This window comes from Hydractinia symbiolongicarpus, chromosome 6 (assembly GCF_029227915.1).
Source record: "Hydractinia symbiolongicarpus strain clone_291-10 chromosome 6, HSymV2.1, whole genome shotgun sequence".
Classification (NCBI taxonomy): domain Eukaryota; kingdom Metazoa; phylum Cnidaria; class Hydrozoa; order Anthoathecata; family Hydractiniidae; genus Hydractinia; species Hydractinia symbiolongicarpus.
In genome coordinates, this window is record NC_079880.1 from 32,277,538 (window position 1) to 32,340,904 (window position 63,367).

Consider the following 63,367-nt stretch of genomic DNA (forward strand, 5'->3'; position numbering starts at 1 on the left):
ACGAAATTTTTCTATCCTAAACTATTTATAAAATTACCTTACCCTGTACGTACATTTACATAACATAAAATATATACAACGTTCCACCGCTACCTCTTTCCGCCATCATTATTGCCCACTAGTCCATGTGCTCACAAAATTAAATTATTATTTAGCTAAAATTAGCACTTCTTTAACACTACTATGCAAACGACGCTATTGTAATATCGTTATTTATAAACGTAACTTTTGGTTTCTTTAAAAAAATCTTTAAAATAACGTTACAAAAGAAATGTTACAAAAACGACTAATCATATACCGTTCTTATAACGTCACACTAATAACGTTAAAAATACGTGACAGTGACTTTTAGAAATCGTTATTTTAAGAACGTTTCTAAAACGTTTAATTTGAGTTAGTGTAAATGACGTTACAAAATAGATGTTACATAAACGTTTAATCTTATACTGCTTTTTTAACGTCAAGCTAATAACGTTGAAAATACGTCATTTAGTGGCATGCAAAAAACGTTTTTCTCACAACGTTTATTAAACGTTAACTTTATGTTTGTCTTAATAAAGTTAGAAAAGAAACGTTACAAAAACGTTTGATCGTATACCGTTTTAATAACATCACACTAATAACGTTAAAAATACATATTTAAAGTTTTAAAAACGTTTAATTTAGGTTTGTGTGGAAAACGTTGCAAAAGAAGCGTTTAAATAACGTCATTTTTCGGTTCCGAAAGTTGCAACCAAAAAAACACTTAAAAATGTGCCCACTGGGAAGGGTCTCTTTTTTATGACTATGGTAAAACACTCGTCTCACTCTCGGTATGTAAAAACACAGCAAAAGCGGCGTACCGGACGGGTTTCAAAGTGGCTCGTAATCAAAAGAAATTGGACGTTGCTTAAAAGTATCTTCTTCTCTTTTTAAAACTACCTTGCTCACACAGGTTCAAGAAAAATCGGGTTTGCGGTTAATCAAAAATTAAAAACAATAATACATCATACCTATATAGCTATATATAAATTAATTTTGTAATTAAATTGTAGCTTTTTAGCCAGCTAGCTAGCATTGCTTTCCTAAGTTTTATCTGACTAAACTAGATAGCAAAAATACAATAATTCTTACCAGATATTTCTCGGATCTAACTACACGATTTCCAACACACAGCTTTAAGTTTTGTTGATTGCACTTCATTTCATTACACCTAGAAATGTTCTGAAGTAAAAGTTTTCGCTAAAGACGTTCTACCTTAGGAGTACTAATTTTCACGGGTATTTATTTTCGCGAGTCAAAAGAAGTTGTACTTTGCGGGTATTAATTTTCGCGAATCGAAGAAATTTTGATTTTTCGCGAGTATTAATTTTCACAAATTGTTCGTATTTCGAATTTTCGCAAGAATGAATTTTCGGAGAAGTAGACTTTAAATAAAAAAAAATGTAATTTATTAACTTTGCATTCCACAAGAAACCTTCCGAAGTGGGAAACTGAACCAATTAAAAGACATGTTCTAACAAAATTGCCACTTTCTTACTAATCATAAGCCATAATGGGGACGTTCTTTTCCGTCATCCATGAGAACGATTTCGTGGGAATCAGCAAATGTACGCCGTGTGTGGCTTCGTCAAGCACAAAAAATAAAAAGAAGGCGGAAGTTCGGTCAAGAGACATTCAAGACATGTTTGGAAAGAAAAACAAACGATGTGATAAATTTGTAGTCGATTAGGTTTTGGGAATATATGCGTGGTATTTTTATGGTTGTCTTGTTTATCATCTCTATACCTGATAAATTAAGCTTTTTTCGCGGGTATTAATTTTCGCAATTTTCAATTGAAAAAGAAATTCGCGGGTATTAATTTTCGCGAATTTAACATCGCGAAATATTTTGCGGGAATTCAATTTCACGAAAATATTCAAAAAACGCGAAATTCGCGAAAAATGTACCCGCGAAAATTAGTACTCCTAAGGTAGCCCGAGCTAGAGTAAGGGATGAATTAAAGTACAGTTTAGGTTTGCGACGGTCAAACCCCTATTAAAAAACGCTGCTTTTAGACCCCCTAAAAAATCTGTGACGTCACAAATTTCATCATGCCTCAAATGAGTAAACAAGTCACGTGACATTCAACAAATTTGCTGACATCATCAAAAATGACGGCACTCGACAAAACTGCTGACATCAACAAATCTGTTTCAGTAGGGAAATTCCCTACTCAAATTGCGACGGTTGTTAGTTGAAGTTTGAATGTACTTATAATAAAAGAGAAATGAGTTGGTTCAAGAATGCAATCACCAAGCTATACAGCGCTGTCTCAGCGCCAGTAGCAGCAACCCGCGACGCTCTTGCCGATCGCCTGAAGAGTGTACGAGACACTGTTAGGTATTATTATAACAGAGCAAGGGAACAAATTGCTGGAAGGACGACGCTGCACGACGAAATCAAAACCGAAGCGCAAGAGGACTTTTACGATGCTGGAGACATACAAAACGAATACAGCGGAGTCGAAGACATCAAGCACATGTTCCCACAGGAGAAAAACCGATCCGAAGGCGTCGAAGACATTCAGCACATTTTTGACGAAAATGACACACAGATGTTGAAAGACGGAAATCGTGTCAAGACATGGCGGTTCAACAAGAACCTTAATCAGCCATTGGTAGATGCTATCATACGAAAAGTTACGCCCTACATAGACATGAGAGTCAAGGTAGTCTACAAATTTGCTTGCACCATCTACGAAGCAGGCGCTTCAAAATTAACATCAGAGTCTTTGAACCCAAGACCGTCTCTGAAAAGGCACCCTGGAGACTCGTGTACGGTCAGAATCAATACAAAAAAGATTTAGACACGATCAACCTCGGCATGTTGGATGGACACTGTTTTTACATTAAAAAGATAGATGTTTTAACGCAACACTGGAAGTGCATGGTCTGCAAACAGCGATTCACGCAAGTCTGTCATCTCGCAAGGTACACAAAGAAAGAGTGCGAGGGAAAAAACCCGATTATAATCTGCAAAGGCAAGAAGGTCAAACGCATGCCTAGCAAGTCAGAGAAGATCTTTTACGGTGATGGCTTTAGCTATGACGCTTGTAAATGGCTCGAGCACATGTCGAGGGAAACTGGAAGGCACATACATCACGCGCTGTGTGGGCATGGAAGAGAGCGTGTGATACGAAATGATTTTGGGGACGAGGTCTACAAGGTAGACGGCTATGAGCCAGAGACTGAGACAGTCTATGAGTACCACGGTTGCAAGTGGCACGGAAGCCCCTGCCAAGGAACAAACACGAACAAAAATCGATATATTGCCACCAAGTCAAAGGAGGAAGGCATCCGAAAACTTGGCTACAACCTCGTGACAGTGTGGGAGTGTGAGAGCCCACCTAAAGCTAAGAGGTACTTCAAGAAAGAATTTCGACCCTACCCTCACTACATCGTGTTTGATTTCGAGGCCTTCCTAACACCTTTACACCAGCGGCAAACTGCAGACCTGACGTATATATCGGAGCATGTGCCGGTCAGCGTCGCCATTCACGATAGTCTGAACAGATATCCAATGTTCTTGGAGCACGATGATCCAAAGATCTTGGTTGAACGATTTGTGGAGCACCTCAAAAAGATACACACCCACATCGTGTATGAAGTGGAGAGAATGTACCCGAGACCCGATGATTTTGACATGCTTTCGGACAAGACTCAGAATGCATGGGACGCGTGGGTAAACCAAGTGCCCGTGATCGGCTTCAACAGTGGCAAGTATGACCTGAATATGATCAAGCGGTACTTTGTCGATCAAATTGCTAAAGACAATGAAAAAAAGATCAACGTGGCGAAGAAAGACAACAACTACATGTTCTTTACGACCTCGAGGTTCAAATTTCTTGATATCAAAAATTTTCTCTCACCTGTTATGAGCTATGACCAATGGTGCAAGTCTCTGGATTGCAAGCTCAAAAAGCTGGTGTTCCCATACGAGTGGCTGACGAGCTATGACAAGCTAACCCACGTCGGACCCGTGGAGCACGAGAACTTCTATAACAGTCTTATTGGTAAAAACACCCTCTCTCTTGATGAGTACGAAACATTCCGTGCAGAGTTTTACAAGCGAGGCTGCGTCACCATGATGGACTGGTTGCGTGAGTACAATCTAGCCGACGTGGAACCCTTCATCGAAGCCGTGGACAAGACAAGGTTGCAGTACTACGACGACGAGATAGACATTTTGAAAGACGCGGTAAGTATTCCAGGCGTATCGATGCGCTACGTCTTGAACAAGTCTCTACCACTGAACCCAAAGCTAGAGCTCTACGCTCCGGGGGAGCCGTGCAAACACAAGTGCAAAGACTCTTGCCTCAACAGCAAATGCAAGGCGTGCAAAAAGGTGCAAAAGACTTGCACTGAGTGCACGAAGAATGAGGCCTACGAGCTCTTGCAGACGGGCATGGTGGGAGGGCCTGCCATCGTGTTCTGTAGGTACCACGAGAGAGACATGACGGGTATCAGATCCCACATCTACCAGAAGCCCTGGAAGTGCAAAACTGTTTTAGGGCTTGACGCGAACATGCTGTACCCGAGTACGTTGATGAACTACTTTCCATGCGGTAAAGAGAAGCTGATCAAGATCAACCAACCCACGGCTGAGCACAACATCAGACTGTTGATAGAAGGTATGCAAAATGGATCCCTCTTTGGTTTTTCGCAGGTCGACATCGAGGTCCCTCTGGAACTGTATGACAAATTCAGCGAGATGGCTCCGCTATTTATGGTCAAGGAGATACCCGACGATCAAATCCCCGAGCACATGCACGAGTACCTAAAAGCAACAGGGCGCAAACGTATTTCAGGCACACGTAAGCTCCTAGGGTTGATGAAAGCTGAAAAGATCTTGCTGTTCACAACCTTGCTCGAGTGGTACCTTGACCATGGCCTGAAGGTGACGGCATTTTACCAGTTCCTCGAGTATGAACGAGGTAAACCGTTTGCGTGGTTCCCTGAAGAGATTGCGGATGCACGACGACAAGCCGATAAGGATCCTGACAAGCGTATTGCTGGAGATACGGCAAAGCTGAAAGGGAACTCGTTCTATGTGAAAATGATCGAGGACCAAGCGAGGCACGCTAACACCACCTTTACGAGAGATGAAAAGAAGGTGGATGCAGCGATGAGATCGCCGTACCTTGAAGATCTTGAAGAGATAGGTGATGCTTACGAGATCCGAGAAGGAAAAAAAAGGTCATATCGACAGGGCGTACCATTGCGGTATTGCGGTGTACCAGCTGGCCAAATTGCGCATGCTTGAGTTCTATTACGATTTTTTGGATAAGTACGTGGATCGTCGGAATTTTGAATACGTGTATATGGATATGGATAGTGCCTATTTTGCCATCTCTGGAGAAGAGTTGCGAGATGTCGTTCGCCCTGAACTGCTTGACGAGTACGACAAAGACGTGAAAAACTGGCTCGTTACTGATAAGTACTCGAGTCGAACAGGAGGTCGGTTTAAGCTTGAGTTTATAGGTTTCAGAATGATCGCTGACTCAATCAAGTGTTACTTCGTCGAAGGTAAAGAGGACACAAAATCTCCTGTAAGGGTATGTCGAAGAAGCATAACGCCATAACATGGAAGAGGTATAAGAACGCGTTGAATGGCTCTATAGACATGGCCAAAAACGTAGGTTTCCGGGTGCGCAACCAGGGGATGGTTACGTACGAACAAAACAAGCTGGGTCTCTTGGCGTTTTATGATAAGCGAAAGGTGCTCGATGACGGCATCCACACAGTACCGCTAGAGGCGATCGAAAAAGCGTATGCGGAATTCATTCAACGAGAGCTCCACGATAAGGGAGAAAAGACCGCCAAGGCACTCTCTACGCATGCTATCAACCTGTACGCTAACGCTGTGGGAAATTACGTCAAAATCGACTCTGTCGAAGGACTTAAAAAAGACATCGACGAGGACCCCATTATCAAGGACTCCATGGGAGATTTGGGGATCCTTGTGTACTCTGCCTTTGGAAAATATCTAGCGCCACTATTGATTGCTGCTCATACTATTAATCACACTCAGCTCTCCGTGAAGCATGTGTCCAAGACAGATGAAAGGCGAGATGACGAACAGCAAGAAAAAAATGGGGAGCAGTCAGATATTTAACAAAATGGAAAACTCGAGATTAAAAAGGCAGCGCTGGATGTCAGACGAAGACGAGTACCGAAATGTTCTAAATAAAACTGCGACGCTAGCCGAACTCTCGCAAAGGCGGAAAAACCACGCATACGTAGAGGAATTTCTAAAAGGGTGGGAAGCCCTGTTCGCGTACGGAACCTACACATCCGAAGGGGAGGTAGACCACAACTTTTCATCATCTGAGACTTGGAACCTGATGCAAGATCCTGAAGACGAACATCTTGACGGCAAGACGAAAAATTTCAAAAGACAGATGATAAACTTTATGCGCGCTCTAAAATGGATGCAGTGCTGCGGACGCCTCACGCCTGACAAAATTCAAACTATCCATGAGATCATGATGCGCGGGGAAAAACACAGGGGCGGCAAACCCGTGCTGACAGGGAAATACAGGACGACTAAGGTATTCGCTGGTTTTCACGAATTTGCCCCTGTTTCTGCAATCCCAAGGTTAGTGACAGACGCCCTGGATCGATACTACTCTACAGAGACTGACGATCCGATATGGAACGCGGTGAGGTTGTTTATAGACTTGATTAATATCCATCCATTCGAAGATGGGAACGGGAGGTTGTGTAGGCTCGTTATTTCACACGTACTTGTGGAGAGTGGAATGAGCCTCTTTCCAGTTTTGCTTAGCTCGTTCCACAAACGCGGCAGCCGCCATTACATTCAGGCTGTTAAAAGGTTTGAAGAGAGACCATCGCTACTCTACACGATGGTCTGTAGGTCTTTGGTGAAGGTATGGGAGAATTTTGAGCAAAACTTAGCTCTATTAGAAAAGTCGAAATTTCACTGATTCGTCACTACGAGGAAATTTTGTAAAGCTCTTTACAAAAGTTTTAACCCAAACGTGCCTTCGGTCGTTTAAAACAGTAGATGGCTTTTCCTTCGTTGTAGTTGTTATGAGATCTAGAGTCCATCACCCCCGATCGGGACACCTCAGATAAAGACTTCTTTTCATCTACTATTTTTCCAAGGGCAAGTCTCCAACTAAATAAATGAGTGAATCTAACCAAGTCATAACCAAGAAGAATGAGGGTCGTGTTGCTGCTGGCAAGAGACTTGATGAATGGAATCGCAAGAACAAGGCTGACTTACAGAAGAACTTGGGCAAAAGTACTTCGCAAGAGGGTCAGGAACCTGTTGCAAGTCCCCATAAGTTCAGTGTATATCTCTATGGCGCAGCAGGTATTTCCGTACTTGCCGCTTGCGCGGCAGTCTATTACATACGTAAGAAGCCTGCTGAAACGCCTAGCGTCTCCACAGGTGCGCCAGCAAAAAGGCCGTCTCAACCCACGCAACGCGATCGCCTGGCGGCCGTGTCAGCGGAAGTCCCGTCTCCGCAAGAGCGTCATATCGACATTTTCAAGATGCGATAACCTATAATAAATGAGCAGCAAAGAGTATGAGAAAGAAGTCGTCGATGTCGATTCCTTGTGGGAAGCTGTCAGACTAGTATCCTATACTATTGTCTTAGCGCTAGGCGCGAAAAAGGCTCTGGGAGTTTCTAGACCCGGGGCCAAAATGGACATGGAAGACGGCTTGAAGCTCGCTGGATATATGACAGGAGCGATATTATTCGACGATTATGCGATAAGACAAAAGTGGTATAACCGTTCCATGATGCCTACAAAATAGTTGACCAACGAGAAGACTATACCAACCAATGTGGGCAGGCGAGAACATTAGAAAAGGCTTCATCTCTAAGTAAGCGCCCTACAAGTTTGTGTATGCCCCGGGGCATACAGAATAAAATGGACATTGTCAAAGACCCGCATACAGCAATCTTCACTGGACCGACAAGCTGTGGAAAGACGCAGCGTGTCCTGAATTTGATTGAGAACGAGTACAAGCACCATTTCGACAATATTGTCATTCTCTGCCCTACAATCCGCTAGAACAAGACCTATCAAGAGAGATCCTCGCTATGGAGGGATGACTACGTGTTTCTGGTGGAGCCCAAGGAGCAGCTGTTCGAATGGATCCAAAAACTGTCGTCATTGCTGGCGGGCGAAGGGACGTTGTTTATCGTTGACGATATGATAGCCGACGAGAGTCTCGACAAAACTCGTGGTGCGTTGCTAGAACTAGCTGTTTCGGGTAGACATCGCAAACACAGTCTCTGGGTACTAACACAAAGATATAAGAAGATTCCAATAACAGTAAGGGATCAAATGAAACAGCTTTTTGTCTGGTATCCGAAGAATCGGAAGGAGTTTGAGCTCATTCATGAAGAGAACGATGTAATTCCAAGTAGGGAAGAAATTTCCATTATTAAGGCTCAGCTCAAGCATGCTTGCTTGTACGTAAGACTGGAGCATCCTAGAAGTTACAAGATAGTTGGTTAGACTCTTGATATATAAGAAAAGATAGATAATGAGAGCGTAATTAAAGCTGTGTATCAAGCTCTTTTGAGAGCCCACAGCAGACTCATAGATGCTGTGAATGATGACGATGACAGCAAACTGGTAAACAAGACTCGGGATATTGAAGAGTTATGCAAAATATATACATGGCTTCCTCAGCTTGGTGTTCATTATTGGACCTCGTAATTTTGTGACTTTTTTCGAATCACAAAAAACTGTGGTTGAGCCTTGGCGTGTATAAGAAAGATGTCTTGTCTTGTTGAATTTAACAATACCAAGCTACATACCGCAACCATCAACGGTCGCCCTTGGACTCGTGCTAAAGAAGTAGTACAAGGCGCACTGGAGTACAAAAAAGACACATCTGATACCATCCGCAACCACTGTAGTCAGGAAAATTACACTCAAAAGTGGTAACTGAGCGGTTCCTCCGGTACGGCGGAATTTGTGAAATGGCAATCCGATTCTCAAAAATACGACCTCTACATCAATGAGGAGGGTATGTATGAGCTGGTGTTTGGAAGCCAGCAGCCCAAAGCGAGATGGTTCAGGAAATATTGCTGCAGCACAATGTTCCCAAAAATCCGTGAGCAACTACAGCTCAAGACCATCGAAGAGCAACGTCAAGCGGCGCTGGCTCTGCTCAACGACGACTTGGAGGATAAAGATCGTCAAATTTTTACCCTAGAGGAAGATGTTGACGACAGAGATCGAACGATAGCCGTACAAGAGCAAGAAATCACAGAACTACGACAGCGAGCCGTTCCTCACCTTGAAGACCCTAGAAAGGATAACGGGATGGTTATAATCCAAAAGAATAACAACGATGAATATCCGTATGTCGCTATATGTGGGCAACAAGGCTATGTAGCGCAAAAGATTCGCAACAAGTTAACAGATCACCCCAACGGTCAAATCGTCGTTCTTGCAGAAACTCCAAATGCCATTGTACATTACAACTGGCTCCGAGAGCGTGGATGCATCAAAGTAAATCCCGAACGTCCAAGGCACTTTCGATTAGGTCGTAATTATACACATCAGAGATTGATGGAGCTTGCCGAGATCTAGGATTTTTTTTGTAACCCGTGTCAGCGGAAGGGCGAAGCCCGTCTTGATAGATTACAAAAACACGACTCGGGATATTGAAGAGTTATGCGAAAAATATCCATGACTTCCTCAGCTTGGTGTTCGTTATTGGACCTCGTAATTTTGTGACATTTTGCGAATCCGTAGTTGAGCCTGGCGTGTATAAGAAAGATGTCCTTGGTCAGTAATTTTTTCGAAGACAGCAAAGTTCGTTCTTTGTACATTAAGGAAAGAGGCCAATGCCTCGTAGCCAAAGACGTGTGGAGAGCTGTCGGGTATAACGATAATCGTGATGGTAGAAAAGCTATTCAGGCACATGTACCGGAGAAGCATGTAAAGCGGGCCTGGGAGGTTAAAAGTGCCGCAGAAGACAAGGGGGTCGATATCGACCCCCTTCATTCAGACACGATGTTACTGACAGAACCCGGTCTCTATTGCTTCCTTTTAAGGTGTAAGAAATCCAAGGCAGAACCATTTTTGGAATGGGTTGTTGAAGAGGTGCTACCCAAAGAAATGCGAAAGCTTGCCGCAACCATCGAAGAAAAAGATATAGCCCTGGCGCTCCTTGCGGATGATCTCGATCAAAGGGACGTGACCATTGCCAACCTAGAGTACGACCTCCAGGAGAGGGACGAAGAAATCGTTGAACTACCAGAAAGACACGTCCCGCATCGACATCAATATGACAACGTGCTATGTGTGGTTGACAAGAACCATCCTCATGATAAGCATCCCTACTACATGATCAGATATCAGCGTAGACAGCTGGGCAAGAGCATGGGCATACTGATGACAAAGTACCCCGGGGGCACTATACTCGGGAGATGTGACGATCCTAACGCGATACACACCTGGTGTCGGTTTAAGGAGGACACCCTAGGGTCTGCGAACTCTTACAAAAACCACTTTACCCTGCCCGACGATGATACGCGTGAGTTGTTTGAGGGAATGTTCGACATTGACATGGTGTAAGCGCGCACATTTTTTTGTGGTTATACAAAAACCACAAAAAGACACACCTGATAGACGCTGCTTGACCACTTCGGCTGTATGTTAAAAGGTAGATAAATGTCAAAGAAAAATGGAGGCCTATGTAGATAGCTTGCAACTTAGAAACTTTTACGATATTCAGGTACCTGTGCTGAGATGCTGCATCAAGGCAGGATCTACTACCGGTTATTGTTCACAGTTTTTGGAAAATTTTAGATTTAGAAATGGACCATACTACGAGGGGTTTGTATATCCAGATGATGACGAGCTTCTAGACAGAGTAGCATCGGGTGAAAAGCCGTGGGCAAGAATTCCCTGTGAGGAGGAAGATGAGGGGATCGAGGTTGATATTGAAGACCGGGATTTGCATATTGTTTCCGCTGAGGTGAACAAGTGGGGCATGTTCTGCTACGAGATTATCAAGGATAAGGACTTAAGGCTTTCGGATCTGGCGGACTTGGAGAAAATTGGCGACATACTAAACATTCAAATCGATGACAGGGCATTGGTTGACATCATCGACTCTGATAGCGAGCCAAATGTTTTCAAGGGAATCGTCTATGGCTATCCATTCTATACCCTACATCCTTATGATTATACCCGCCTTCATCCGATTGACTCCAACGACTCTGAGGACTCCGAGGATGACTAAGACTTTATGTTGGTAAGTATTATTGTGAGCCACAGGTTCACATTAACCACGCTTATACAATGCCAACTGGGCAAGTCCCCCGCTGCGGGGAACTTGATGAAATGGCCATCTGGCTCGTGAAATTTACCATTCTTTTACATGCTCCGGAGGTACTTCAACATCTTCCGGCACCAGCATCAACTCCTCTGCCACAAAGCTTCGATCAGGCCCATCTGCCAAATAGTACAGGAGACGGTTGTTTGGTTGCTGCTTGATGCGATCCAACCTATACGTCTTTTTGCTCCACCAAGCGTCCGTTGCACGTCTTTTCGCATCACCATGCTCTTCTCCCGGCTGTAGCAGGTACAAGTAAAGACCGTCCTCAGGTAGAGGCTGTTCCTGTTGGTACTCCTGGTCCTTCGTAAGCGGTACCTCATCCATCTTGATCGCTTTTGAAGGTTTCATGCCGATCATGACAGTTTTGGTGTTATTCATGCTTTTGACGATAGTGTACAGATGTTTGACCCATGTGGTACTAGTCTCTTCAGAGACCAACTCTTGTGCATCCTGGGACTTGAACAGTCTCTCCGCGAGCACCTTGTTATAGGACTCGACAAAGGCTGTGAAAGTATGGTGGCACTTGGTAGTTGCGCGCTTGAGTTCGACGCCCTTACCCTCTAGCAGCTTCGTCACATCTGACTTGAAATCACTACCGTTGTCGCACTGGAAGATCTTCGGATAGCGTAAAGGTCCTGCCTTGTAAATATCCTTGATCATGTCAGCGACTTCGCTGGCTTTCTTCGTTCTCAATGGCCTAGCTACCTTCTACCTTGAAGCCACGTCAATACCTGTTAGAATATACTTGTACGTATTACCATACAGCTTGTCATGTGGCATGTACAGGAGATCAAACTGATGCATTTCATTAGGTTTTTTAATGGTAAAATGCGGGTAGTTAATACGTTTTGCCCCTCGAATATGTCTGAGCCATAGGAGCTGGCGACTTAGCCAATGTATAATTTTCTTTTTAGGTAGTCCACTCTGCTCAGCGAGTAATTTAACAGCCTAAATACTGCTTAGCTTTTCCGCTTCTTCCTGAGTAACGATATGCTTTGCTTTTGACATCCTGTTTATTACATGTCGAAAACACATATAACCAGGCTCTGAAATGTACACAGCTCTACCGTCGTGGTAAGGGGCGAAGTCGGTACCGTCAAGAGGTACCAACTTTACCTCCCCTAAGCTTGACCTGTAAGCCTGTTTTACTTGCTCATATAACCGCTAGGCGAACTTGTACACTGCAAAACCAAGGAGGGCTAAAGATCCAACGATGAACGTCAGTTCGCCGTCCTGTTGTTGCTTGAAAGGTGTGTAAAAATCGGATAGTTTTGGAGCTTTTTCGATCGTGGCGATATAGTACTCCCTCATGCCTTCATCGAGCTCCTTCAAGCTCTCTCCAGCTTGCCTTTTAAGCTCTCGTTGTAGTTATACCAATCAATCTTTGCTTGTCTGTCACGGACCCACTGTTGCTGAGCTGCTTGAAGTTGTTCAATTGCTTTATCATGTCGTTTCAGTTCTTCTTCGCCATGGCCTGACAGCTTACTGAACAAGAAATTTGATCCACTAAAGGCTAATGCATTAATCGCAGCACCAGCCACAAGAACACCGATGGTTGCCATTTATTTTCAGTATTCCACAGAGTGATAATAGCCGTCTAAGATGTTCAGCTGAGCATCCTGAAGTAGGAAAACGTAGCATTTAATATCACCGGTCCCGTCAGCTTTTTTCGTCATATGCAGGGTTATACCGTCGCTTAATCTTTGCAAAGGTCTGCCAGAACCGTGTAGGGTATGGTTCGGACTACTGCGGAAGTCATTGAACAGCGCATAACGTTCAGTCATGAACTGCCCAATCGTTACCACCGAATCGTGGCTACCGAATAAGTTTACGATCTGCTCGAGGTGATCTTTCGGGAGCATCGCGTGCGTGTAGAGTTCATTCGGCTCACCCTCAACAGTAATCGAGATTTTTTCGATCTTTGGGTTATAAAACACCTCGTTAGCGCCCGAGTAAGCCTTCACTTTTCCAAGGTCTACAAAGAGCAGTAAAACGCCTTTCAAACTTTTTGCAGGCGTATCAATTTGCAAATTGTAACTTGTGTCAGCCTTTTTCATCGTGACAACCTTGCTACGGAGTACCCTTTCATAGGGTAGGGTGAGACGGCTGTATCTCGACATCATGGCACTTGCGAGCTCCTCGTTTACAACCTTGTCAAATTCTAGTGCGATATTAGTGATCTTATAGGCAGCATCAACTGGTTTGGCTGCCGTAGACCCTGAAGCTGGGGTACCTTGATCTTTGATCACGTCACCGTACGATGCAAAATGGATCACAAACTGTAACCTATCGTGTAGTCCTGGGTGGTAGAACGGTAAATCTCGTGTCAATTCAAACATTTTTCCTAGAGGAATACAAAACGTGCTGCCATAGGCTGCGACGATCGCTTTTTCCTCATCCGTGCCTACATGATCAGTCGCTTTTACCTGTAGGGCGCGGATTGTACCGTCGTTAGGATTAATTTCCTCTAGAATCAAGTTGTTTTCCCGATCAAACTTGGGCAACCATAGGTCCTTGTAGGTAGCGAGCACCCTGTAGTCGCTAATATTTTGCACCTCGTTGCCATCCAATGTGATACGAAGATTTTGCACCAAGAATTTATCTATATTGCTGACGATAGTGCGCTTCTTGTTTGTTCCCGTAAGTTCCAGATCGAAAAGTAGTTTCATACTGCCTGAAAAAATTACATCGTTCTTCCTCATATTTGGGAAGTCAACATACAAGTCCTCGTTCTGATTAATCGTACTAGGCACATGACATACTTTTACACGTTGCCTCTCCCCTTTCATACCCATCATGGTTTTAACCCCCGCGTAGGGGTCGATTTTAGTTCCGTATATGCTACTCATGCTTTATTATTAGCTGATTTTCGTTTCAAATAAATGCAATGCCGATTAATCCAATATACGAAGGAGACGACTTTACGCCAGAGGAAAACATTCCAGACTAGGATGGATCTTTCAGTAGGCCTGATGCCAGCTCCACGCTAACGCCAGAGCAGAGTCAATCGCCTAGCGCCTCAGCACAAGACACCACAACAAGACAGAAGGAAGAGCTACTAAAATCAAAGGTCGACGATCTTTACGAACACCTTGGTGAGGAGCTGGGGCTGCCAATCGCGAGATATTACAACGAGTTTGAGGCACAAGGAAACCAGCTTCTTTTCGATGGCATAGAGATCACGAAAAGACATGGTGAATTAAGGAGCGTTGCCGAGATACGGAGGAGGTTAGGTACAAATCGCTTGCAAGCCATGGGGTTTACCGACTATACTACACAAAACAAAGGCAGTAAAGTAATGCCCAGAAACTCCTTAACGAGATTGTTCACGTTGATCGCCTAGCGTCTCAGCAAGAGAAGGCCGATGATATCGAAATGATGCCGCTGCTCGAGAATGTCCTTGATGAAACGGAGAGCCTGATCGATAGCCTAGCGGCCGTGTCAGCGGCTCAGCATGAGCAAGGCCCGTCTCAGCAAGAGACTCCCTTTGGCGGCAGCGAAGCCTTCACAGAGCGTGAAAGAAGAGGGCTCAACCTCGAGCTTCAAACGCTAAGGGGTAACCTGAAGCACTTGAAAAACAAGATGATTGGACCGCGCATATTTCAGCACATTTTGAAATTCGGCAATTTCCTTACCCGTGTCGCTAGGTCTAATTATCACATCCTCAAATGTCGTCAGGTACAGACGTTGAGCATCAATTGCGCTGTCTTGATTTCCAATGATTCCAGATCTTGCATTTGCCTGGCTTTCGAGAATTAGGTAGGCATAGAAGCGCACGCTTTGGGATAACCGTTCAATACCAATACGAGTGAGGCCCTGGGATTTTTCAATGATCCAGCGACTCCACGAGTCCTCGTCAAGATAGCTGGGGCCTGAACCAGGATAATCTTTGCGATGAAGTTGCCAACTACTGAAGATGGTTTCGTTCCTCCACTCCTGCTCACTACCAGGTACTCCAAACTCGAGAGCCAGTTGCTGGAGTTTTTGTTTGTTGAACGGGTTGTTTAGACGTCGAAATCTAACTGAGCCCGGTAGAGAAATGTCAAGCTCCGATAGAATTTAACGGATTTGGAAATAGGCGTGAAATCGATACACGGCACGAACCATAGGCAACTCGGAGGTAAAATGCTGCATGGAAATACCGCAAGCAGATTTTGCACAGTAGGTAGTCAGAAAACGAAATCGAAAATACAAATGGCTGCAATAAATAGACGCTTGCTTTTACTAATTTTGCTGCGAAGAAGATTATTTAGAGCAAGGCAAAGCAAGCGATGTTGGGTTCGTAAAATATTTTCTGAACGTACTTTTAAAGGTGAATATCATGTGGTCATTCAAGAAATGAAATTGTTTGACCATGAGTATTTTTTTAAACAATTTCGCATGTCACCAACCCGGTTTGAGCATTCGTTGTCACTGTTTGCTCCAATTATTACAAAATGTTCATTGCCCAGGGAGGCAATTAGTCCGTCAGAAAGACTTTGTTTAACATTACGCTATCTAGTGACTGGTGATTCTCAAGTATCCATTGCATGTAGTTATCGCGTAAGTTCGACATCAATTACTCGCATACTTGCAGAAACGTGCGAAGCTCTTTGGACAATGTTATTGAGAGAAGGCTACTTTATCCCAAAAGTTTGAAGAATTATGGAACTTTCCAAACTGCGTAGATGCAATTGATGGTAAACACGTTATGATGCAAGCACCTGCATCATCTGGCTCTACTTTTTTTAATTATAAAAAGCATCACAGCATAGTTCTGTTAGCTGTAATGCCACTTACGAATTTACGCTAGTGGACGTAGGTCAGTCAGGACGGAATAGCGATGGAGAAGTGTTTTTAAATAGTGACCTTGGAACGGCAATAAACGATCAAACGTTGGGCATTCCTAATGCAAGAATACTTCGTGGAACTCAAGAGAATTTCCCATATGTTTTTGTGGGCGATGCAGTTTTTCGAAGCAGTGAAACGTCTTTCAGGAAATCCAGCTCAGCAAAAAAATTGCATATTAGCAGCTTTTTGTTGCCTGCCCCTGAACGTGTCATCTTCTCTCTTCGTTGAAGGCACTTCCGATAGTTGTCATGCAACTTCTCCCATTCCTTTTTCAGATATTCCACTTAAATAAAATAAACTTCTTAAGATATAGCTACTATTTGTAAAAATAAAACCCACGAAAAAATTAAAGAAATATCATTAATTCGTGGAAATTTGAAAGTACATGTATAGCTAGACAGCTACAACTGAAAAATAATTTTTTAGTTTTGTATAAACTAAGCAAAAAAGGTAGCTAGTAGCTAAGCTAGCTTAACATCAATGTCTCCCAATCTTTTTGAAATTTCCACCCAGGACCTTATTTTTCCTTTGTCTGTGTATTCTGTCAAGTACACTTTCCATATGCACGAGTACTCTGGCATTAGCTTTACTAACCTTTTATGCACAGAGAGTTCTTCACGTTCTTCTTCACAAGTAGATTTATCAGCAAGATCTTGCTGCTGTTCTGAGTCATCAGCATTCTCTTGGGCACTTGGAACTGAAGGACTTGCAATTCCAGAAACAATGCCAGGACTTATAACGCCAGAAAAGCGTTGTTGAAAACAAGATACAGGTGATGGAAGGGGAGATGTAACTGTGGCACTAGCTGCTGGTGCTTAAGGGATCATCACAGCAGAACGAACAGGATATCACACACGTATCTGCGGTGTTCTTGGTTGTCCAATGCTACAAATTCTCTGTTGTCGCTTCACATGCTCCACAAACAACTTGTTTCTTAAAATCATTTCGTCTTCCCTTGAAGTTTCATCACTACTAGTGTTGTTTGCCATTTTGTTGTTTGTTTACTCTACATCTAGCAATTTCAGCTACCATTTTTGTCCAATTTAAGTCGAGTTGATTGGTTGAAAATATTTTTTCCGCCGTAAAGAAAAAAAAGTTGAAAATTTTCAACTTTTATTTTTGTTCCAACTTTTTCAGCGGCAAAAAAAGAACCACCTCTTTTTTGATATACTGTGCATGTGCAATTCGGAAATTTTTCTTTTCCGCGGAAAATTTTCCTGAGTGGAAACGGGCCTTTAGTTCTATTGTTACTGGTACACCGTAATTTATTTGAACTTCACCCTTATACATTAAAACACACCCTGTAGCTACATACACCATCTTTGCACCATATGCAATAAACCTATCCATATTTCCTTATACAGAACTTCTTATCTATATCTGCATTACCTATACCTTGATCATCCATAGTTCGATTACTTATATCTTGATTAATCCATACTTCGACTAACCACGATTCAAATTAATATTTTATTGATATGGGATTTTTCCATTCAAAAACAGTGAAAAAAAAACACCGTAAACAGCAAAATTATACCATTCCGGCAACTTTAGTATTTTTGTTTTACATGGCAAGGCGTTCAGTACTGTGCTGTTCGGTACTCTAATCTTAAGTCTTAATATCCCCAAACCCGAGAAAAAGTAAAAATGTCAAAATACTATTGTTTGAACCAGTAACATATACACACGCTTAATCAATGTATCTATGATTTCCTTATAAGAACCCTCCGAAATATGGCGCTTTTCTGTAGTTACTTTTTTTTCCATCTAGCGATGGCGTAAGATAATACAACAATGTAACAACTGAAGTATGTTTTTAAAATCCAGATAATCCAACCGCGTCAAATCTGTCCTCAAGAAACTGTTTTTTTGTGTTTAAAACGTTTTAAGACCATTGATCTGCGCATACCACTCATTTCTCTGCATTCGTATTTAATGCGTGCGTATTTTTTGACGTGTGGACAGAGCTCTGTATCAAAGTACAAAGATGAACCCACTAGTGAACATTCTTGATAACCTTGACACACTTCAGAGACTTTTCTGTATGCGTAATCATGATCAAACGGAGAACACATTTCTTTGTCACTTTGCGATGACAAAGGATCGTCAACTTGGCAATCTATTTTATTATCACGTCCCCAGAACGCATCGCTCACCCGAATGCCTTCGTAATCGTTACATATGATGTTGATTGGTTCATCCTGACATGCTATTGCTGTATTATTCGATCCTTTTAGCCAATTGGAAAGTCTCCCTCTGTGAAACACATAAGTTTGTGGGAAAATAACGAGCACTGTGAAGAACGTCTATAGATAAAAGTAAATAAATAAATACTTATAATACAGTAAGATACAGCGAAAAACAAGAAACAATTATACGTGAAGTGTTTAGTACATGCATGGTACATGTTAGCAGGAATCACAGATCACTTAGAATCAAAGGAGTCAGGAGTTTGTTAGTAGATTCTTAAGAAGGTTCTAATTCTAGTGACGAAATTCAAGTGTTTACAAGCAATCCGTCTATAAGCAATAAACATTTAAAAAATTTGTTTAAATATCTTTTCAATGAAAAGTTTTTGTGGCAGGTATTTGATAATGCTGTATTTCTCTCCATAACTGCTTGATATCTCAAATTGTTGAGCCTCCTCTGTTCTTGTAAAAATTTCAATACCAAAATACTTAGTAGTTGTAACAACGTTGAAGAACTCACGAGAACTGCATTCAAGGCTGAAAAAAGCGCAAGCTGTCTCTTGTTGGAAGCCATGTTTAAAATGAATCTGTGGGATGAAAGTTCATAATTCAGCATGTATTTGAGAATGGTTTTCATTTCATGCCGGCATGAAATGAAACTCATTTCATGCCGGCAGGAACGCTCTGTGTGAACCAAAAAATTTTCATGCCGGCATGAAATTTCATGCCGGCATGAGTTTCATGTCGGGTACGTGTAAACAGCCCCTAATAAGGCAGAGATTAAAACGTTTTCCCTCATTAAACATGTTTTGAAAACGTAGCACGCAATTTTAGTACGCAGTCATGCTATAAACTATGCTAATTTCTCATTTATGAAACCTGTGTAATAATCTCAAAATTCTCAAAAACTTGAAATAAACAGATTTAAAAGTATTGTATTGTATTGTATTTACAACGGCATACAAAAATTACTTACAGCAATACAGTCCGCAAACATTATCAGTGAAAGACGGTCTCAGTTATTTTAGCCTCATGTTGCCCATGCGCTTGGCGTGTTTTTAAACTCGTGTTCTGTATGATGCATTCTTAACGCTTGAATTCACAAAAGTATTTTTGCAACTCAAAAACTGTTTTGAATGTGATAATAAAGATTTAAACTAAATTTTTTGTGAGAAAAATTTGACACAAAGAGCAACCCAAATCTTTATTAGGTCCCAATTAAGCAAGAAAAGTCAATTCAATAAATGTACGGTGGAGTCAGTTTCAGTAACACGACGTCTGTTTTTGCAGACAGACAGAATACAGCTAGTATTAATATAGGGAGGTGTGTGAAGAATCTTAGGTTAGGTCGCATTAGGTTTGAATAAATCTTAGATAAAATCGCGCAGACGTGGTGAGTGTTTTTTTTTACCTCAATTCCATGATTGATATTTCTTAGGGGCCGGTTACGCGTACCCGATGTTTAAACCATAGTCATAAGAAAGAGAGATAGTCTGGGCATTGCAGCAAGTACGCTTCGCTCCCCGTATCGAGGTTGTGTTCCAGAATTTCCTCATACCCAGTCTATTTTAGCGTGTACGAAATAAAACTTTTTAGCGGCAAAATTCAACATTCGTTTGTTGACATTACGTCTTTTAGAAATGCGGAAGATGTCTAAAAGACGTCTTTTAGAGCTCTTTGTGCCGGCTGGGTCATTACTGTGCTATACTTTAAACGTTGAGATTGAATGCAATGTTGTTCTTGGGGCAAATTGTTCTATATATGGCTGCTCGAGTTCCAGACGTAAAAATTGTACGATATTTGGATTACCCAAAGGAAATGACATATATAGATTCTCTTGGAGGGAAAAACGTGTAGCTGTTATCACAAGCAAAAGATGCAGTGGTGGACAATCTTTTAAAGACACAAATTGAAAATTGCACCCTTAAATTTGTGAAAAACATTTTTCTGAGCAACAAATTGTTCAAAGTAAATTAAACTTACTAGGAACCAATTCTAGATGACTTCTTTTGCTATAGATGAAAAGAGGAAAAGAATGGTACCTGGTTCGATACCACACCTCAATTTACCACAAACAACTTTGCCTGCAACCAGGTAAAACATAGTTATAATGTACATATATCACACTAATCTTTCAATTTAAATATTGTATATATTCCCCTTCCCTTTCAGTACACTCAAAAACCAAGACCTGCTGCAAACATTGCTGCCAAAAAAAGTGTTGCAAATCATATTTCAACAGCAAAACCAACATCACATGATTTTTTTCGTTAAAGCGAACTTTTCATAAATTGGTTTAAATCTGATAAATTCACGATTTTTTAGTATTGCTTAGTTTAATAATTATAAAGAGTTACATAAACAGTTACATAAAGAATCAAAGTCTATGAAAGAAATTTTCAATGGTTGTTTGTTGCTTTTTCGATTCTTGACATTTATCGCATACTAGATTGAACTGCTCCAGATGCCTTCTCATATTGAATGCTACCTCTTCCTCCTCAAAAAGACTGCATTCCTGAAGTAATTCCATAGCTACGTATATTTCAGATCATCGTTAGTATCGTTAGTATCGTCATCTACGTTTGGGGTTTCCCTGTACTGACCTAAAATTTCTATGTCGTCAATCAGTACAGACTCTGGTACAACTAGATTTTCATCGGTGTCAGTATAATGTTCGGCAGTTGCTTCATCAGGAACCAATGATTGGTCAAGTAATCGCAGCTCATTCAAATCGGATTGGAGTGATTTAAACGGATCATCTATTTCTTCTATTGCATCTGCTTAGGCATACTTGGAAATTCCACCACGTTTAAAACAATTTTGGACTGTATCCTTGGTAACTCGGTTCCATGCTTGCATCTAAAATGCTTATCTTTGGTAATTCTTGACCACTTTCAATGCGATTGATGTATAACTTAATAACAGCGCACCTATATTTCGCCTTTAACGATCTAATCACTCCCTGGTCCATTGGCTGTAATTTAGAGGTTGTATTAGGAGGAAGGAAATCAACTCTAGTGCCTGGAGTCCCTCGACATGAGGGTGCGCAGGACAATTATCAACTATTATTGGAATTTTCCTTTCTTCTTCGATCATTTTTCTGTCCAGTTCTGTAAGCCAGCGTGTGAAAATATGACTATCCATCCAACTTTTTGCTTGATTAGTGTACTTACATGGCAATGATTTGATGTGCTTAAAGCAACGAGGTTAGCACTTTTTCCGATAACAAACATGGGAAGTTTTCCTCCCAATGCATTCGAAGCAGCAAGACCAGTGAGTCGTACTTTACTTGATTTTCCTACAAAATACAAAAATAGTTTACGTTAAAAGAAAACCCTCTAGTGCCTTTTTCTTGCCTAAAAGAATTGGAATTCAAACAGTATTTCGGCAACACAGAATTTTATTTCAAAGCATAAATACGGTTTAAACTGACAAAGGAACACTGGCAATAGTTTCTTTAAAATGAATGAACAGAAAATAATTTTAATTATTTGTGTGCAAAATGAGCTTCCAATAATAAAGTTGGAAGAATATAGACTGACCAGTCATATAAAGGGATATCACGAGTACAAAGGCATTTGGAAACCAGAGTTTGGTGATGTGCTCAAGACAAGAAGAGAACCAGAAAACAAATCCGATAAATTCGCGGTGGCAGTGATAAGAGAAAGACCTGGTAATTGGCCACTTAAAGAAGGGAAAGAGTGGAAAATTTGCAAAACTTTTTTCCTACTTCTGAAAGAATGAATGCAGTTCTTGTGAAGTTATTATCAAAGAAAAACCTATCAATTTTGGAGATGGAGAAGGGATGCAAGTACCGTGCGAGTTAGTAATCACTGGCTATACAATGTGTTTAGATATTCTTAAAAAAGAAGTGTAGGAGAAAACACGAAATAAATCAATTCTTGCCTCCAGTACATATTTCTGCTTTAAACTCCATTGTCTTGGTTGGAAGTGGTTGATAAAAAAGCCTAAATTCGTCTGCGTTATAAATGTCTTTTGGATCGTATCTTGACAAGATTGTAGGCAAGTAAGTTTCCAACCATGAACTGGTCATCTCAGGTGTTACAGATTTTTCTTCTCCGGCAATAGCTTTGAAAGACACATTAAATCTTGTTTTCCATCTTTCAAACCATCCATTTGAAGCCTTAAATTCCTCAATTTGGAATTCCTTTGCATAGCCTATTACTTTCTCCTTAACAACTGTCCCATTGACTGGTCAGTTGTTTGCTTGCATTTTTTTAAACCAAGTAAATAGTGCTTTCTCTAAATCATCATTCTTCCGGATTCTCATATTCTTCCTTTTCGAGCTAACTTCACCGGACTTGAAAGCATTTTTGATCTCATATTTTTTTAAGCCATGTCGATAGTGTATTTCTAGGAACGTCATACTTTTCGGCAACTTTAGATGGCTTAATACCGGATTCAATTTCTTTGATAGCCTTATATTTTTTACCGAGGCTCACCCTCTTTCTGTTAGCAGCCGACATTTTTTAAACAAAAAATATGTAAACAAACAATTGAATAAAATTCAAAGATTGAATTTCGAATGCCGCTGATTCGATTTTGGTGACTCGAAGCATTCAGATTCTAAAATGTGGTACTATGGGCCGTGCAAATCTAGTCAACTTTTTGAGCAACATTACCTGTCAACATTTGTTGATGAACATGATGACTCGATTTGCTATGGGTATCAACATCTAAAAATGTTGATCAACATTTATTAACTTTTTTATAAATGTTGATCAACATTGTTGACGAGTTTTGTATGTTGCTACGATATGCTATAGCCATTAACAACTCTGGCAACATTTTTCAGTATTTTCAAATCATTTAAATTGCAAATTCGAATGTTCTAGCACGCATTTGAATGTTTTTGTTCGAGTGTATAGACGACTTGCATGAAAGTAAAATCAAAGCATAGAGATATATCCATTTTAAAAATGGCGGAAGTCACTGTTTCAGCTAATCCTGCCATTGCTGGTAAACAAAAATTTAAATGGAACGATGAATTAGTGGAGAAGCTGATTGACCTATACGAAGAAAAACACTGTCTCTGGGACATTTCAGATCGAAGCTACTCAAAAACAGATGTCAAGGAAAAGGTTCTCTCTAAAATAAAAGAAGAGATGGGCATCTATCACCCAACACCAGCAATAAACATGCTGAAGCTTTCCTCTCCGCCATTTTTTTAAAAAGGACAATAAATGGCCACGCTTCAGTAGAATGTAGTTGCTCACAATGTTGACGAGAATGTTGACAAGGGTATAGCAAATCTTATCAACATGTTGCTCAAAATGTTGACCAAAATGTTGACCAGAATGTTGATCGATTTGCCCCGGGCTTATTCGCTATTTCGAGGGTAAATCAGGCGTTGTGTTAAGATATTTTTGTTCGATATAATGAGGAATTCGTTAAAAGCGAGTTCGTTAAATAGAGATATTTTATGAGAGCTTTGTTAGCGAAAATCAAGGGACCGAGACATTTTGTTCGATATAATGAGGAATTCGCTGAAAACATGCTCCCTAAAACCAGGGTCAACTGCACACCTATGTAAATTCATTTTTATACTTATACAAATACTTCAAACAACACACCTGTTTTCTTTGGCTTTCTCAGTAGGTCGCTAGCTAGCCTTCTCTGAATAAATATTCAATCAGTTTTTTACTTCGCTTACTATACTTCGCTTCATCCCAAAGAGAACAAATGTATACAATTGTCTGATACATTTCCAATCAGTTCTCTTTGTGACGTTATATTATCGTACATTTTTCTTCTTCTTAAAAAATATTTCTGACAACAACAATAACTTTTTATACTCGACAACATCAGTTTTGTTTTTACATTTCAGATTCGAATTATTCATATTCGAAAGCGATAGTTTCTTTATAGAAGGAAGCAACCTCGATCCAAGAACACAAAGATGGAAAACATAAAAAAAGAGCTTTAAGCTAACTTTGTGATGAGTAAGCATTGACATGCCTTGTTTGTAATAACTTTTTGCAGAATTAATTTAAAAAAGAGACAACCTTCTTGGTCTCAGTTTTGACAAACAACTTGTTTCCGTGAAATACGGCGCGCACATGGTAAACAAGGGGTAAAATTAAATTATTTTATCCATAACGACCCCGTAAGGGTTATAAAACAAACAACAAATAAACCCCGTGTGACATTTTTTTTAACTTGGTACACTTTAGCGTAACGCCACGCTTTGGGAACACATTGTATGAGCCATAAGAAAGTGACTCGTGATTTTAGCACCGTCACATAGTTACTCACACAAGCGTATTATAATATAGGATAAATTGAATTGGTTTCACAATAATGTTGATAATATTATCTAGCTGTCTTGCTGACATTATTCCTCTAAACAGGACACAAAATACATGGGGTACACAAGCCCTTCTTTTTGCAATGAAAGCAAAAGTTAAATCAGAAAAATTGACAATTTCTTATATTCCATTATAATTATGAAAAACTAAATATCTGATATATATACAATAAAAAAATATTTTATGTAACATAACTTATTTGTAATATATTATTTCACTGAAATTTTCCCACCAAATTTCACGTCGTTTTACCTTCCGCAAAAAACAAGTTTACCTCGTATAAAGTGTAATAAGAAAGTTGTCTAGGATTTTTTTTTTTTTTTAAAGAAACTTTATTGAGTTTTATGATGTAGGTCTTTAAAGTTTTGCTAATTATGCAAAATTATTACATCATGAACTACCGCCAAACATGTAATTGCTGTTACCGAGCATAACTGTGGTAAAAAAATTAAAGTTTATGTAAGATGTTCAAAACACCAAACTGAATGACCAAAAAGCAAATACAACACCTCACTCAGAGCTAGTTCATGACGTTATGCATAATTAGTGGCACTACTAGGTTAAGAATTGTAAGAACTAACACAAATGTATAAAAATATACAAATACCTAGACAGCTTTTCAAGCTCTTTTATATAAAATTAATTTTTTTCGCGGAAGGTAAGCTTTAAGTAACAAAAATCAACAAATGGATTTTTGAAAGGGCTTTTATTTTAGAGAAAGTTTACTTGTATTATATGAAATGGTTTAGTCAACAAAATTGCGACACGACTGGTTGATTAAACTTATCCAAACAAATTGTTTTTTCGTATATTTGTTTATTGTGGGATACGAAAAGCGTTTAATTTAGCATGTCTTTTGTTCTCTATTGTTGTATAATACCGCATCAAATACTTTCTCCTGAAAGCATCTGTTGGAACAGAATATACAGTAGAATCTGTCTAACGCGGAAACCTCTATATCACAAACACAAACGCTTAAGACGGATTAATTAGTTTTTAGAAAAATCTCTAAAAAACGGAAATCTGTATATACATTCTTTCTTCAATGGTGTTCATTTTAGACAGATTCTATTATCAAATAATATGAAAGTCTCATGAATTAAATTGATCTAAAACTCATCAATCAGTATTTTTTTTAGGAGGGTGCACTTTTTTCTCAAGCAGTCATGTGTTACTTTCATAAGCAGTATACCAGCGTTTTAAGCAGATTTCCTTTATTGTTGGTGTTTACATGTTCTCGACACGATCAGATCTGTATCACTTTTTTTACATTTTCAACCGATTATGTCAGGTATTATGGTGAAAATATTTCTGACCTTTTACGCCTCACACCGCAGCATGCGAGTGGACAATCTGCAGAACATCTAGCAAAGCATATTGGCTTGCATTTACCGGTGTAATGTCTCGGTCTGGTAAGTTTTGGTTTTACTGACCTCGCAAATGGTGACGCTGAACCTCCTTTGGCATATTGGGAGACAGGTAAGGGTACGGGTAATACCTGGGGTGAACTGCGGACCGGTAGCACTGCCTGTGTATTGTGAATGGATGTCACATCTGAAACAGCTCCTCTTGGTTGATAGTTAGCATTTTGCATATACATACTATCAGTTGGACCGAATGATCTCAGCGTGGGTGAATGAGGTTCGTTAAAGGACTGTTCAGGAGTTGCTGAAATTGGAGGAGAGGGTGGTGGTGGTGAAGGTGGTTGTGAAGGTGGTGGTGAAGGTGGTGGTGGTGGTGGTGGTGGTGGTGGTGGTGGTGGTGGTGGTGGTGGTGGTGGTGGTTGTGGTGGTGGTGGTGGTGGTGGTGATTTTGAAGAAGACTCCGAAGATTCCATTGATGATTCTGAAATGCTATCTTTGGTGCAACACATCTCGGGACAAAACGACAAACAGTCAGAAGCACATATGGGTGGACACATGTCCTGGATAGAAAGAACAGGAGCTGCCTTTGCAGAAGGATGGGTTTTACTCTTTTTACAACAGGACAAAGGGCAAGGTGGTGTGCATGATGAATAACAGGAAGGATTACATGATGTCGAGTAGGTTGGGTATGATGGCGGTGGCGGTGGTGATGGAATTGGAGGAGGAGGAGGAGGAGGAGGAGGAGGAAAAGGAGGAGCAGGTGGTGGTGGTGGAGGGGGAGAAGCCGGTGGGGCAGATTGTATAAACACAGGCGGTGCTCGAACTGTTGTGCAACATGAGACAGGACACGATTCATCACAATGTGTGGCACATGCAGACGGACAATCCGAAGTATCATAGTTCACTGGCACTGGAACCACTGGTTTGTTTCCTAGGAAGAAAAATACGATTAAGAAAAACAACACAAAAAAGGATGCAGTCTAAAATTTGGATGAACTTGTTGATCAGCCTTTAAAAATAACAGATTTCATCTCTCTGTTGTTCTTTGTTAGAACTTCGAGAATAGAATACGCAACATCACATTGCTCGTCCATTCCACAACTATCTTAAAACTAATTTGAAACTTACTGCGGCAATTTAACATGTTTCATCCGAATTAGCCAAAGGAAGTGTCCAAACAGTAACCTTTTGTTTAAAAATATGCTTCTGCCATCAGTCCTTGACTTGGCAGTAAAAAAGCATGCTAACCATGATCAGTTATTCTGTTCACTTGAGGACTACGTATTGTTGTATCCTGACTAAAAAGAGGTCATTATTACCCCAGGCACAGATACTCCACTTACTGTGGCAAATTACAAAAAAGAACTGTGGAGGCCATATTCTAGATTGGATCTGTATATCTGTACTAGAACTCTGAAACAAAATTATGAACTTAATGCCATGGCAGCTGCATTAAAAGAACAATCACGGTAGGACATTAACGATGATGATGATTACAATGATTTCTGTAATGAAGAAGATAAATAGCAGGAAGGTAATAATGAAAGTCTACTAAATGTACCATCCAGCAGTTGAAACAATGAGTTGCCAGAAATTTCTATTTTTTTTAATTGGACAACTCCTGTTAGCGAATTATTTTGAAGATGCCCAATTTGTAACTAGAAATCCCCTTTCAATAAAATTGAACAACATGCATATGCCTGTCTACAAAACAAAGAATTGCAAGTTGTGTGGAAAATCGATTCAGGTGTGAAAGTGAAAATGAAAGGGGAATTAAAGTTGTTAGCTGCCAAAGCATGCACTTAGTATTGACAGAAATACTATTACAAATCTTATTAAGGCCAGTAGTGTTGTGCGATAAGGAGATTTGAGAATAACCGTTCGTAGGCGATTTAATTTCCAAGACTTCAACGACTTCATTTCTGTATGCTCTAAATGTATTGAATTTTTTATTGTTTTTAATTTCAAAAGAATCAGTGCGCGAGGTGCTCGACCGAGTCTTTTTCGCAAAAAATGATTAAATTCCATATTCACCGTTAAAGGGGCTACGGAACGGCTGTTGGTTTTCGACTTTAGTGACTTATACGAAAGTCGAGCTGATGGTGGTGAAAAACAAAAATGACTTTTTTTCCGGCATGTATGTAATTTACAAACTCGAACATATAGATATATCTAGTCTTGGTCATGTTTTCATCCAGAATGAGTCTTGCTGAAATAATTCTTTGTAATATACTTTTCAAAAAAAAAATATTGAACCAGCGAGCAAAGTGCGCTGGTCTGTTAATTGCGTAAAACGCGTTTGCCGGATTTTTAATATGTGCGCGGGATATACGGAATGTGAGCATTTTAACCGGTTAGTAGCCCCTACGTTCGTGGCTAACTTTTTTTCATGGAAATCCAACTGTAACACGCCGCAGGCACGTGAAATTTGTATGGAAAATGTTCCTAATATAAGTAAGTAAACATTGTTCGTAAAAACTTCAACAATACGTTTGAAAATAAGCGTTTAACCGTGATATTAATCTATTTTTACAAGCTTGAGTCTACCAATTTGATCATGAAAAAAAATATTTATAGATACGCGCCGGGTGAATGCCGACAAACTGTGTGGAAGAATGTTTATTTTAACTGATAAAACGAGATATAAACTTTCTTTTTTTGTTTACAAAATAATATAGCACGTGCTATCGTTGCTAATTATGCATTTGTAATAACATAGTTACAGATAGATAGATAGATAGATGTGCATATTTTACATGGCTAGCCTCACAAATATCGAGGGATATACCCTGTCTATTATTTCCAGGAGGGGCCATGGCTTAGATGGAGAGTCCTAGAGTATTTAATGCTCATTTTGAGCTACGCAGACCCAATTAGTAGGGCCCACGCTCTACTAGACAACTCCCGGCAACATCCAACGGCCCACACAGTGTGCCATCTCCCCAATTTCCCTCACATGGCTTGGGTTAACCCGGGGCTATGGTAACATTCACTCGCCCATGTTGAATCGCCGTCAAGAGGAATCGAACCCCGGTCTCCCGCACAGAGTACGAAAGCTATAACCACTAATCTGATGAAACACACAAAAGTAGAGTTTTAAATGTAAAATAGGTGTTTCAAGAGTACTTATGTATTTCAAGAAAAATGCATACGAGAAAAATGCTAATTAAATTTTAACTTAATGTTTTTTTTTAAAGAAACATGCTCACAGTGAGGTGATATGTTGTTGCAGTTTTCACGTGTTTTCAAAAACGTTTAGGAGAAAGTAACAAAAACATGTAATCAAAAGTTTAGTTTTTGAAAAGATGGCTTTTGGAAAAATAGCAATAGTGAGTTATTACTTTAGTATGGTGGACGAGCGTTATCATGAGAAAATTAACAAATATTGAAGTGGAAACTCAACAAAAAAAGAAATCGATTCAATAAAGTCAAATCAATTCAAAATGAAATGATATAAATTTGTTTCACTTATCGGTGATTGTTTCAAAAGCTTTTTTGAAAAAAAAACTGTAATATATTATTTACATGTTGAAAACATGACACGGCTAGATATATATATAACTATAAAATGGAAGAAAATTAAAGATTGTATAAACCCTAAATGGCAGACCATTTTGTGAACTTTGACATATCTCCTTGGTAAAAATTTCCCAGCCTTCCAAAATTCTTTCATTTTAGTGTCAACTTATTTGTTTTGTTTTATTGACTAGGGTAGGCTTGCTCCACCTGAACTGAATATTTTAATGTTAAATAAGATTTAACATAGTCTTTTGCAGGAATTTCGTCTGGATTTTTGATAACTGATTTGCAAATAGTTCGAAATTCTTCTGAAAGATAATCGTTTCCATCAGCAAGTACTTTTGATAAAGAAGCAATTCTCTTCAGTCCGTTTTCTGTGACAGTGTAACCTGTATATGAAGCATACAGGATGAAAATTATTCCAACATTAAAGTTATTGTTATTATGAGACTATTTTGCGAGTTCAAAAATGCTGTAATGGCTTCTTACCGCATTGTTCTAGGTCATACTTTTCAGGAAAATCATATATATGATTCGGGATTCCGTCAGGCATCAATGTGTATTTTTGATATCGAATTCTATGCGGATTCCATACTGTGTCTTTAAATTCGTTTAATTGGTTTTGAATGAGGGGAATCATGAAATAAGCTAGGATATTCCTGAAAATGTAGCATTGATATACTAGAATTCTTTATACACGATATAGTTTCATTCTTTCTATTTTCATTTTTGTTCTATTTTTAAAACTATTTTGTACTTAATAGAATTAACACCTAAGGTTTACCTGTCAGTATCACTTCCTGGATCGTAGTGTTGTTCCTCTTTCAACCACAATAATCCCCTTTTGAAATATTTTTCAAGCCTTTCGTCTGTCTGCCATTTAGGGTTTATGCAATCTTTAATTTTTTTCCATTTTATAGTTATATATATATCTAGTCATGACATGTTTTCAACATGTAAATAATATATTATAGTTTTTTTTTCAAAAAAGCTTGTGAAACAATAAAAAATAAAAGACCGTCAAAAAAGCATGTGTTATCAGTCATTTTTCAGCAATATTTTGCAAATTTACAACTTTGCAATATTTGTTGCATTCACGATTCTTTATGAAGTTTCGACATGCAACCTCTAATAAATTTCCCATGCAGAAACGCAATTCACCTTTCTCTTGCGTGCCAGATGACGTTGCTATTTCAGGGTCATAAAGTACATATTCGGCTCCTTGAATGTCTAATAATATCAGTTTCATGTGTGATTTTATAAATGAAAAATGAACTAATGCTTCTGCTTTTTGAACTCTCTCTCTACAAAATCAAGAACTTCTCCTTCAATTTCTGAAGCAATTCCATCATTATTCACATACTTCAAAAAAAACCCAGGAATGAAATCCTCAATTACAACAGATTCACCATTTTCAGATATTCCCAGTTTAGCGTCCCTATACACAAAAGTTGGTCCAAATGACTTCCCAACAGTACACTCTTTGAATTGGTATGTTAAATTCCTGGCAAGGGAATGCATTTGCACAGCTTTGCGGCAGAGTGTTTCTACAGTTTCCTTTTTCTCGACCACAGTGTTTATTTGCTCCATCATTTGAATTGATTCAGGTAAAAAATTTTTAATAACATTTTGCCTATTACTACCATTTTTAGCCTTAAAAACTTCTCGAAACCCACCACGTGCGAATGACTCTTTTTCAACATAAAACTTTTCAACTTTCACTGACTTCCAGGCCAGTGAGTAAATGCAAAATTCATACACCTGGAAAGATTCTGTTGTATTTATTGTTTTGCTGATAAGTTTCCCAAGATTAAGCATTGAAGAAACAGACAGACTTTTAGGAGCTTGTCTGCCGATTGATGGCAATATTGATGAATGTGGTGTTCTACCACTGGCACCACTACTACTGCCACCTATATCAGCAGTGTATCTTCTTGCAGAGTACGGCATACTTTTTTACTCTGTCTGATTTTATCGTATAGAGAATGACATTTGTCTGTAATTCTTGGTCGTTTTGCAGAATATGGTATGTCATCCTCTTTAACTTTCAGGAAACGAACATGTATTTTTTTGAAGTTTGATAAATGGCTAAGCTTGTTACAAGACGGGCCATTTTGTGAAGCAAGTACATCACACACCATATCTGAGTGTGTCAGACGATCTTTGAAATGATAATAGCATGCGGTTTTAATGTTCTCAAGCGTTATTTCAACAAAGGGGTACGTCACAAATTCTTGAGGCCCAATACGCTCATATTTCATCGCTTTCCCAGAAGCCTTGCTTGCCAACCGTTGTACAATCATTTCCTTCTCAGACAAAATATTCTCTCCAAGTCCAGATGATTTTTTTGCCGTACTTTTGCCGTGCACTCTTCTATTCTTCATGCTTTTAGCAAGGCTACCTTCTTCTTCTTCTATGCCCTACCGATTTGTAAAAACAGTGTTTGCTTCTATAGACTAATCCCTTTATGTTAAAATGAACAGGGGGGAGACGGGACGTCAGTCCGCCCCAGAGCTCTTCCTGTGTTCTATCGGCCATTATTATTTGTAACATGCGGGACGAAAAAGGTAATACATCAAAACAACATTTTACAATTATCCATATATTGAAACATTAACTTTTTCTCATTAGCGGGAAAAAATACAATAGAATTTCAGATTTTAGCGTTGTCTTTGGTAATAGACAATAGTGAAGAAAAATTGATCTCAATTACATTTTGTTGTTTTTATTTTAATTTTATATCTGCATGTTTTATCTCATTTCATTTCATTTCATTTCAAATTAAGTAGAATCGATTTGAATGAAATAAGTATGAAAAGTAAATTATTTTTCTGTAATTTTTCTGCTCGGCCACCATACTTTAGCACCAAACTTTTTCATTCAGAAATTAACCAGCCAGAGAATAATTGTTTACTCAAAGCCAATCATAACCGCGTATTTCAATGTTCGAAAAATTCATTCACGAAACCACCAAAGTTTAATTTTAAGGTTCTATACAGACACCTGTTAGGACCTCGCGCAGTGTTTCCATAGAATCCAGTTGTTTCTCCTTCAGTATTTCTTCCTCCAAGGAATAAATCAAAACTTAAAACATACAAGATATCTTTTGTTGGAGAGCCAGCAGTGGATATTGGTAAAGTGTCCAGAGATTTTTACTCATATATACGTATGAAAGAAGGTTTTTGGAGCCCTGAGCGAGGGCTATTGCTTAGGAAATTTAAAAAAACCAATACTTCTCTTTTTATATTATGTTTTACTACTTTGTTTGGATTTGTTTATTCTGAAAGAGAAACAATTTTGTTATACAGGCGTCTTGCTTCTTCCCAATCTCTTGGAGGCATAAAAAAGTTAATTTGGGTTACAACATACTGAAAAAAATCTTTAAGATCTTCGTCACACCTGTTTAAAACAAAAAAAGCTTTAAAATAAATATCTCTTTCGTCCAGTATTTTAGAAAGAGTATGTTCTTGAATTTGTAAACCATTTTGTCGATATCCATGCATCTCTGGTAAATAAAAGAGCTGATCAGTTACACCATGAACTTCTACTGATCTTGATTTCCGTATTCTGTGATTTCATTCGATTAAGCTCGTTTTGCAATAAACCAGAAAAGACAAACCAAGCGCACTCCATAAGAATATGATTTCCCAGTCGTAGAGAGTCGTTATTGACCATTTATTTGTATATTCAAGAAAATATTTTTGTATTGTCCTTTCCCGGCTTCCGTGTAAGAGTGATGGGGGGGTGTGATTCTGTCCCCACCCCTACACCCCTACACAGGATTTTATACGCTTCTCCAAATGGCATTAAACGTTGCACATTTATAGTATGTCATAAAAAGAAAAAAATAACAGCAATAAATTTTTGCTTATGTCAACACTTTTTTATGACGTCATCAAAAGCTTGAATTTGCCCAAAATAGTTGTTCAAAATCCAATTACTTTATTCTAGAACGAATTTTAGCATCCTTTTTTAAGTATCTGGTAGCAAAATAAAAGTTAATATTTTCCAATTTAAATAATTCACAAGAAAGGAGGTCAAAAATCGCCCCAAAATCCGATAATCGTGAAATAAAAAAATTGAAATAACAAGAAATATGGTTAAACACGATTTTAAACTTATAGGATGATTCCTTTTGATGAAATAAAGTTTTGTTCTAAGTTTCAAGTACTAAGGATAATCCTAACGAAAGTTATTTTAAAATTTCCTGATTATAATGGATTTCATAGAAATTTATAATGGGTAATCCTAAGTGATGGCCATTATCTAAGACTCTGAGAGGTATTGGGCCTGAACATTTCGCATGCAGGTGTTATAGATAAGTATAAAAACTCAGTAAGTGTAATAGCTATGCAGCATACCAAAAAAGAGTTATCAAAAAACACCAGGGGGGCGGGGGTATATAGTATATTTAGGCTTAGATGATTAGTTGCAACTACGTAACATTATAGTAGTAATTTAGGCCAGAAGTTGGCTATTGTAGAAGTTGGCTGATGGTGGACGCATTTCGAGAGAAATTTTTCCAATTGCATTCTGAGTTAATTTTTTTTTAAAATTATACGTGTTAAACTTACTTGAACAGTGTTGTCCGTTGCCAGACCATCCATTATTGCACGTGCATACACCGATAAGACATGTGGCATGAGGGTGACAATGATCACAGGTTACTAGCAAAAGATCGTGTTAAGAAAATCTTATACACAAAAGGAAAAAATAAAACTAATTTAAAAATTCGTCCAAACGGAAATTTATTTTAATCGCCTTTTTTGTTTTGACGAAGCTGTGGAGGTATTATATCTCCATGGTTACACGTTTTTAGAGGAACAAGTCATATAACGAAAGCCCTTCAATTGGTGAAATATTTAGAACAAGTGAAAAACATTTCTTGGATTCGTACAATTTTAACAATAAGAAGATCAAAAAAACTATATTATTAAAAAAGTTTAACATTGAAAAAAGTTTAATTTAAACTGGGAATTGGATTCACAAGAACATTCAAACCAAGCGCAATTTTTTTTACTTACCTATCAGACACTCGTAACCGTCACCTTGGAAACCAAGACGACAATGGCATTTCCCATGGAGACAATAGGCATGTACATCACATTCTGAACAAACATCCTCTGCAAGGAAAATGATGAAAACATTTATTATCTTACCTCTCATAAAGCTGTCCCTTTTATTTTTCGTAAATAATAGCAATACCCATCGAGATTGTGTTCAATGTGACATTTTAATTTTCCAGCCTCACTATCTGTAAATCTCTTAATATTTATTTCAATACTTTTTTTCTCGTTTCCAGATTCAATGCTTTATTTGCATTAATATTGAAGCATATTAATTTTCGCGAAAATGAATTTTTTGGCATATCAATTTTTAGGGTTATTCTCAGGACTATTTTGCATTCAATCTTTATTCACATTAGTAAACTTAATTTAAAGAACCTTAATTTAAAAAAAAACATATATCAAGGATAAGCGAGTAAATACTTGTGACAAAGTCACCAGAGTGCTTTTAAAGCTTTTTATATTTATGTGTTAAGAAAATAAAAATCTAGTTTAGAACATTCTGGTTTCATCTTTAACAGCATAAGCTGTTTAAAGCAACTTGAGCAATCCTTTAATCCTGAAGCAAAATTCGTTACCAAGGTCTACTCGATCGATAAACGCGCAGCATTGCACAGCATCGCAAAAGTCCCCGTTTTTACTACGTTAAAGGATCACAAGGACAATTTCCAGCAAATGTTACCTTGTAGACTGATTAACTCATGTAAAAGTAAGTTAGGACCGCATAAACAAGGAAATAAATCTCTGGGATTTAACCAATGGAAGAATACTGACGAGGTCAATATATGGTTTTAAAGTATCGATGAATAACCATTTTGTTCTTTCGTTTAAATGGATATAAAACAATTTTATCCTTCCATCACAAACGATATCCCTGAAAAATCCATCAACTTTGCCGAAAAACACATGACAGTCACCGAAAAAAAAGCAAAATATAACCATAATCCATAACCATAATTGTTTTGATGTCACCATGGGAAGTCGCGACGAAGCAGAAACCTGTGAGTTAGTTAGACACTAAATCTTAAGCCAGCTACAAATGTTCATCAAAAACAAGATGTCGGACTATACTGGGTTAATGATGTTACGTAATAAAAACGGCATAGAAAAAGATATGATAATGTAAAACATAATTGCATTCTTGAAAAACGTTAATTTCTAAGTTGAGATCGCTACTAACTTGTATATAGCTAACTTCTTGGATATCACATTTGATCTAAAAAACGGCACTGACCGCCCGTATAGAAAACCGAATTACACCTAGCTGACGAATATATATTGTCAACCAGCCTCAAGATATTCTAAAGCAATTACAACAATCAATTAGCCAAAGGCTGTCTAATAATGTCGACAAAAGAGATCTTCGAGGAGATTAATTTAGACTATGAAGAAGCACTTAGAAAAAGTGGGTACAAACAAACTGAACTTGTGTTTTAGAAAAATGTACTCAAAATAAACGTAACCGTAAGCGCAACAAAATCTGGTTCATGGGATCTGAAAGATAGCCACAAAATAACACCTAATGCCACCTGGTAAATTGTTAAGCATGCTAAGAATCATTCCAACACCAGCAAACCGTGCCGTTATGTCTTCACTAGAAGCTCATAATCATGACGTACCCCATTCAAAAGGAACTTCTTAATAAACGATCAGAACTAATTTCGAAACGCCACGAGAAAAAGTTTATGCCGGCCAACAAGTCAAAAAGATTAAACCATATTTTGGGAGCTGATAAAATTATTTAGTAAACTTTTCAATTTGTATGTTGTTTGAATTTTTTTAACGCTTGTTTAGCTGATTATTGTAGTAAATATGAAACTTAAACTTCTGAACTAAGTAATTTTTATTTTTTGAACATATAAATATATCAAGGAGAGGGTTTTAGCGCATACCGTAAGGTAACTTATTTTCAACGGGAGCTTTTTTCGCTAATTTCGCGTTTTTCGTTCCTTTTTCCTAAATAAATTCTCGTGAGATTTTCTTCTTAGAAAAAATTCGCGAAAATAAAATATTTATACAGTTATGTACTAAATATTAGCCATTATACTAAAAAAAGTCTTTTTTGTTAGGTATATGTTTTCAAAATCACGCGATCGCAAAATATTTTTTTTGAAGACAGCAACCGCAAAGGTTAATTTTCTTCAAAGTTAGTTTCATTAAGATAGCTTTCCCTACTAAATGCGGTACTATGGTAGCAATGGTAGCACTATCATTAAAGTCTATTAAAAATAGACATTTAATTTTTTGTGCGTGTTAGTTAATAAAAAGCGAAAATAGAGCGTTAGCGCGATAATTGTTATACATCATGCATTCTTATTTTTTGCTTAGATAATTACTTTCACAGACACAGGAGGAAGATACGAGATAAAAAATTACCTTGACAATGTGAGCCGTCAAATCCAACTGAGCATATGCATTTATAGTTTCTTCCCGAGTCGAAGTCATGACATGTGCCTCCGTTTTGACAGGGATTAGGGTGACAAGGATTCGTTTTCAATGTTGTCATAGCATCCGTGGGTGCGGACATGGGTGGAGCAGATTGAACAGCTGTAAATAATTCGATTTCGAAGTGAAAATATTTGCCTTACCTGTTATAGAGCATAACCTGTTTCTGTACATGCAATTTCAGAAAATTGCGCTGTGACCTTACATTTCCACTAAACAAGTTCGTTATGCCGAAAACAAAGCATAATATGACATTTATTGTACTAGTGTGAGATGTACATGAAACACACATTGAAAACAGGTGTGTCCGTTACAAAAACATTGTCGTGGGTAAATGCAGTAAAATTCATTTCGCGAAGTCTTCCATAGGTCTCACTAAAATTTATTATCTTCTGTTCTACTCGTTAAAAGAGTAGATTTAGTGCGGATTCATAACTTGGAAAGGAGATTGTAATGGATTCCTTCTACTTATTGGTGCCACCTTGCAATTAGTAATTATCAATAATTAATGAACGTGTCAAAAAAGATATTTGTTTAAGAGGATCATAACCTTATTTAAAATGTGCAGACAAAATTCAAAATGATTAATTCTCTCCTGATTATAAGTGTGTCTACAGTCTTTTAAATGTTAATTTAATTTCTAAACATTTATGCATATCCGAAAAAATGTGCACTAAACTGGAATAATTACTGTAGTTTCAGGGACAGATGAAATGAGTTTTACTGCACGAGTATAGATGTCTTACGTCGTCCGCCGTTCTCACAATATCTACCAAAATATCCATCTGTGCATTTACATGTAACGCTGTCTCCTTCGTTTATACAAGTGGCGCCATTTTGACATGGGTTGGATGAACAAGGATCAGCCGCACCTGCAAGAATTGAAACACTGTTCAAACCAGCAACCATTTTGAATTTATATTTTTCAAATCCTCCAGTTATGGATGTATGGCAGGTTTTTCGTTCTCAACTGTCTGTCGTTAAAAATGAATTATTTATAAAAAATGAAAAAGTAATAAAAAAAATGAAGAAAATAATGATAACAGAAAGTCAAACACGAAAAAAGAAAATAAAAAAAACAAATGTTAAAAGTAAAAAAGTGAAATAATCTAAGAAAATATCTAATATTATTGAAGAAAACCAAATATCCGTCCGTATGATGTACGTAGGACGGTAATCTGTTGCATTGATGACAAATAGACATCATCTGTTAAACGTTGATGTAGTAAAACCAATTTAAAAATCGCCTCTCAATGTTAGTTGCGATACTATTTTTCCCTGCTAAAAATCTTCGTTGCACAAAGAGCGTACTGCGTACAAAAATTTAAAAGATATTAAAAAATCATTTTTCTTTCCGTTTTGGAGATTCCGTCGGGCATCTGAAACTACATTAATTACCTGGATAAATATGAGACACAGCACTAATATAAAGCAAAGAGGTTGCGGTAAAGAAAATAAGTTAATAGATCGGCATCTGATGGTTTTGAACAATACATTACATTACGTGTAATAAAACATTAAATGTGATATATATTATTATATGTATATGTATTTCTATATTTTATTTATGCTCTCTATATATGTATGCTACTTGTGAATAGATATATGCTAAACAGCAAAATGCGTTCACGTGCCAATGTGTCACGTGCGCCGGTCACGTGAACAGAATTTTTTGAAAAATGTATAATAGGTCCATTGTTTTTGTTAGAGCTCAAACTCTTTGTTAAAAAAGGTTTTTTTACTTCGAATTTTTAATTAAATACTTTCACATCACCATTTTTACTATCTCTGTATTTTTGATTAGTATCATAATTCAATAAACTAAACTACATGTTCAAAAAAATCTACTACATCACTTCTATAATACCTTTCTGTTCTTTTTCTTCGCAATTTTTCCCTTCGTAACCAATCTTACACACGCATTTGTACTTGTCATCTGCTTGGTCGACACATGTCCCACCGTTGTGACACGGGTTTTGTATGCATGGCGCGTGTGATATAACTGTGGTCGATGTGACTTCAGAAACTGTGAATAAATTGTGTGAAAGGTATGTGTATGCAGAACATATAGTTGCATTGTTGAATATATAAGAAGAATGAGTATATCATTATGGAGTATTTATCGCACATTGCCGAGTTTTTTTTTATCTTGTTTACAATATACGAGAAACTTAAAGCAAGAAATAACCAAAAAAATTGACCATATCTTTAAGAACGAGTCATTGGCTTGTTTATCATATAAATTGGGTATAAATTACAATCAAGTTCAATTTCAGTTGCGGTTCATAAACAACAAATAAAAAAACATTGCAAAATAGTTTATGTAAACATGTCATAACAATTTTTTTTATTTATGATAAAACATGCGCGGGTTTATTCTTAATTTCCTTTTCGGTACTTGTAGAAAATCGTTCTGCACCGTTTAGATAATACAACACACCCCGTGCTATAATTTAATGAAGTGTTATAATTGGTCGTCTGTGCCATAGATGAAAATTAAAGTCGAATTATTAACCAATCTGGAAATTAGAGCTTTAGACAATTAGAAAATCGATTTAAGCTTTTTGCACGGTTAAATTAAAGATAAGCGTAGAATTCACTCTTTCTTTGTAGAAAATAAAAATATAGCATATATTACAAGTAATTTAGCCAATCAAAACGCTATAAAAACTGAACAATGCGTCATATATACTGCAATCAAGTGGATAGATGACAGGTGTATATGCTGTATACACCTTTCCCGAAACCATGAGTCATACTTTTTTTAAACTCGTAAAATATGAATACCATATTTGAATTCAGCATAGTTTGTTTTATTGTATAAAAGTTTAACTTGATACGCCAACAGAAAGTGCTATTTTGAGGAGATATACATCACAGTTAAAGTCTTCTTAATTCTCAAGTTACCATGTCCCGCCTCGTTTTCAAAAAGAGGTTGGACATGCCACAAATCTTTAAATTAGAATAGCAGGTGGTTTACTTGCTGCATTGTTTCGAAATTTTCTTTGTTTATGACATTTTTGATAAGGAATTCAAATCTGTTGTCCGTTTTTTATAAAACTCAACAGAAAAAGTTGCGGCACATCAAAAGAATAAGTCTCAGGAAAGGTGTATTGAAATATTAATATACATGTGAGACTAACATACTTATGCTGTAATTATATAATGGAGCAGGACGTCAGCATGAATTCCTTAATCCATATAAGATGTCATATTTATAAATTTTGAATTAGTCGTTAACCCGTGGATAAATCCACGGGTTCGCCCGTCCTTTATTAGCCGCATTTTGTGTGTCTCGCTACTGCGGTTACCATTTTGCGTGATAGACAGACGCATACGGGTATTATAATATAGATAGCCGTTAACCCGTGGAGAAGTCCACGGGGTCGCCCGTCCTTTATATATCGCACATTTCGTGTCTCCGTAACACGACGTGTTTCTTGCGCACAAACAGACAGACGGAATACAGCTATTATTAAAGAGATTAAATAGACTTACTGTGACAATCGCCTTGTAATCCATTTCCAATGTATCCCGTGTGACAATGACACGCACCATCATCGCAATATGCGTGGTCATCGCATGACGCGCAACGGTCTACTGTGAAGAGAAGAAAGACATACTGTAAATCTCCGAATACATGCGCGAAGTGGGATGCTCTTTACGCATTCTCATAGAAAAAATCTAGCTCGAATTTTTGGGTTATTTTATTTACATAGTTTTTATTTTTGTAACACAATCTTTTACGTTTTCAGGAACGAGATGTCAAGCTTAAAGAAGATTTCTAAACAACCGAAAAATTTATAGATGTTACCTTCACAATAATCGCCTTTATATCTATTCTTGCACCCACATTGAAAAGTGTTCTCATGAACATGGCATGCTCCACCATAACGACACGGGTTGGGATAGCATGGATTGTGATCTATAATTGTGAACACATGAATGCACTGACTTAAAAGTAAAAGAGTTACGGATGATTTTTTTAAAAGATTTATATACATCCTATTTTCGAATCCAACAGCGAATATTTGTTCTCAATGCAAAGGTGTACTGTAGAAATGCGTTGGAAATTTAAGTTTTAATTTTGATCTAGGCATTAGTAATAAAGTACACCGGGCTGCTTATTATTGGATGAATAGATTATAACAATTTTATGGGTTACTAATACCACGCTATCTATCAATTGAAACTAAAATTCTCAATAAAGTATAACCTTCACAATGACGGCCTGTAAAGGAGCCAGAGCATGCGCAATCATATTCTCCTCCTCCAATGTAATTACAACGACCATCATTTTTACATGGACTATAGAAGCATGGATTCATCTCTGAAACAGAACAACTATGTTCATTAATATGTATTTTTATTTACGAGGATGTATTTAAATATATTTTTTAAAATAACACAACAACTTTTAACTTTCTGCTCTATTCGACTTTCTGCTTTTTGCTTTCATCTTTCAGTGCAGGGATAAATTAACTGAGAAAATCAGTGATCTACGCTAAATTTGAGCGAAATCTGCGTTAAGCTCGAATGAAATGATAATTATAAACTTAGTAGTGGCATTGATACATTAATTACACAACAGAGTTATTTTTTCTTTTCACCTAAAGTCATTGGCGCAAAAATTAGTACGAATAAGGCATTTCTTATAAATTTATGTTACTTTTGACATAGAAATATTGGGCTGTTTTAAACAACTTGGTGAGCTTATGCGCCATACCTTCGCACTTGTGTCCAACAAAACCTCCAGCGCAGTTACAAACAAAACCAATGTCACGATCATGACACGTGCCACCGTTCTCGCACGGGTTTGGATGACATTGTGACGTGGCTAAAGGTGAGGTAAAAATCGTAGCTTTGAAAAAGTGCGAATAAAATAGGAACATTATATCAAAACTGAAACGAAGTTCGCTTCACATATTTTCCAGAAGTCCACTATAATAATTAAAGCCTACTGAATTATTTCCATTTTACACATTATGGACTACGCTGGGAATTCTTCGTACGGTACACGACCGATTAAACCTCTCTTTACACTACTGTAACTTCTAACCACATTCTTTAAATTCAATGACTAAATTTTTTTTTACATCCCTATTTCCTTCCGAAGTCCAATTATTCATTTATCAATAGGAATATAGATTGACATTGTGATCGGCTGCAAATGTTTTAAATGTAATTCGTCCACGTTATACTTCCATACTTGTGCAAACGGTCACAGTTGCATGAAAAATATTAATTAGTATTCCTCGCTTATTAGTTTAACCATTTTCTAGGTAGTCAGCAGACTTTCCCTTCTGATATTCGACATGGTTAGCTGTTAGTTGTTTAAGTGCATAAGAAAAAACCGAAAACCAGCCAGGGTGAATAACCAAACGAAAACATAGTTGATTTTACCTTCACAAACACGACCATTTCCAACATAACCCGACAAACAAACACAGTTCTCCTTAATGCATGCTGCGTTTGGATCACAATGAGAACAGGAATGGTGTGGATCTGACATAAAATATGAAAAAAAATGATATTAAACATCGTCTTTCAGATTATGAAATACTACACAATATAAATATCTAAATATTACAGTGCTCAGACGAAAGAGTGTCGTAAAAACACGGACAACAAATGCAAATTTTTCGTGACCTTGCGTTATTATTTTCCGTTTATTTGACCGAAAATAAGATTTTAGTCGTTTTGAATCTTCAAAAAATATCATTATAAAAAGATGACATAATATATGCATTTTTTCCGTCACAAAAAACAAACAAAAAGATTAAAAAGAATCTTAAAGGAGAACTAACAAGAAAAACTACATATATGTTTTTGTGGTAACAAAAACATTCTTACATATCACGAAAACATTTTTCGCATTTTATTATTTCCAAATTTCGTCCCTGTAAAGCCATAATTACATTAACGGTCGCCACCATTATCGAACAAAATCACACGGCAGGACTTGTGAGGATGCACTTACTTCTTGTTCTTCCAAGAGGGACTATAATTTATCGCGAGGTTCGAAGGATGAAGAAGATAAGTTAAATTCCAGTAAAACAACAACGTTGTGGAAAAAATAATTTTCAACAATTTACCAACATGCGAAAGTAGGCAAACAAAGAAAAACTTTGAGACTGTTTTTGTTTTGTTTTGCTATTACAAAATCACTCCCAATACGCTTTATTGCACATAACCATTTGAAGCTTTATTTATAAGTCTAGCAAATTAAATGAAGTACCTGTTGTCTTTCAAGACGTTTTGATACAGAAATAACACAAAAATAAATTCATAATAAAGTTAATGCATTCCATCGCATCGTTCATTTAAAATGCGTTTGTTTACATCCCCGCATACTAACGTCACACAAGTTGGTATTATACCGAACAGAAAGTCCTAATCGACAATGTCATGGCGGCGACCGTATTTGACTTCAAATATCTCGAGAACCAAAACTTACAAATATAAAAAAATTAACTATAATGAACATTAATTATATATTAAAATTAATTATAATGAACATTCTAAGCACAATTTGTTATCAATCGTTAGTTCTCCTTTAAGCCATTTTTATTTATAAGATATAGTTGTGAGGAAACGAGGAGAAATGTTTTGTGAGTGTACAAGTATTTTAAGTTTTCCTTAGTTATGAGACTTTAATTCTTGTTAAATCCAACGACAGTATGGCAGAAGTGTGACAGACAAAAGTCACCTGATAACATTTACACTGCTTACATTTACACTACACTACAGAATAAAATAGGCAGATTACTTTCACACTTTTCACCAAAATAGTTATGTGAACAGACACATTGAAAGCCATGTTTTGTATCAATACACGCCCCATTGTTTAAACACGGATTCGAAGCACAGTGACTCATCTCTAAAATAATCAAATGCATTGTATTATATTATGAAACACATTATTTTTGTTGGTATATTCAAATGCAACAGACTTGCTGTAACTGTGACGAACTATTTTAAGAAGTTATCGTTACGTCGTGAGAGAGAAAGTGAGAGAGATAAGTTAGAGAGGCAAGTGATAGATATTTGGTAGAAGAAAATATGTTGGGGGGGGGGGGGGGAATAATCATTCTAAAATAAAAAATACCTGCACATGTGTCACCATGGAAACCGACTGGGCAGCTGCATTTGTAACCATACTCGGTTTCTATACACTTTCCATTGTTGTTACAAGGACTTGGTTCGCAATAACTTTCATGCACTTTGAAAACAGCAAACAGATTGAGAATTAGATGAAACAGCAAAACAAACAAAAAAACAGATTAAGAGAATTAGAAAAAATGAAACTGAATGAATGAAAAATCATAAAACGTACACACCATGGCATGTTGGTCCCAAATATCTTTCTGGACAAGAGCAAGTAAATCCAGTAGATGAACCAGTGCACTGTCCACCATTTTGACAAGGTGAACTATGACAATGATCAACATCTAAATGAATAAAAAAAGTTATATTAATTATATAAGTCCAGTTGTTGTGTCACGATTTAAATTTTTTGTTGGCATTCTGTTTTAAAAATAATGTTACAATGCCAATTCAAACGGTCGTCCCAACGTCTCCACCTAATCTCTGACCTTTCCGTTTGAAGAATGAGAATATCCCACCTAAATAATTTCTCTTACGCTGAATAATGTTATTTGTTTTGCACACTGTCTTTGTTAGGGCAAATTATTACAAGAAATTGGATGGAGCAGTTTTTGAAACTTTATATACAAGTAGGCAAGTATGTTTTTTTCTTTCAGAAATAGTTTTCGTTATTTTCAGTGTGCTTACCTACTTGTTCATATTCATGCACATGAATATTTAAGTGCTGTGGAGGAGTGTACTTATCAACTTGTGTAGGAGCATCATAATAATGTGAGATACGACGATGAGGTCGCAGTTCTGGAGGAGAATGAATTATATGGTTAATATTATGCTCAACATGTTCCACATGTTCAACGTCGTTTCCACCGTCATCGAAATTAGCATGCGAAGCATGCGTAATCTCATCTAACCCATTTCCATCCACCTCATGTAAGGTATGTCCATCAAACTCCAATTCATGTCCCTCAACTTCAATTGTATTGCCTGGAATTGTCACATCATGCGTATTTGATGAAATGTGAACACCCCTTACATTCGGTGGTGCGTGGATGCTGCGCAAATGCGAGCCTAGACGGATCCCTCGCATGTTACCAATGCGTATACCGTGTACATTTGGTACGATATTTATAGTGCGTGACGATTCGTTGTCGTGATACTCATTTGTTTCATCATCATTCTCCTCGTTTTGTATTTCGGTAGGATTCGATTCCATCTCCGAATCGGACAAGTATTGATTGAAATGAACATTTTCTCTTTTCTTCGCTTTATTCCGATGTCTTAACACGTGCTTTCGATACGGCACTGAGTGTACTAGCTTTTTATGGAGAGGTGGTGGAAAAATATGGATTCTCCCCTGTTTGTCAACTTTTTGTATACTGTCTATCGAGTCATGTTTTACATATTTTCGGATAATTCGAGAGTGATTATGTAGCCTGGCATGACACAAACCCAGAAAAATTACTGCAAACAAAACTATGGCAACATGCAGATCCAATCCCATTCTTAATTTGTTATTTAATATCTCTCTTCCAATGACACGTGTCCATATTTTCTATCCTGGTGTAAGTTATACAAGATAGGTACATTGAGACAGAGACATTTTTTACTAAGTTCACAAAATAGACTATTATATACTTTCGATTTGACAGAAAACTAAAACGAGCCTCGATTACAAGTCAATAAAGAAATAAAGAAGAAATTAAAAAAAGAAAAACGCGTATAAAAATTCAGAAGAATTCCTCTCCAGAAGATGAACACAAAGGCTATTTTCCATCATCAATTTCACACACTTGTATTACAATATCATTGTCAACAAGAACATCCATCATAATAACCAAGCTAAAGGTCTTAGAGCTTTTATTTCTCATTATATTTTTTACTTCATAATTAAATCAAAGTATAATGTATTCTTATTTTTCATATTCTTGAATATTTTTTAGTTTGCAAAATTTATCATACTCAATATATACTGGCGTTTGTTTTGAAACAGTTTGATTGGGTAGCTCATTCATTAGGTCAGTCAAGCGTGAAAAGTTGAATATATTTCTTTAAATATTTCTCGTTAATTTTGTACTTTGTTTTCTTATTCGATTTTACGACACAAAAAATAATTCAATTAAAAGGAAATCAATTTTTGTCGTTGTTTGTTTTGTTTATTTTGTCTATTTTTTGGGGGAAGGGGGCGTGTTTTGGGGAAGTTGGACATTTTTCTAAATTATTATAATTAGGGCATTATTAATTTGATGTGATTTTGATATGCAGAAGAAATCAGTTCATACTAAATACTTAATACATTTTATCTAATCTTTAAATGAAGCTTTTTATTAATCTCTTACCTTCACAATTTTCACCTTTTGCATTTTCTCCACACACACATTCATACTTGTCATCCACGTTGATGCAGCTGCCCCCATTCTTACAAGGTTTGCCTGAGCAATAATCCATACCTAAATGGAATGTGATTGAATATTAACCCAGTAATTACGATGTAAGCCTAGTTCTTTTTTATCGTCTTAGGCTTAACACGAATATCAAAAATTTTTAGATTTTAAGAGTTATGTCAAATAAATGTTAACGCTAATTTGTGTTAAGATGATCGTCGTAAGCTTTAAGTAACTATCTTAAGGCTTACGACAAAATATCAAAAAATTTTGATATTTTGTCTTAACCCTATTCGGTCCGGGGTTTTTCGAACATACTATGACCGGGGGGGCGGATTCCGCCCCCCCCCTCAATAACTTATCATAGGATTGTTCAAATTGAATCAAACTTGGCACACTTATAGTACGTCATAAAAGGAACCAAATGGCGGCAATAATTTTTTGCTTGCGTCAGCACATTTTCTGTGACGTCATCGGAAGCTTGAAAATTGTTAAAAATGCCACTATCTGCTTAAAATATAATTACTTTTGTTCTAGAGCGAATTTTTACATTCTGTTTGAAGTTTCGGAAAGCTAAATAAATTTTTTTTAACATATCTTCCGGTTTTTACATGGATCGAATAAAAAATTGCCAAAAATTGCCCAAAAATCCGGTTTTTTTTCGATTTTCGGGTAAAATCCAAAAAAATCGGGAAATCGGATTAATCACGTGTCAAAATTATTCCAAATAATTCTTCTTGATGAAAGAAAGTTGTGTTGCAAGTTTCAAGTTCTAAGGATAATCCTAACAGGAGTTATTATATTTTCCACATTATAAGAATTTCATAGAGATTTTAGGGGTAGTTTCGGGTAATGGCCAATATCAAAGCTTCTGAAAGGTATGGGACCTAAAAATTTGGCATGCAGGTGTCTATTAGATAAATGTTGAAATTCAGTAAGTATCATAGCCATATAAGAAAGCAATCAGGAGTTATTATAAAAAAACCGTCAGGGGGGGCGGAATCCGCCCCCCCCCCCCCCCCCCCCCCCGGACCGAATAGGGTTAAGCCCTAAGATCGTCTTAAGTGTTTGAATGAAACAAGACGTTCGAAATAGGAAAAAAACGTTCAAATTAAGAAAAAAAGTTTCAATTGAGAAATTTTCTGCAAAACTATTTTTGCCAAACATTCCATTTAAAGACTAAAAAAAAAAATGGAAGAGGCTCTTACTTTTTCAGTGCAAAAATACCCTTCTCTATTTCAGAAGCTATACCATCTTTTCACAATAAAATAAAAGTAACAAAGCTTGTGAAGCTGTAACTGAGGAACTTTAATTGGAATCAATTTATTATTTTTTTGATAAGGACACCTTTAACTACCCAGAAAAGAGATAACTGTTGGTTTTAGCATAGAAGGTACACAACTCGAATTTTCATTTTTATCGATTGGTTAGACAATTCTGTATATGAACGAAAGAGCAAATGCAACTTTTAAGCCAAAGAAGGTATTGAAATGCTAGAATCAACTGCTGAAGTGGCTACAGAAATACCTTTTGACGGTAATAAACCCTTTTGGAATATCCGTTTATTGCTTGATAACGAGGCTAGTTAATTTTTTGAACAACAAAGTACTATTACAACAATTTCTTCTACAATAAGAACTGCAAACACACTCATATCTAAAACACCATCCTTCATCTCGCAAGCCACTGAGCACCGAAAGTAGATAAAAAATAAACGACAAAAAGGTGAGGGAAGCAACACTTCTGGAAGTAATCACTGTATATAAAAAATTGGCTGAAACATTGACAAAAAAAAGAAAAAGAGGATACTGAGGATGATATATTTGGCAAGTATACGTGGCAAGCGAAATGAAAGCATTGAATGTACGGCAAAGGCAAATAGCAAAAAATTAAATAACATCCGTTATAAATAGAATAGCTTTTGAACAGTTGAATAACGAATTAAGCTTGCTTAAAAAATTTCAGTGAAATATATGTCCATGATTGTTTAACACCTTTCTCTTACCTCTCTGTCTATTAATGAAAACTGGTCGACGCCATTTTGTTTTCACCTGTTTTGTTCTGTTTTCTTGAAAAAAAAACCTGTCCCAAGCTAAAAATTTGATATCAATCTTAACGCTTAAGACACTGTTTTAAGGCTCAAGACAGAAAAATCGAACTTTGTGATTCACACTAGCGTAAGCCACTGTCTTAAGGCTTAAGATCGTCTTAACGTAAGCCTTAACCCTATTCGGTCCGGGGTTTTTCGAATATACTATGACCGGGGGGGGGGGGGGGGGGGCGGATTCCGCCCCCCCCCCTCAATAACTTTTCATAGGATTGTTCAAATTGAATCAAACTTGGCACACTTATAGTACGTCATAAAAGAAACAAAATGGCGGCAATAAATTTTTGCTTGCGTCAGCACATTTTCTGTGACGTCATTAGAAGCTTGAAATTTGTTTAAAATGCCACTATCTGCTTAAAATATAATTACTTTTGTTCTAGAGCGAATCTTTACATTCTGTTTGAAGTTTCTGAAAGCTAAATAAATTTTTTTTAACATATCTTCCGGTTTTTACATGGATCGGATAAAAAATTGCCAAAAATTGCCCAAAAATCCGTTTTTTCCGATTTTCGGGTAAAATCCGAAAAAATCAGGAAATCGGATTAGTCACGTGTCAAAATTATTCAAAATGATTTTTCTTGATGAAACAAAGTTGTGTTGCAAGTTTCAAGTTCTAAGGATATTCCTAACAGGAGTTATTATATTTTCCCCATTATAAGGATTTCATAGAGATTTTAGGGGTACTTTCGAGTAATGGCCAATATCAAAGCCTCTGAAAGGTATGGGACCTAAAAATTTAGCATGCAGGTGTCTAATAGATAAATGTTGAAACTCAGTAAGTATCATAGCCATATAAGAAAGCAATCAGGAGTTATTAAAAAAAACCATCAGGGGGGGCGGACCCCCCCGGACCGAATAGGGTTAAGACGGTAGTGACAACCAGCCTTTAGACGTGACAAGTTGAATGTTACAACTAGGTAACATTTGTATTTGTACTATGACAGTTAAAATAATATTGAAAAAAAATTGGCCTTTTTGACACTAAAAAGCTGCTCTTAATTTTGAAGTTTGTTTTTCTCTAATTATGCAACAGAGATGTCAAAAAAATTTACAGAACAAAAGTAATATTACCTTCACAATATCGTCCTCTGAAAGAAGCTGGACACGAGCAGTGAAAATCATCCTCAACTTCAACACACTTGCCACCGTTGTGACATGGACTGGGATGACATCTGTCAAGAACTAATAAACAAAGATTAATAAAGAAGAATGGATAAAGTGAAGGAGCTTAGTTGATAATGTACCTTAATTACATCATGACGTTCGAAAAAAGAATTGCTACTTACATTCGCAATATTCTCCTTTATATCCTTTTATGCAAGTGCATTTATACCCTTCTCCTGTCTCATAACAATATCCGCCATTTTTGCATGGATTCGGTTGACAAGGATTAATTTCTACAAATGCACAATGATAAAATAGCATTCACAATTTTAAAGACTTATCTCTGTCGCTACAACTTTGTTCACAAATTTAAAATTATGCTAAATGTGATCGTAATTCATCGCTTAAGTGCCCGCCCCTCGCTTAAGTGCCTTTCCTTTCTCGATTATTTCTTTTAATAGGATTGATTTCCCATTTTATGTCACCTAATCTCTTGGCTCACCCAATTTCCTGATGCAAATCTTTCTTGTCCGATGGAAAAGTTCTGGTTTCATAAAGATTGATATTTTTGAACAGATAGTGCAATAACATGAAATAAAGTAATCATACGAATAAATATTCTACATTATTTCGAAGTGATGGTTGTCCATAAAAGCAGAAATACCTTCACAGTGAACACCTTTGAAACCAATACTGCACGTACATTCATACCCATGCTCAAGTGCAGTGCATGTTCCAGAGTTTCTGCAGGGGTTTGGGTAGCAGCGTGCTTTTACTAAAATATTGTTATTAAAATAACAAGACAAAGCAGAATAGCCAAAAAAATATGTATATCAAAACATTTAAATGGCGTGACACATGTTCAGTGTTTACGACGAGATCTTTTGGTGCTAAATCGAAAATCATTTCGCCTACTTGTTCAGATACTTTTTTATGTTCATGGAGGAACTAAAGTGAATAAACAGTTTCGAACTACCAAATGCAGAATTTTCACAGAAAAACTTATCAGGGTAAAGTGTTAACGAGAAGCGCAACGATCATTTTCAACAATATGCTGGTTATGGTAACGTCTTTTGAATTATTATGACCCTTCTTTTTAAACCCTAATTTCAGGATGTGCTTGTTGTTTCGTATAAGCACATTTTAAAAGTTTATTTGAATGAGTAATAAATGCATCAGTAACCACCAATATACCCGTAGTAAAGGACCTCGTAATTACATAACTGTCAACACTGGGTGAGAGGTTTGCCTGATAATTTTTTTTTGTTGAGACATCAGGATCACTGTTATGCTGTTAATTATTTAAAATTAATTTTAGATAAGTTAGTCATATATAAGTTATAGGTTGCCCTATTGCCAATATGATGTGTGTTTATATATTATTAAAATTGTCACTATATTTTTTTTCAATTTTATTATGAAAAATAAAAGTAATAAAAGTTTAAAAGAGGCGGGCAAGTCCCCTGACATTATAGAATGTCTATGGTGTATGACCCAACCATGCTGACTCCTTATACATCACCTTGGTTGCTCCTCCGTCCCCGTGGCTCCTCCTCACGGGACCTGAACTTGATGCATCCACCATTGCAAACTTTCGATGTTAGAGGAATGAATTTTTCTCTTGACCAAAATTTTCGACCAATATTTTATGCTTCATCAAGCCAAATTTTCAGGTTTTATTCATCTAAGTACAGTTACATCCAATATATTTTTTTCAACCGAGTTAAGTACAAAATGTATCCCTGATTAACCCTTCCCTGGAACATCAGCGTACAAAAATTCATATTCTGAACGTGCACTCAATTCATATTAAGAATATTTTAATGGGAGGCTTATTGGAGCGTTAATTAAGGATTTGGCGTTTCTTAACAAACTATGAAATTCAAATATTCATTTTTTGACATACCTATATTTTCCTAATAATTTTAACACACAAATAGCTTGGGTCAGAAAGATTCTGATAATCGCCCCTCTAAACTGATGAAGGGAACGTTTTTTAGAGAACGAAATTTAATAGGCGTTTTTTAGGAGTTTATTAGAACATTATAGTATCGGCTCTGATACAAATTAGGAAATTCCGTCCAACACGAATAATAATTGTTGGATGCATTTGTAACAGTCTTAAAGTCTTGCCAAGGTATCACAAGCGGTGCATAGGTAGTATACCAAAGTCCAGTGAATGACATACTATTTGTGGTTTTAATTCTTAAAATAAAGAAAGGCGCGGTTCCTTCGTCTATCAAAAAATATAATCGGAGAAATTGTTTCATAATTCGCGAACTTCACTTAGTGCAACTTAGTGCAAAACAAAAAGCTCCTTACGATGAAATGATTGTGCTTGCAGTTGCTTATTTTTCAAGGTAGATCTGCGCTACGGTTTAAGCTTGTAAAAAAACATAATGGTTTAATATGAAAGAGCTTTAAAAGTTGTCTATGAATCTTTTTACCTTTTGGAAAAATCTTTATTTTTTCGAGATATAAGCCTTGAAACTTTAGCTAATTATGCAGAATTATGACATCATAAGTTAGATGCTGAGAAATTGCTGGTATGAATGATAATTAGGTTAACCATATGTTATTATTAGTATCTGTTCAAAATATCAATGGATTGGTAAAAAGATATTTAAACACCACATATAACTTATTAATCCTTAAGACAGCACTTCATTTATATCAAATATATGATCTCATGCATTAATTAGCATAATTATCAAAAGTTGTAAGTCAAAAATCTTAAGAACAAATTAAGATTTTTTAAAAGTATGTTTTAAAGAAATTAAAATAATAAAAGAAATGCTGAAGCTTTTCTTGCAGAGAAACGATCTACTTACAATAGTGATGGTGCTTGGTGACTTGATGATGGTTATGAAACACGTGTTGTACTGGCTGTTGATCAATCCCATCTTGATATATTATATCGTTACTTTGGCCAGTTTGACTTTGAACATCAATGTTACCTTGTATATCTTTAGACGAAGACGGAACAAATTGATTTTCTTCCTCAGGGCTTGTTATAACACCTGGATTTTGCATCTCGTATGTTTTCGGTTTAGGATAAAAATGGTCCGTTGTTTTACTGGTGAATTCTTGCTGAGGACCAACAGTTAATTCTTGTCCGGGCTCAAATCGGTGATGTTCCGGACCTGGATTATATATCTGTTGCTGCATAGGTATAATATTGGGTTCGTGCAAATTTATATTTCTTTCGGTTGGCCCTGTAACTACCATAGGACTTATTTCTCTGCCCATTAAACCTCCTTGTATCATACTCGGACCCTCTGTGAATTCATGAGGTTCTCTGTGACCATCAAATTCAGAAATGTCTTTCAAATCCTGCCTTCCTATAAAACTTTGAACGCCTTCATTCATTGCCCTATTATATACTGGTGTTTGTATTGGACTTATCATATTGTTATTAAAAGTTTGATCTGGCTGCTGCATTTCGTGAAAAATTCTGTTTTCTGGTATATTTGACGTTCCTCTTGATGACATAAACGGATGAAACTCTTCCCTGTGATAATGATGCGTATATGGCATATACATATGTTCCGGTCTTGTGTTAAAAACGTAAGGTCTTCTATTTTGAAAGTAATGAAAAGGCATTTTTCTGTGATAATTAAACCTCTGTTGCATAAAACTACCTGCGCTATTAAAGGGGTTGATTTTGTTTAAGTGTGGCGTTGCCACAACACGAAATGGCTCCGCAGCTTCGGGTAGCTGTGGTGCTCCCATTTTGTGTTTGGGAGGTGGTCCGTACACATGAATAGCACCTGGAAGATTAATTATGTCATTACTTGGCCTTCCTCTATTAGCAGCTAATCGACTATAAACCTGTTGTAAAATATCAAATTTCTTTGTCGTGTTTCTATTTGCTGAAGTGTTTTGCGAAGGTTCATATGTATCTGGTTGCAATTGGTTAAAAACATTTGAAAGGTTATATTTTACTTTTTTATGTTTTTTCTTAGAATGCGGATCTGAGTGTTTCGTACCACCGTGAGTTTTAATTTCTTCTAGAGTTTGATTATGCATCGTCTTTGTTGAGTTACTACACCTGCAGAGATGGCAGGAGAGAAAAAGAACAAGCAGTACATTGTAATAGTGTCTCATCATGGAACTGCTTGAATTAACAGTTTATCACGAGCACGCATTGATTTCACACCAGGTACAACTGTGTACTTAAAAGTATCGCAAAGAAAATTCTAAATCCAGCATTCGACGAACTGAAACATTTTTATTACTTTCCATACTACATGTAAACCATTTTACAATTAATTGAACTGGATTCAAAAATGATAAATATTACCTACCCAATTTAAAAATCGGATATTTTTCTTCATATTCTGAACAAATAAAAAACAGGTGAACATGCAGAAAGTGAGGTACAAGATTTAATTTGTTATGCTTCACTGATCAGTTTTCATTAGGTTCATACCGATGTTACGGGCTGTACAAATATATAAACGTTTTTTTCAAATGTTTTTGCACTGTTATTGAATGCCTAAATAAACCAGGGTACTCTTATAGTTAATTACTGTCTTATTTTAGGCTTTTTATGATAAAATTTCCTGTTTTGATTGTGAGATACCATAAATTTAGGACAAAATTTGTATATGGATTTACTAATTTATTATTAGCTGTCCTTCCTTCAAGGTTCCCTCCGACATTTTAATGATGCTACCTAATTAAGTTCTATTCATATAAGTATTTAAGAAAATAACATTCGTTTTTTACAGAAAAGTTTAGTACAGCAAATAATTGTAAATAAACTTTCAAATTTTGAGCTACCTCACTTCATGCGGCTTTATCATGCTCACGCTTCTTCTCGAACTTTGAAATTCATAATGGCTGCATAATTGACGTCACAAGGACCAAAGAATTATAGGATGCCTCACGGTGATATATTCTACTGACTAATTCGTGTTTAGAATGCCTTGTTCATATGTTTCGAAGTATTAAATATTTATGAGATATAGATGGTTCATAACGATAGAAAAAAATTTTGTTGTTTGCTTAATGCAGAATTATTTGTTTTCTTTTAAAAGCAACACGTTTGTTAAGTACTGTAATAATTATGTCTTCTTTGGATGAGTCGGAATCAGAATGTTCTAACGTTGTACTTGGCTTCCAGTTTGAACCTAAACGTAGGGGGGATTTGTCAGACTCATCGTGGGTGACATATGACAGTGATAGCGATGGGGAAATAGCAGAATTAAGGATTAACCTTGACGCTACATCGTGGTGTAAATGCAACAATTGCCGTCAAATGAGCACTGAAACTGAATGTTTTTGCTGTCACGAACTGGAATCAAGTCATATATATAACCTACAAGGTGTGTACTTTTTAGCGGGATATACGAAACATTATATGCTGATTATTAAGTTATTAAAAATATATTCTTTAGAAATAAACTGTATAGTCAATCACGAAGATTTCGACCCTATTGTTTTAGAAAGGAAATCTCTGGACTGCTTTGGTTGGATGTATGATAGAGAATCGACATATCTTTCTCTAAGAAATGACGTTCCCAATAAGTAAGTACATGTTGTTCCAGTCAAAACAAGCTGTTTATAGAAATATGGGTTATAAGAACATAAGTTTGATATTTCAGGTTAACATTTTTCTTTTAGAACATATTGCTATGCTTTTTACCGACAGTTCACGTGGTAGGTTCACAACAGACTTGGCAAATCTGTGCGAAGGGTCATCCCGTCATGTGCAGAGACAAAAATTCGTGATGCTTATCCAGAGCCTGACGGGGTATACACAGAATATATGGAAGGGCGTTTAGTTCCTGAAAATGAGTTAACATGGGTTTTCCATGATGCCGAAAATGTATTTTAACTTAATTAAAAAAATTAAAAAAAATAAAAAATAATATGTAAAAATTACATAAAATAAAAAGTAAAACAAAATGATGCAATTTGTGAGTATTTAATTGAGTTTTCAAAAATATTCTCTCTACAGGGCCTTTCGGCAGGGGTAATGAAGGCTCGTTTTTTTCCCGGACGGCAATTACAGGTGCCTTTCACCTACCAATTATATTTGCCCATAAAATCACTTCTTTAGCAACAAGGCAGTACATTTTTTCCCTTTCCTTTTCACCTCGCTAATAATCTTTTGTGGTTTGTTATCAATCACTAACCAAATCTGTTAAGCATGGTCAACAAACAAATCTAGAAAGAATTATTTAGAGGTAACCCTTTCGTTATAAACAGACCCTTCGTAATGACTGACCGCTTACGCCAGGTCGGGTTGTTTTGATTCTATCACGGATCAATTTCACTACCCGAGCAGAAAGCGGTATAAGAAACAAGGCCTGTGCGTCTGATTAAGCCCTTGTTTCTTAGGTCATCCCTTTACCCACACAACATCCTTTCTTATACGATACTTCGAATCCTCCACTGGAGAGTAGGGACACCCAATCAAAAAACATGTTTACAATATGAAAAAGAAAATATTTTTAAAGCTAATTAGAATTGTGATAACGGAACAACTTCTTAATAATTAATTTCATATAGAAATCTCGCTTCGTCGTTTTCATGCTGCAAAGACGGTGTGGTTTTGGCTCTTGTGACGTCAGGAGGTATCCTGATGTTTTTTTCAAGATTTTGAAGCGTGTTTTTAATGCTGCAATGATGGTGGTCGAAGCACAAGGTTTTATGAAAACATGGAATACGTAAATCGTGTTTATGCTTTTATTTTGCAAGTAAATCATTAAATAATACTTTTTTCTATAATGTTTTAATGGTTTCTTTCGGTTAAGATGAACTTGTTATAACGTCGGAGGCAACCTTTAAATTCCCAGTCTCCAAACACTTTGAATCAAACAAATCATCAAAGTCAGAAAAGGGATAAGATTTTTCTTTACCGCGTTACGCAGAAACTGGACCACATCACGAATGCTAACAATGCAATTATAATAGAACGTTTTGATAAAGCATTGGCAGGCTTGTATTTACTTATTGCAACTTCTCACCTTGTGATAAAGCTATGTTGCGTAAACTGTTATCTTTAAGAAGGAATTGTCAAGACAGGTTAATGAATGTACAAAATCGCAAGAAGTAAAGTATGGACTATATCTTTAAACACAGATGGTCTAAGTAGACTAAAAAATCTGAATAACATTTTTTTTGTAGATTCTTATAGTACAAATGGGAAGACATCGCAAGATAATTTGAAAGAAGACGATATGACAATCTAAAGGAATGTGAAAGAAATACTGAATTTTAAGATGTTTTGTGATAGAAGTGATAACAAGCTCTGGACTATATGTGCAAAATTCTTTTTGGCAAATCGGTGATTATGGGATACTAAGTCATTTGGATCAGGAATGCAGGAACATCCCGTAACTTGTAGCTCCAGCAGGTCACAGAAGCCAGGTCCAAATTTGCGTTCCAGCGCCCAACGCCTTGTGTCACCCCATTAGACAAAATTTTCTTGGCAACAATATTTCAGCAGCAGCGACTCCCCATTATATATTAGGACAATACCTAAAAATTTATGTGGCACTTATTGTTACGTCCATTTTAAAACAAAATACTAGCCATTGTCATCAAATTTTTATATAATTTGCATACAGGTATTATCAGTCATAGACAATCATTATTGCGACACCACTGTAAATTTTTAAATAAAACCCATGCTTTGTTGTTGTTTCAATTGCCAACTTGTTTATCAAACCATCCAAAACAGACTTTTTTAGGCAGGAAATCAAAATCCGACTGGCTAACGTTGAAGGAGATTTATGTCCAGTCAAGGTCGTCAGACAATGCCTAATGTTTCGGAGTGCCAGACAAAGTCTTTGTTTGTGCTGTCTAGTAGTGACGAAATTACGTATCAGCCTTTTTATATATTAATCTCAAAAACCCTTGTGAACTGAATACAAAGTTTCGTACAGTGGCAGCCTGGTGTGGTATGTCAGATTCCGCCATTAAAATTCTTGGTGGGTGGTAAATTATATTTCTTATAATGGTGTTACAAAATTATGAGACCAAGATTCCTGTAACATTGTTTGTATTTGTGTGTCATTTCTATGATGCCGTTGTACTTATGTACGGAAGTTATCTGAGTATAGGATTCTATTTGTATCCGCCTCGAAATTTGAGTCAGCTTCACAACAACCAAAAAATTTTTGTTTTCCATGAGACTGCTGTTCAGACAGACAGCTGACACAAACAATGTATTCTGGTAAAACTTAGATTTTCAGTAGTTTGGGGTTGCTTGTCTGCCATTGTCAGCTTTTTCTGGGTAGTATTGTGTGTATCCTTGAAAGAGAGTCTGACAAACTGTAAAAAATAGAGAAAAAAGAGACTACAAGAAATTGTTCGGAGTAGATGAGTTAGTATACCGTAAATGACGAAGTAAGCGCCCGGGGCACTAAAAAAAATTTTTATGTTTAGGGAGGGGACGCTTATTCGGCAGGGGCGGTTATTTAAGCAAAGGAGCTTATTAACTTTACCAAAATAAAAACATGTAAAATGTGTTATTTCATTTCTTTCTTTTTACTTTAAACGAACATCTAATTCGGGTGTTGCTGTGACAACGTCATTTTCATCTATTTGGAATGGATCAGTATCTTCCTCAGTTAAAATTAAAAGCTGGCTTTTTAAAATGTCCTTTCCCGCTTTCCCGTGTCCTTAAAGGAGTGAATACGATCGTCTTCTTACCCGTCTGTCGCAAGGTTCAGTGCACATTACTTAAAAGAGGTTTTGATAGTTTCAGGAGTAATTTTTTCCCACGCCTTCAGGATCCATTTTCCGATTGTACGTCAGGTGGAAGTTTTAAGTTTCCCCCAGCAGTGAGCTTTTTAATTCCTTCTTCCGCTAGCCAATCATCCTATTTTTCTGTTGCATGAGGTTATCCATTGCGGCTGTCTCACTGCCATCAGCCTTTGCTGCAAGGCACACAGAAACACGAGATTTCTCATGACCAGTTGTTTTTACGGTCATTGTCTTTTTCCCTAACCTTCCACTGTTTTAGAAGAAACGATATCTGCCCATACAGGAGTCTCATCCATAGCTATGATATCAGAAGCCTTGTGTGGATGTCTCATATAAAACAGCAAACATGTAAAACAAAAGCTACCAACTTATCAATAAGTTGATCTGGATCTATTGTTATTTTTTACGCCTTGTTCCTAATAAGTCCCCTTCTGATAGCCGTGTGATAAAAATAGCGGGGCGGAGAGATAGAGAAATGTTCCTTCTGGTGCAGTCGACGTCGACCAAAGGGAAATTCCCTAAGTCATATGGCAATAACCAACACATAATCATATAAAATGATATCATATGCCAATAACCAACACATAATAATATTAAATGACTAGCCGTTAACCCGTGGAAAAATCCACGGGGTCGCCCGTCCTTTATATATATCGCATTTCGTGTTTCTGTAACAAGACGCGGTTTCCGCGGACTGATAGACAAAATACGGCTATTATTAAAGAGACTAGCCGTTAACCCGTGGAAAAATCCACGGGGTCGCCTGTCCTTTATATATCGCATTTCGTGTTTCCGTAACAGGGCGCGGCTTTCGCGGACAGACAGACAAAATACGGCTATTATTAAAGAGATAGTTGTTAGCCCGTGGAAAAATCCACGGGGACGCTTGTCCTTTAAATTAACCCGTTGCAACAAAGTGGACAGAAAAATATCGCCTTTGGTATTGGTGCGCATTTTAAAAATTTCGTGTTTCCGTTACAAGACGACGCCGCTTTCGCGGACACACAGACAGACGGAATACGGCTATTATTAAAGAGACTAGCCGGGAAACCCGGCGTCGAAACGCCGCGGTAAGCCACAAGTCAAGGTGTGACCCGCTATTGAACACTATGTGGAGCGCTTAATAAGAGCCGTAAACTGTACTACACGGTCGGGTGGAGCGCTTTAGTACAGGTACGCAGTATGTCGTTAATCGAGTAAAGCACACACAACACTATAGTGTTTCGGCTGTAGTGTATTTTTGAAAATATAACTCTACTGTAACTTTAGCTAAAATAAAAACACAATTTACAACCATTTGTTACCCCGTCATAGGAAAAACAATTGGTCAATTTTATTTTATTTTGCGAAATAAGTTTCAGTAAAGGTTAACAAATTAATTGTGACACTGGACTGAGCACTTAGTACAGGTAAATCGTGCGACACATGCGTTTAGGCTTAAGACCCTATTCAAAAAACTATTGAAGCTTTGGTTTACACAACACAGAATACACTCTGTTGAAATGCCGGGTTAAGCCACAAGTAGCTGTGTTACCCAGTGTTAAACACCAGATTGAGTGATTAATAAGAACCGTCAACTGTGCCACACATTCAAGTAAAGCGCTTTAGTACAGCCATATAGTGTGTAGAAAATCAAGTGAAGTGCACACAACTTTATGGTGTTTCCGGTGTAATATACTATTCAAAAAATAACTTTCGACAGCTTAGGTAAAATAAAAACCCAGATTACAATTCAATGTTACCCCATCATAGCGAAAGCAGCTGGCCAACCTTCTTTATTTTTCAGGGAATGTTCCCGGGAAAAGTTCAAAAAAATGTTAAGCTGAGCGCTTAGTATAGGTAAACAGTGTGTACTTTTTTTCTGTAAAAAACGTTATCACAACTTCGGTTAAACAGAAACACAGGAAACAGCCCGTTGTTACCACCGGACTAAGCGCTTAGTACATCTAGACTGTGTCGCACATGAGTATAGGCATAACACCATTTTTAAAAAAACTTTATCGCGACTTCAGTTTAAAAAAAATCAGGAAACCGCCTGTCGTTATCAAGTTCAGTTAAAAAAATATATACTCAGCAATTTTATTTTTCAGCATAAGCTTTCATAGCAGTAATAAAATTGGTAGCTGCCTATAACTGCATTTAGCTACTTTCACTTCTTAGCCAGAGGTAGAGCTAAAAGGAGCTAGATAGGTAGACCCAACTTCAACATAAAAATAAATAATAATATACCAAACTGAATAAAAACTTTAAAAGAATAGGAATAAATAAAGCTAGCTATAGCTAGCTGCCTCAAAATGTACGTTTTGTAGCTAGCCAAAAACTTAAAATTGGTTTGTTTAAGATTTATACGTAGCTAGAAAACGTGATGAAATATTCACCTTAACATGTGAAAACAAACTAAATAATCCTATAGGATAAAAAGTACTCAGAAGATATAAGGAGGATTGAAAGGAAACCTACAAACTTCACACCATCACTTCCAAACCAAAATGGCCTTCGTAGGGGTAACATGTTTCCTCCCGTCGGCATGTTGAGGCCGCGAAGCATTTGGATTGGTCATTAGTGAAAATGGGGCCTCGTGATTGGTTTATTACATTGAGCGGCAAAGCAAGGCCGGTAAAAAAACGGAGTCTGCCGGGGATTCGAAATAAAGCTGCAGGGCCGCGGGGATTTTCCGTGTGTCTCTCGCTACTTGCTCCGCTATGTTGCGCAGAGACAGACAAAATACGGCTATTATTAAAGAGATATATATATGACGTCATGCGAAATATTATACATAATAATATTAAATGTAAGATATATGACATCATCAACGCATGCGCAATAGCGTATATACTATATATGCTATTATACAGAATATGAGTAAGGGAAATCCTCTAAATATTCAAATGTCCTCCGAATCAAGTACCTGAATATCTCAAAGTAAACAATGGATCATTATCAGGAACTCTGTAATAGGAATGTTAATTTTAGCCCATGGATGCTCCAGTATGTACCAGACTATTTCAAGAATCGTGACATGTGCAATACAGCGGATCAAGGATCTAATGGTATTCGTGTATGTTCCGTATTACTTCAAGACCTTGGATATGTGTATCAGAGTAGTCCAGCGCAATCCGGGTCTGTTCGAGTATGTTCCAGATCGTTTCAGAGCCCCAGTTACCAGAGTTCTATCAAATAAATATGAAAGAGGAAAGTGATGAATGTGGAATTGATCTCGATAAATATGATAGATGCAAGTGTGGACGGAGGTTAATTATATGCGGGAAAATGCTGTGTTGGTAGCATTACATGATGTTTATCACGTACAATGGTGGGTGCTGTCCTTGTAAAAACCCCTAGTTAGAGTCTATTTTTCATAAATTTTATGGAAATGATATTGAAACAACGACTTTTTATAGCAACCTAGATGCATTTAACATCTTTGATATAAAGATCGAAAACATTGTACTTAGCGATCCAATACAAGTCAATAAAGGCAAGGATGATAGATTTGCGATAGGTTACAAAAATGATAATAGAATTACCGCCCTACTAATCAGAACACCAGGGGGGGGGGGGGGGGGGGGGCTATATAGCATTGGAGCATCTCGATATGATGAGAGTTCCCCACTTACGATGTCATTTAACTTACACAATCATCCAGAATGGCTTCAGAAATACCAAAGTATATTGATATGGTTTGAGAAAATATATGGTAGTGAATTCACTACCCCTCCAGTTAAAAAAGGCAATGTTAGTACCAAAGTAAAGGAATGGAATAGGGAGATTAATACTGATTTTCATGATCAACCATTACCACTTAAGCAGCCCTGCGACTGCATCTGCATTTTAAAGCTATCAAGTATCTATCGGCAAGGGAATAGGAACTATCTGCAGGTTATGCTAGAAGAGTGTGAGTATAAACCGGTGCAACAATCCAGGACACGACACTTTGATTCAGATGTATAATAAATGAATGATTGGAAAAAAGAAGCCAGGGAATTGGGCATTCGTGGGTATTCAACCCTTAAGAGAGCTGATCTTATATCTGCGATTAATAAGATATAATATAGAGATGTTTCAACGCAAACTCTTAGGCCTCATTGCAAGCCATGTCTAGAAATCACAGCTATGAAAATACTCGATGAGTACATCAGAGGCCTCGAGACAAAACAGAAACGAACAATAATTTACGATGGAGATTACATGGTTGATGCTACTACCGGTGAAGTGATTGGTGTTGTCTAATGTATTAAACAATACATTAGATTATGAATACGCTGATGAATTATCTAAATACCGCTTACATGCTGTACAGACTGTAGTTTTTTCATAAGTTCGTCGCTGGCTTCCCGTCTGCCTTGTGCCAGAAGCTGCTGTCGCTCTTGCTCATTTATCGTCTCCACGATCTTTTTAACCCGCTATCGAATCTGCTTCGTTAGCAGCATGTACTTTTGCTTTTCCTGCATGATTAAGCTGAACTCGTGGTCGCTAATAACACCATTCTCCACAGCTTTAGAGATTAGGTCAACGATACTATTCAGCTTGGTCTCCGCGAGTAGTCTGATGCTCTCATGCTTCTTACTCTTGAAACCTAGCCTCTTCCTAGCGTTCCGTAGACCAGCTTGTCCCAATCCAACGGCTATGGCTATCCCGCCCATTGCCACTGCTAGGGGAACTCCAATACCCGAGAGCATAGTACCAATACCTACGCCCGATGTGATCACGCTTATGGTGAGCAATCCGTGGTCCATATAATGGATCTAGGTACCATGCATTCCAAATTTTTTCGACAGCTTTTCACGTTGTTTGACCTCGCTTCGCAGAAACTGTTCAATCTCTTCTATTTTCTTCAAACGAT

General features: G+C 37.3%; 3 protein-coding genes and 1 long non-coding RNA gene across 8 annotated transcripts; 3 read left to right on the forward strand and 1 right to left on the reverse strand.

Moving 5' to 3' along the window:
• The first annotated feature begins 2,845 nt into the window (after positions 1 to 2,845).
• Positions 2,846 to 5,284, forward strand: LOC130648282 (uncharacterized). The gene is made up of 2 exons (XM_057454323.1): positions 2,846 to 3,346; positions 3,461 to 5,284. The coding sequence occupies exons 1-2, from the start codon at positions 2,846 to 2,848 to the stop codon at positions 5,282 to 5,284; spliced, it is 2,325 nt and encodes a 774-aa protein (XP_057310306.1).
• Positions 5,285 to 6,140: 856 nt separating this feature from the next.
• LOC130648284 (protein adenylyltransferase fic-1-like) lies at positions 6,141 to 6,968 on the forward strand. Its single transcript, XM_057454324.1, has one exon. The coding sequence runs from the start codon at positions 6,141 to 6,143 to the stop codon at positions 6,966 to 6,968; it is 828 nt and encodes a 275-aa protein (XP_057310307.1).
• Positions 6,969 to 17,989: 11,021 nt separating this feature from the next.
• LOC130646899 (fibropellin-1-like) lies at positions 17,990 to 54,758 on the reverse strand. Of its 5 annotated transcripts, XM_057452556.1 has the most exons (20): positions 54,111 to 54,756; positions 52,635 to 54,023; positions 50,468 to 50,578; positions 49,986 to 50,096; positions 49,771 to 49,881; positions 46,548 to 46,658; positions 44,445 to 44,555; positions 44,213 to 44,326; positions 43,874 to 43,984; positions 42,508 to 42,609; positions 41,831 to 41,941; positions 41,321 to 41,434; positions 40,919 to 41,029; positions 40,603 to 40,704; positions 38,972 to 39,130; positions 37,851 to 37,976; positions 37,036 to 37,206; positions 34,618 to 34,716; positions 34,168 to 34,260; positions 25,982 to 27,005 (listed from the first exon to the last, which is right to left on the reverse strand). In XM_057452556.1, the coding sequence occupies exons 2-20, from the start codon at positions 53,911 to 53,913 to the stop codon at positions 26,005 to 26,007; spliced, it is 4,248 nt and encodes a 1,415-aa protein (XP_057308539.1). In that variant the 5' UTR covers positions 53,914 to 54,023; positions 54,111 to 54,756; the 3' UTR covers positions 25,982 to 26,004. The 5 variants fall into 5 exon arrangements, with proteins under 5 accessions (XP_057308542.1, XP_057308541.1, XP_057308539.1 ...); XM_057452559.1 differs by lacking the exon at positions 25,982 to 27,005 and adding an exon at positions 17,990 to 18,498 and having other exon boundaries at positions 52,635 to 54,758; XM_057452558.1 differs by lacking the exon at positions 25,982 to 27,005 and adding an exon at positions 20,679 to 21,679 and having other exon boundaries at positions 52,635 to 54,758.
• Positions 54,759 to 56,442: 1,684 nt separating this feature from the next.
• Positions 56,443 to 57,463, forward strand: LOC130646900 (uncharacterized). The gene is made up of 2 exons (XR_008982785.1): positions 56,443 to 56,870; positions 56,941 to 57,463. It is a non-coding gene; the product is annotated as an uncharacterized LOC130646900 (long non-coding RNA).
• The last annotated feature ends 5,904 nt before the right edge of the window (positions 57,464 to 63,367 follow it).

Coding starts and splice junctions, on each gene's coding strand:
- LOC130648282 (XM_057454323.1), top strand. CDS start 2,846: ATGTTGGATGGACACTGTTTTTACATTAAAAAGATAGATGTTTTAACG. Junction 3,347..3,460: donor TTGGCTACAACCTCGTGACA/GTGTGGGAGTGT, acceptor CCTTTACACCAG/CGGCAAACTGCAGACCTGAC.
- LOC130648284 (XM_057454324.1), top strand. CDS start 6,141: ATGGAAAACTCGAGATTAAAAAGGCAGCGCTGGATGTCAGACGAAGAC.
- LOC130646899 (XM_057452556.1), bottom strand. CDS start 53,913: ATGATGAGACACTATTACAATGTACTGCTTGTTCTTTTTCTCTCCTGC. Junction 50,579..52,634: donor CACCAAGCACCATCACTATT/GTAAGTAGATCG, acceptor ACAATATTTTAG/TAAAAGCACGCTGCTACCCA. Junction 41,435..41,830: donor TGTTGGACACAAGTGCGAAG/GTATGGCGCATA, acceptor GTTCTGTTTCAG/AGATGAATCCATGCTTCTAT.